The following is a 72,089-nucleotide window of genomic DNA, read 5'->3' as shown; positions in this document are numbered from 1 at the left end:
GGAGAGAAAACCCATTATTTATTATGAGAAGAAAATCCTATACAAGAATACAACTTGAACCCAAACCCAACTCTTGTATACCATTTCTCATCTCTCAAGAATCCTCTCTCACCACCCCATGTATAAGGCTACATGTCGCCTCTTGTATGTCCTTGTGTATCACTTATGTAGTATGCTAACCCATCTATTTATAGAGAACATTATTTGGCCATAATCCAAAAAATAATAGGAAACCAATTCTAATTCTTATACTTGTATAGAATAGAAAATAACTTCTAATGCTAAACTAAATAAAATATTTTTTAGCTACTATTTCAAGTAACTAAAACCAATTGAAAAATTAATTACTTCCACACAAAACAAGAAACCCATCTAAAAGAAATTAAGCTAATTTTCCTAACAAATCTCTACATTGGCGAAAATTTCTTTTAACAACAATTTGCCATCAACTACCAAATCATATGGTACTGAACTACACACCCAAATCAATACAATCCTGACACCAAATTGATTTAATCGGCAAATGAATATGTGTAATTATCCCGAGTCCAACCTTCAGTTGACTCGTGAAAAGGTGTCTCAATTCACCATCTCCCTTTGCAGGATTTCTTCTCACCACCACTTGCAATTAGAGATCCCCTTCTGTGAGGTCTAACCCTAACCATTGAGGCAACCAAGTGATAAAATCACCATACTTCTTCCCATCCTCGAGACTGTCTCGCCACGTGTGATTTTCAAAACTCCACCTAAAACAAAAAACCCGTAACTGTCAGAGTCTTCTGGCACATGAAAATTAGATTTCTTTGTTTCTTTGGAACACGTGTTACACCACCCAAAGAACATAACCAAAATCTAAAATCCACTATGATGAAATATCAACCGTTGGAGGTGTGAGAAAGTCTCCACCGATTCACGTCCAAAATCAATATTGGACTCTATCTTTTTTTAACCCTTGAATCGCTTGTCTAGATTCACCGTCAAGTATTTTCATGCTTTTCGACTTTCCATCCTTCACCATCAATGCTTTTTGCCAAACCATTGAAATAAGAATACCATTCATTAAATTGTTCAATTAGTAACAGCTACCAATCCACTTGATCTCTATAGTTAACTAGAATCCAACCACGAAACTTTGCTTTATTGCCCAGTCTCGCAATCTGAAACTCTGATACCACTCATTAGGATTCAAATGCGGAACAAACAACTATTGAGATATCAAGTACACAACAATTTAATGAGGAACAAGCCACAAGCATTAAAGATAAACGACACACAATATTTAATGTGGTTCGGTTCCACCATTGAGCCTACGTCCACGGAGAGAAAACCCGTTATTTATTATAAGAGGAAAATCTTATACAAGAATACAACTTGAACCCAAATCCAACTCTTGTATACCATCTCTCATCTCCCAAGAACCCTCTCTCACCACCCCATGTATAAGGGTACATGACGCCTCTTGTATGCCCTTGTGTGTCACTTGTGTAGTATGCTAATCCATCTATTTATAAAGAACATTATTTAGTCATAGCTCAAATAATAATAGGAAACCAATTCTAATTCCTATACTTGTACAGAATAGGAAATAACTTCTAATTCTAAACTAAATAGAATATTCATTGGCTACTATTTCAAGTAACTAAAATCAATTAGAAAACTAGTTACTTACACACAAAATAAGAAATCTATCTAAAAGAAATTAACCCAATTTCTTAACAAATGATACCACTTGATAGGATCCAACTCTTGGATCCTACTCGGATACAAGGGTTAGATCATAAGTCAGGAACCCAATTCTGATCCAAAATCTTAAATTATTAGATTTTGGATCCTTACTTACATATTAATTGCTCTTTCTCTATCTTTCGAATCAATGTGAAATACAAGTCTTTACTCATGAACCTAACAGTTGTCATGGAGAAAATGAAATAGAATTGGCTGCTTCAATAAAAATGTGAAAGGAACAATTTTGTGCCGACCTAATTGACCATATTCTAAGTTTTTCTCATAACAAAAAAGTAGCAAATTATGTCCCAGTCAACAAACTCTGCAAAGTATATGCTGGGACAGCTTTAAATGGCAGTCTGGCTGCTGGATTTCCAGGCTCCAAGTGGAACTACTTCTGGCTAGCTGGAAATTTGTCGAATAATGTAGCTGGACCTAATCCCTGATCATATATATATACATATACATATATATACATATACTATATATATATATATATATATATATATATATATATATATATATATAGATTTCCAATTGCCTTTGTTATATGGTTGCCAAACTTGAAACTCAGATTTTGAAGGCACAAATTGCAGTTACACTCGTACATTTTATCCAAATTGTCAAATGAATTAGGTAGATCTACTATTTGCTCGTAGATTATCAAACTTAATCAAACTCTGTTCTTAGTTGTTTCAGCTGATGTATGCAAATGCTAATGGAAGAAAGAAGTGATTAATGTTACAAGTGAAATGGTAGTTTTCAAGTCACTTAATACATGGATAGACTTCTAAATTCTAATTAACTAAAGACAATGATATACAATAGTGACAGCAGTACCCTGTCTACCAAAAAAAATATTATAAAACAAGTTTTTTTTCCCAAACAATAAAGAAATGAACAAAACAAACTTATACTATTACAGATTACAAGAATGTTAAAATTGAGATATTCAGCAGGATATTTTAACCAAAACGCTTTTGTTTTTAAGCAAGCTAAGATGTTTCTCTATATTTCTTTTTTTTTTTCCTTTTTTTTTTTGGATAGTCACGACCGTAATTGATCTGTTACCTCTAGATACAAGGCAAGACTCATGTCCTGATTATTCTAATTTACACCTTGCAGTGATTCAAGAATTTCTATTGGTATAGACGAAATGTTAGAAGTTAAACATCATATACACTTATTTCCCTCTGTATCTGTAATGAACAAAATTCGTCAATTTCACTTGTCATTGTCACCGTGTTTTCTTTTGACCATGTATATATGTGTGTATGTGTGTGTATATATAAGCAATCAATCATTTTCTGTCTTCTAAAAGCCACGTCTAATTGATGAGAATTAATTGGTCAATGAATACTTGATTTTACCCATTTTAGTATTTAACTATCTTCCAATCAGTTTTTTTGATCTCTTGCAATGCATATAAAAGATGGTTTTGTTTATCCATATATTGTAACTCTGTTTAGTGTGTTTTTAGGTCGTTGCATCAGCAAATTTATTAACTTCGCTAGAAACTGAAAATTCGTTCAGGTAAAATGGATTGCTGCATTTTTTTTGTGTTTAATTCAGAAAAAATATGTAGTTGTAAGTATACAATCATTGTTAAAATTTCATAACTATCTGAAAGAAAATATGTATTTTTTTTATGCATTGCAATTTATTTGATGAATATTAGCACTTTGTAATATAAAAAATTTAAATTTATAGGTAGTTGACTATTATGAATATGATATAATTTTTTGAAATAAATATGAAGAAAATATAAAATTTATCATTGATAATTCTTTTTTGAATTATTTTCCCTTCCATAGGTTCGTAACTAATCGAATTGAAAAATATCCGTGCTAATGCAGGGGTTAAAATACCAGTATTTATGATGCGATAGGTGGCTGAATTCTACGCATAATGATTTGTTAAATAAGGCTACAATCTGGTATTTACTGATCTTCTAGCTCTGGGCATTTGAAACCCCACTCGGACCGTCCGGTCGGACTGGTTGAACAGTCGATCGGGCTGTTGAGGGGGTTGGGTTATGCCTCAATTCCAGAGGGGTTAAAAATCACCCTCTTTTGTGAAAATCAGTTAGCCCGGATGGTTCGACCGCTGGACCATTGAACCGAAACAATTTTCATTAAACCGGTCAGTTCCTTATCCAACTTTAATTAACCAAAAAAAATTTAAATTTGGTCAACCAATCTCATTCAATGACACTCCAAAAATAAACCTCAAGAATTACCCATGCATAATTGTCTCCAATTAGTTAGGTGTGAACAATTATTACCTTATTTCTACTCCTCGTTCTCTCTCTCTCTCTCTCATAATGATATCTTAACTTTGTCTAACATTTACTGCGTATAGTATATTAATTATGTTAACTCTTTAGTGCATTTCAATTGTTTGTCATTGCCTTCTATTTATTTTTATTCCTATCTTATAAACTACTTATCATATAATTTAGGAAAATTAAAAATGTAAAAAATTAAAGATGCAGATAATAATGCTACTCTATATTTCTTTTACCTTTTACTTATAAAAATTATTCTTGAATTTCAAACAAGTAATACAGAAAAGATTAGAATAAGGATTGAAGTGATTGTTTTTAACATTATTATTGACGTTTTTACAAATATTTGCACACTTTTAGATGTTTAATATTTGTTAATAATATTTATGATATATTTATGACGTCATGGGTTAATGACGATTCGCTCAGTGGTTGAAACAGTGACCCTTGACCCAATCATTTTTCCAGATTAATAAACGGTTTGGGTTTCAAAACCTTAATTGGAACCACCCAAGCAGGATCAGTTTCCCTGATTAATGTAAAATACACTTGCTAGGGATTCAAGAACTTGCTATTGATAAAAAAGAAATCCTAAACATCATATCAATGAAACAATATTATTTGTGAATCAGTAGTGAGCAAAGTCGAAAAATTCACTTCTTTTTTCCACCTTTTTTTCTTGTCTTTTATTTTCCGTGTGTTTCCCTTTGTGTTTTGTACTTTGCTAGGACCATGATACAATGGTAGGGATACTTTCCACCTTAATTAAATAAAATATATCGAGGCTAAGCAATTTTTATATTTTCAATATTGTGACTTTTACTTCAAGTACAATTTAAGTGCTTTCGATCGATGACTACGTCATTTTCGTGGAAGATAATATAATTTTTTGGTAGTTTAAGTTTTGTACGACTAGATTAGATAGGTTATAAAATATAATTTGAAGAAGTCAAAAACTTGTTTAAATGTCTAATTTACTAAAACAACATGAAATGATTAACTAAGAAATTATGGTTCCCTAATCATACCTCGTAAAGGTCAATTGTTGACTTCTCTCTAATTAAATACGAGTTAGTAAAAATTGCAATGTCACCCTCTTCAGCAGTCACTTGGAATCTCTATTGTGTGAAGAATCGTAATTGCATATGTAAGAGAAGAAGAATTTCTGGCATGGAACACGGCTTTAACTGGTTTTAGATATGATATTTAGTGGAAAATCATAACTCTTTATAGAGAAATGTATACTAGAATACAAGTAATCGTTTGCAAGAGTCATCTAGAAGTAGTTATTGGAGTTAACCCACGATCAGGAAAAGGTTTTTAGAGTTCTTTCCATTGCTAGATTCAAGTTTCGAATTCTGGAGAGGGAATATATATATATATATATATATATCTAAAAATCACTCTAAAAATCTTTCCTTGATTGTTGGGTTATATATATTTATATATATACACATATATATATGTATATATATTAAAAAGAGAGTCATCTAGAAGAAGGGTGTGGTGAATGTGGGCTATCCTTTTCTCCCATTGAGAATTATTTTAAATTACAGTTGTTTTGGACGAAAATAGAGAAACAGGAATCGATTTCGTGGATGACGCCTGTTAGACTATACTATACAACGCGGCCAGACGTCAACAAAACTTTTTACGAAGTATTCAAAACGACTTTTTGTTATTATTATGTGGTTTTAATGTGGTTGTTTAGTCTTTGTTATAAATTTAAATACTTCTTTAATCAAAGTTTTATATGGAATAATATTGCCAGTCAATGATCTAAACTTGATCGATCGGTTGTGAAAATTGATCTATAGCATGTTGAATGATCGTTAATTAATGTTGATGGATTATGTAAACTTTCAATTTGTTTATATGGTATAACATGGATACAACAAAAATATAAATGCATGTAAATTTCTAAAAACAACAGTCTAATGTAATTCAAATGCAAATTTTATTTTGATATTTATTGGCCAGTTATTAATATTGGCATTTAAATCACATTGAGTTGCATGCACTTCATTCCTAATTTTCACTAAAGAAAATGACCTAAACTCCTTCATAACATTTTAGTTTACAACCTTCTCCTTAAAAAGCAACCACATGAGTGCTTTTATCTTCCAAAAACCAAAAATTGCGTTTTGTACCCCAAAAAAATTTTTTTTTGAGCTAGAGACAATTTGACTCCTGATATTTGGATCTTCATAGCTTGATAATAAATTATCAATAATATGACATTAAAATTCAAAAATAATTCTGTCCGAAATTAGGTGTGAAATGTAGCTCCAAATCAGACACTAGATGTCAAAATTCCAGTATGATATAAGAAAAAAGCTTTCTTTTGTCAAATTAATTAAGATTGTTATTGTCAATGATGGAATCAGAACATTAACTTTGAGGGAGCAAATTTAAATTTCATACACATATACAATTTGGAGCTAAATTAAAAGTTCTTAAAATTTTCGAGGGAGAAAATTGGGTTCAAGGAGTCGGTACAGTTTATGTTCTTAACAATTAATGAGAATGTTCAAAAACAATAATTTAGGTTTCTAATTTTCAAGCTCAAACACACTTAATATGGTTCTTGAACTGGAAAATTTAATTATGCTGTATATAGAATATAAAAGATATAACATTAGATTTTTTATTTGAATTATCCTCCATATATGTACCATGCATGCACCTTTACTAAATAAGAATTCAATGAAGCCACACCACTCGGTCTAACTGCATTACTGCAAGTCTAATTTGACTCGAAGCGATAATAATGCACATGTCTAGTCAAGTGTGTCTACTTCTACACCATGATTCATGAATAAGCTTTGAACAAAGGCGGCTGAAACTATGACTCTTTTGAACGACTGAAAAAAGGAAGTTGTATGATTGGAAGTTTTCGAACAAGTATTGGGAATGCAATTAAAAGTGTATTCCATGCAAAATTTATGAAATACAACCAAAATGGACCTCATTTTCAAAGGTTGTAACAATTTTTCTAACCCAATTCTTATAAACTCCTAGGTCTAATCAGCTGAAAATGGAGGACATGGTTAATCATTAATCTCAAAGATAGTACTTCTATCCTTATAAATTCTTCATCTATTCAGCTCAACTAATTCACCTTGGTCAAACAAGAGGACGTTTAAAGGGCTCTGTCTTCATTAAAATATCAATCATCAGATAGGCATAATTTACGCAATTGTGCCTAACAATAGATTGAAAGCCAGCATTGTGTGAAAATTTGGGGACTGTAAAACAAGTTTCTTACAATATTGCCTTTTTAGTTCTTACAAAAATCATAGTATTTAACCAGTTATCCAATCCTTTTTATTTTGGTAAAAAACAAAAAAGCCACATGTGGTTAAGCGAATAAATAGGAAAGTTCACCGTGGTTTTAAAACATACAATCCGACAACTCGTAGTTCGAACTAAACTAAAAAGGCTACGAAAATCGTCAAAACTAACGTGAGTAGATGAAATGACAAAAATACCCTCATATATATAAGGGTAAAATGTGAAAAAACCCTTGTGATTAAGCTAAATTACCGAAAAGTCTCCTGTGTGGTTTCAAAAAATATAATATTCATCCCTTTCACACATAAAATAGTTATTCTGGTTTGGTTAATATCTGTGTGTGGGATAACATCATGCCCACAAAAAAATCTACAATCATCCATTGCACATGTAAAGTACAACATACCTTTTGATAGCTTTTTCGACCTTGATATGTTTTACTTTCGCTTTCTGTAAACACTCACAAATCTTGTACTGGTATTGTAGGGTCTAGTTTTGGTCTACTCAAGAGGTTGAGAAAGATATAAGCAACTATTTTACGAACTTTTCCTTCACATTATATAAAGAAAAAGTATTGAAATTCTTACTTTAAATTCTTAAAAGAGACCCTCTAAGATAATATAATAATAATAATAACCCCAATTTAAAATTTTTACCACACCCCAAAAGTAGTGTGCATAAAATTGGTGGTTGATATCTCTCAATAACCTTTACTTCCTTTTCAATATATTTCTTGAAAGTTTCGAATCAAATCCAACTTGTATGTTTTGAAACTACAGAAGGCTTTTCTATACGTTGAGTTAATCATAGGGGGCTTTTCTGTAAAGGATAAAATAGTTATATTAATTAAAAATTAATTATAAAAAATAGTTTTCAGGTAGCATTAGTTGCAAAGTAAGTGTGTGTACTTCAAACACGTTAATTTTGACGGTTTTCATCACCTTTTCAGTTTACTTTAAACCATAAGATATTAGATTGTATGTTTTGAAACCACGAGAACTTTTCTGTATATTCGTTTAACCTTACGTGGTTTTTTTTTTTTTGTTTTTTACCCTTTTTATTTTTTGGTATTAGTTGCCCTTTCTTCACTCACATTTGGCTTATTAACTATAAGCCGAAAAAGACAAATAGTGTCTTATATCATGTACATATCAAACAAATACGCTTAGCCAGTTTACTTTTCAGCTTTGCCGTAGACTTTATTCAAGATGGCAACATGCTTGTGTCACTCATGACATCTCCAAAATTTACTAAGTTTTCACTTCAATGATAGCTATGTAATGGGAGTGCGGCAGTAGAGTTGTGATTTGGTCCTTTCAGTACAGTTGCTGTATTAATATACACTTGTACTAGAGTTCAATGTATAATATTAATATTTTGGAATAAAAGTTAACATACGTAAATTAAATATTTCACATGTTTGGATATAACGACATGTTTTTTGACAAAAAAAAAAGAAGATATAACGACATGTTACAATTGTATACTATAACAAATACATCAACCGTACTGAACTGCACCGATAGCAAGACAAGTAACACCACCACCTTGCACATGACCTATCGTTTATAAATTTTCTTCCTTCTCTCATGCAAGATAAATGCTCAAACCCCTCTTGTTTAGGCACTATAAATAAAGGCCTCCACAAGTCATAAACAACACTTCAAACAAACTACTACTACGATTTGTAAAGAAAGGAAGTTGAATGGACGCCTTGGAGCTGCAATCTCAAGCAAATATTGGAGGCAGCAAAAGAATAGTTGCAGTAGATGAAAATCCATCCTCCATCGATGAAAGTAAAAAATTTGATCTTGATCATGACCCTCAAGAGGAGGTAAATTAGACCTGTTGTAAGTTTTAACATCAGGGTTTTTGAAAGTCTAAATCTAATACATGAATATCTTTCTTAATTTGTTGTTCAGAAACCTGGATGGAGAAAATTCTTGTCCTTTGTTGGACCTGGTTTTCTTGTTTCAATGGCATATCTCGACCCAGGAAATTGTAAGCCACCATCCCCACTCCCCTTCTCTTATATGCTATTTTTGTGCTTTAGAAAAGTGTTCGGTTCTCGCTTTACTATCCCTGTAAACAAAGTTAGAAATTTCATATAAGCTCTGGGTCTCGTTCTACAGTGGAAACTGACTTACAAGCTGGAGCAAACCATGGATATGAGGCAAGTAAAGATGTTTTCAATCTTAGCTCAAAAATTCAATTTCAGAGATATGTGCAAAAGATATAATATGTCTTGTATAAATGCAGCTATTGTGGATAATCCTCATTGGATTGATCTTTGCTCTAATTATACAATCTTTGGCCGCAAACCTTGGTGTAACCACTGGTAAGACAAAGTATATATTATTCATACAATTATATTTGGAAACACTAACTTTTAACCAAAAAAAGAAAACTTAGATTTTGTCTTTTTACTTCGGATTTCGCAGGAAGACATTTATCAGAGTTGTGCAAGGCCGAGTATCCCAAATATGTGAAATACTCCCTATGGCTGCTGGCAGAGGTTGCTGTCATAGCAGCTGATATTCCTGAAGGTATATATTACTGAAAAAAATTTTATATATTGGACCGCTTGCATGGCAGTTAATGTACACTGATAAGCAGCAGAGGGGTGTTGAGGGAGAGCCCACTGCCCCAAGTGCTACAAATTTTTGGCAAGTTTTTAATAAACTTTGTTTGCAAGTTTTCCAAATTATCTTTGTTTTATCACACACACACACACGTTCTTTTCAATAAATACGACAAAAGCCGAACCTATGTTTTATTAGCACAAAAAGCTTTTGTCAATTTATGAAATTCGCTCATCAAAGTAAATATTCTGTGTCCGTCCAAACTGATAAATATAGAGTTACGTACAAAATCAAATATTTTGTGCATTGATTACATTTTCCACTTCTGCATGCTGCCCACACAAGCGGTTCCAATAGGTGACGAAGGAAAATTACAGACTTTCCATATGGACGTTTGAAATTTTTGATAAAGTTTGTATTTTATTTTGAAAATTTTTAGTACGCTATCCAAATCATCTTTTTACTATGCGTACATTCTTTTCTTTTAATAAAAACAATATACCGAGCGTAAGTTTTGTCCTCATAAAAATTTTATATCATTTTATGTTCATTTCAAACTGTACGTGTTTGAAATTCGCTCCTTGAAATAAATATTCTGAATCCATCCATGCTGATAAATATAAAGTTGCAAAGCAGATATTTGGCACTGATGAACAAACATTACAGATTATATGAGTGTTTAACTATTTTGTCTTGTGCTAGTGATTGGGACAGCATTTGCACTTAATATATTGTTCCACATCCCAGTGTGGGTTGGAGTTCTTTGTACTGGGATGAGCACTCTCTTACTTCTCGGCCTGCAAAAATATGGAGTAAGTCAATTGATCCTATTTATTTATGTTTGCTCTTTCTTTTAGTTGCATCAATCAAATTCTCATGGTCAAAGTTTTGTGCGTGCACAACTCTACAAATTGGTCCTTTGTGTATATACAAGAGGACCTATCATATGTTTTGAACCAGCCTGATTGAGTCTTTTTGGCTAGCTTTTTGATAAGAGAAAATGCAGCTGGTATTTAACTTTTCCAATGAGTTTTATATTCTATACTTTTACGTCTAAGAATCCACAAACATTCTTTGACCTTTTTAACTGATAGAAGGCAATTACATTCAAATTTATCAAAGGGAAAAAAAAAGAAGAAGAAGAAAAAGTTATACGACAGATATATACAAGTTGAATGTGACGTTCTAGCATGCAAAAAGAAGCTCATACGAGAGTCATAAAATTACAACCACTCCACTTATTTTTAAACCTAGAAACATGAAGGTTGAAACATCGATGCTTTATGGAAGCATATTTTTTTGCTTAGTGGTTTAGGTATTCTGGCTTCTTTAAACTGTCCTTTTTAATAATGAGAGAAAACATTCGAGAGGTATCTTGACCAACCTTATATTCGTTTTGTGGGTAATTTACCCACGCTATGTTATACTAAAATATGATAGGTTAAATTGTGGGTTACTAAATAATTCAAGATGCCATTTGGAAAACTTTTTCTTCTAGATATATAAAATTATTAATTCACATTTTAAAGGATTTTTTTTTCTTTTTCCCCATTTTAGTAACATGGGTAAAATAATTGAATCAATTTTTTACCAGATTCGAGATGTTTGTTAAATTGAAGAATTTAATAGCTTCGAGAATAAGGAAATTTAAAAGAAGGTATTATGAACTTCTGGCTTAGTTTACCATTTTTTCTTTGGAAATACCAGAATTACAAAATACTTCCCTATGTTTTGTAACCCTCCAAATGTTCCCTCATCTTAGGAAGAATATTAAACAAAAGTGGGGCATAAATTGTGTTGTTTCTCTTTTGAAGAAGGGATATAGTAGTAAAATTCATTCTAAAAAATGAGATTTTTTTTTTGTTTTGGTTTTTGCCAAAAGTGTTTTTTTCCATCATTTCACTCAGTAGATGCTTATCATAGCATAATCCTATGAACTTGTATCTTTCCTTTAGTTGTTTATACTTTTGTACTTGATATGGATCATACTAGCATGAAAATTGTGCTTCTTGCGTCATTCTTATTATCCCTATTCTGATTTTCTTCTTTACACACACCAAATAATGACTCATCATTTATGGCTATATATTACCCTTTTTGTCACCTTATACATACAAATCTTGCTTTATTATGCCTTTGTCACTTGAAATTTTTGTCGACATATGCTTTAATTACAGTCCAAATATTCTCTTCAACAAGAAGAATTTAATGGTCAACACCTCCCAAAATTCTATTTAATACAACAGAAATGGACAAAATGGAAATGGACAAATTATTAGCTTCACAAGCACTTGAGAATGACTTCTAGGAGGCTCTTTTTTTTTTTTTTTTTTTGGGTTAGGAGGCCCATTTATTTTAGGACTACAACATCAACCTAATTTACAAGAAATTCCAGTTGCATTTTTTAGTAGTTCTTTTGACCATGCAGTCTACAAATTAGATCTTGGAACCAAAATTTGCCATGCATTATCTCGTCAATTTTAATGAAAAACTAGTTATTTGACACATAACATTGGCCAATCAAATAAATCCCTTTCATTTTTTTCTCTTAAAATTCAATAAGATATTTAGAGAATATGTATGATGCTTTTAAAAGAAACGACCCTAGACAATTTTATATAATAAAAGGATTTTTAGAAAATTACCTAACTTTCAAACGCCTTTGAACAACAATTTGCCATTCTTCTTTTCTGTATTCTTTTTTTTTTTAATTTCTTTTCATTCATGTAATCTGGTCATGGAACATCAATCGAAAAGTTTGAATTTCAATCAATTTATTTATGCAATGTGTCAGGATAAAAATTTGTGTAAATCTGCATGGAATTTAATGTGGAAAAAGAAGATATGAAAGGATATACATGATAAATGAAGAAATCAAAATATGTGTATACTTTTCTTTGTAGCATTGGTCCAGAGAAGTCAAAGATGAACCCAAGATTTTATCTCATTAAATGAAAGACACTGAATCTTATAGCAAATTGCACTGATGCAACTTGATAAGTTGGTATTTCATAAATGCATCAAATTAAAAAATGTCTAAGTTTTTTATTTCCAAAAACAGCAGCCAACGTTATGATTCATTAATTGGGGGATAGAAAAGGGTCCTACGAACATCTTCATGCCAGTCCCAATTTTCTTTGAACTTTCATTTTCTTCCCGTCTTTTTGTTTCATCACTATTTTATAGCCCTCGACTTGTTTGTATCCAATTATTTTACTGCAATATTAAGGCCAGGCTGCTATGTAATTAGCTTCCTAAATTGTGGCACATTTTGTAAGCTTTACTTGTTACCATCTAATTAGTTCTTAATCTCCCACTTACACAAAAAAATTTAAAAAAAGAATCTAATTAATCCTTAAAATGATTTGTGACTCGGTGATAATTTGTTTTGACAACAATTGTGCTGCTATGCAAAACTAAGGGTGAAAAAGCTTCACTAACAAAGAAGATGGTGATTAACAATTAGTGTTTAAATCAACCCTTAAATGCTGTCAAGAAGATATATGTTAACAAAAAAATTATCTTGATAGATTTATTTCGATCCTTTTAATAAGAAATAATAAAAGAAATAACTGATATTATGAACTGTTGTGGTTTTGTTTTGAAGTTGACTATCGGCGCGCGACTAATTTCGACCAATGAACAAAAATTTTAAGGGTTTAAGCAGTCTCAATAGAAGTTAAGAGTCCAAATTGATACGTTCTTGATGGATTATCTGTGTGCAAATTCGAATTATCCCGGTTCATAACTGTGGAGACAAAAGAGTTTCTTAATTTTTTGCCTTTGTATAGTCTGATTAATTAATCAATTTCATTATTCTTGGTGGAAAAATAGGTGAGGAAGCTTGAATTGTTGGTTTCAGTTCTAGTATTCGTCATGGCTGCATGTTTTTTTGCCGAACTAAGCTACGTAAAACCTCCAGCAAAAGATGTGCTTAAGGGCTTGTTTGTTCCTAAACTCAAGGGTAATAGTGCCACAGCCGACGCCATTGCTCTATTGGGTGCACTGGTAATGCCGTAAGTCCAAACACGTCCCTAACATTGATCAAATATTCAAGAATATCAAGCCCCAGTTGTTTTCAAAATTATTTTCTTTATCATTATTAATCCCTACATTTCCTTTCTTCTTCTTCTTCTTCTTCTTTTTTTTTTGCCTTGGTTGCTTCAAATGTTGACAGGCATAACCTCTTCCTTCATTCAGCTCTTGTGCTTTCTCGAAAAGTACCAAACTCAGTGCGGGGCATCAACGTAAGGAAATTTAAGATCATTATTCACATCAAAAAGATTAAAGTAAAAAAAAATGAAAAAATTAAGAATGGAAAAGAATACAATTAATTAAATGAAAATAACAATTATTTAGCATATATAGTGATTAATTTCAACTTGTTTTGTGCTTCAATGTGCAGGATGCATGTCGATTCTTTCTCATAGAAAGTGGATTTGCATTGTTTGTGGCCTTTTTAATCAACGTTGCAATTGTATCTGTGTCCGGAGCTGTTTGCTCGGGAGGAAACCTTTCACAAGGAACAATTGAAAGTTGCAATGATCTTAGTCTTGACTCTGCCTCTTTCCTTCTCAAGGTAAATTAAAATAATTCTTTCTTAGGCAATTGTTTTACGCAAATTATGCTGACTAATTCCTTGTCTTTGTCATAATTGCTGAAAACTTGCCTGATCGATGGCTTGTAATGCATTGGAATCCTGTTCATATTTTATTACAACTGCTTTCCATCTTAACTTCTTTTGCGAGAGAAAAAAAGACCGGATTTAAATTCGACTCCAAGAATTGAAAAAAAAAATTCAAAGAATTATGATGCAGAGCCCCTTGTCCAATTTGAGACGTGGACCTTAGGAGGAAATGGTTAATTTTATACATTACATGCGCAATATAAACTTGTTTAAAGGTACTGTGAGGGCAAAAGATTTACTTTAAAAAGGACATTTATTAAAAATTTCATTTTTTTAAATGGATAATTTCATATTTCATTTTAGGTTATTCCCACAATTTTGACAAGATAGAAAAGTTTCTAAAGTTAAAATATTTCTAACCCTCTATTTTTAAGCAGCTTATTTGATATTCTGTCAGAATTGCTAAGCTCAAATTGTGTTCCAAGAATCATAATAAAACTCGAAAAAAGTCAAGAATAGTTAACTTACCCATTTTACTCTTGAAATCCTAGCTGCATAGGCTCTCCCTGGTTAAACAAAATTATTTTCCTTAACAGAATGTTCTCGGAAGATCGAGCTCTACAATTTATGCAATAGCATTATTAGCATCTGGACAGAGCTCTACAATAACTGGCACATATGCTGGGCAGTTTATTATGCAGGTATTGGAAATTTGTATCTTCTTACTGGTTTAACAATTTTGACATTTTTATCAAAAGATTTCTAAAATGAGCTTTTGGGTTTTTTTTTTTTTTTTTTTCAAAACAATAGGGATTCTTGGACCTAAAGATGAAGAAGTGGTTGAGGAATCTGATGACCAGGTGCATTGCAATCACACCAAGTCTTATTGTTTCAATAATTGGTGGATCTTCCGGGGCTGGACGGCTCATTATAATAGCTTCAGTTTGTACTCTCTATAATTTTTTTTTATTTTATTAACAAAAAAGCCAACTTCACAGAACTTTCTTTTGAACTACCATTTGCTCTCTAATTGACCTGATCATTTATCCTCTTTGGCCTCTGCAGATGATACTTTCGTTTGAACTACCTTTTGCCCTCATCCCCCTTCTTAAGTTTAGCAGCAGTACCACAAAGATGGGCCCTTACAAGAACTCCATATATGTGAGCAGTTGCACTTTTTGGCTTTTTATATTGAAACCACTAATTATTGACAAAATAATTGGATCTAGAAAATTGATGGTATAGATGTATGTCTTATTTTTATATTTCTAATGTGCTGCCTTACGATATAAGCACATATAAATTGGAAGTTAGTAGGACACTTTGAATTGCATGCACTTTGATGAAAAATATTTATCTTATTGTGAAGAGATAATAGGCCTATTTTTTTTTTTTTTTTTTATCGTTGTACCTCTTGATGCACCAAATAGAAGAATTTTAGGTGTAATCCTAATTAAATCACCTTCATATTCCCTAATAGGCAACGACATTTATATTATTCATTGACATTCCCCTCTAAATTACACTCTACATTATAACTTCTAATATAAATTCATCTTGACCAAGAATTGGTTTGGCTAAAATTTCAATATTTGCTGCAGATAATCGTGATTTCCTGGATTTTGGGGTTAGGAATCATTGGCATCAATATTTACTACCTCAGCACAGGTTTTGTTGGATGGCTAATCCATAACAGCTTACCAAAAGTAGGCAATGTACTCATTGGAATCCTAGTATTTCCCTTGATGGCAGTCTACATTCTTGCTGTGATCTATCTTATGTTTCGCAAAGACACGGTTGACACATTCGAACAGTCAGCAAAGCATGATCCAAATACCCAAATTCATATGGAGGATGGGAATCTTAATCGAGATCATGGAGATCATATTCCACATAGGGAGGATTTAGCGGACATTCCACTTCCTGAGTAAAATGTGCCCACTTAAATTTCAACTGAACTTCGATTAGGACAATAGATATCTTTATGGAGCAAATGAACAATGGCACGATGTTAAAATCATGGCAAGAGAACTCTTGGCATTCTCAAGAAGTGGTGTTATCAAGAATCTTAATATTAGCGTTAGGCATTAGGACTACATCCTCAAGGGTATTATGTCCATCGAAGCAAAGATGTAAATTTCTTGTCCGAAAGTTCAATAGAAATCTATTGTTTACCTATTCACTTTCCATTAATGCTTAGGAATCTAAATTCTTTGAGAATGATTGATAATTGATACAAGGACGAAAGGTCCTTGTTGCTAGTTTACACCAAATGCATATTTTTTTTCACAAATAAAATAATTACATTTAGTCTCACTAGTGGCGATAAATACATTAAAAACACGTTAATAAATACAACAAAGAGAAGGAAATCTTGTTTTGGTTGCAAATGGATGCTTTCTCAAATCTAAGATGCTATTTTGCACCGACTCAGTCAATCCTACCAAAGAATCCCAAATTGTATAAAAACCTAATAGGAGAAAAGTTTTGCATCAAAATTCACGATGTTTTTTCTTTTCTTTTGTTTATTTTTATAGGGTACAATTTATTTATAATTTTTTCAAGTGTACAAGCTAATCGTAATTATAAAATCATCTAGAGTATTCTAGAGGTCGAATCCACAGAAATGAGTTAATTTTTTACTTTAATTTTTCTAGAAAACAATGGAACTTGAATTTAGAAGATTGGTTTATCATTATCTAAGAAATAAATTAAACAATCAAGTCAAAGAAAAGAGACTGGAGAAACAATTGGCAAGAAACTAGGGCTTGTAGGATTTTTTTGCAGAGTTAGAATTAATTAGCCAGATATTTTCCAACAACATATCATATAGAAGCACTTTATATTATCTATCAATACATCTAAATTGTATCTAATTAGATTTTTTGCCTCATGAGATCACAACTATTCAATTGAACCCTTTAGAATTTTAAGTGATTTTAATTACATCATACAAATACTAATTTACTCTTGTATTTAGGTTTAGTATATTTATGTATCTAGTGTCCGGTTATATAATCCTCTCAATTCATACAAACCCTAGAAGCTTGTCTATAAAGAATTTAATTGAAATAATTAACCAATCTCCTTCATAAAACCCTAACCCTAGAATTAAATTAGTTCAAAATAATCATGAATAAAACTAAGAATTCAAGAAATAAATACAAGAGTGAGGATAAAAATAAAACTTCTCAATTTTAGCTGTTGATTGCTCATTATCTTCCTCATCTTGATCTTGATCCAGAAGAAAATATAAAAAATATGAACTAAAGTTTTCCTAATATTTTTTTCTCTCCTAAAAACGTTCTAAACAACCCCCTATTTATAGTGCTCTAAACTATGCAATAGGATTAAGTCTTGAAAAATTGTCAAAAGTCGAATTCGAATAGGTTTTCGCCAATGTCCAGCGCAATGTCCGGCCCGAAATCTAGCCCCAAGTTTGGGCCCGAACATGTTTTGAAACAATTTTAATTATTGACCCAACAATGTGTTGAGGATTGAAGTCGAGAAACTGAATTATATCAGTAGAGAAGATAGAAGAAGAGAAATTAGGAGGGAGAAAGGAGAAGAATTTCAGAGGGAGGAGGGAAAAGATAATGAGAGAGAATGAGATATTATTGAGAAGAGAATTGTGCAACAATGAATCTGATACTTCTTACAATCGCAGATGTAATACTTATACAAATCCTAGTGTTCACTCAAATACCAGATTGCTAGCAATTAACTAACTTTCCCGCCAAAACTCTTCATTCTGTTAGGACCAGGCTTGGTCACGTGATTCCTCTCCTGTGCTCCCATTTCTCATGCTACCTCCTCTGCTGACTCTTTCTGGTAGTTAGTTTAACAGCTTCCCTTGAATTCAGGTCATAACAATGCCTCCCCCTAAAAATAATCCTAGTCTCTAGGATTGATTAAATTGGAAAGTAGGGAATTGAGCATGAATGAATGTCCAATCTTCCCAGGTGGCTTCCTCAGGTTCCATGTTTTCCCACTGCACCAACACCTGTTCGACCTCTTGTCCTTTTCTAAGGATTGTCCTCTGGTCTATAACTGCTGAGGGAGCAACACCAAACTCTCCATCATCATTCAGGGTAGGCAAGGCAGTGCTGAGAGGAGCCCCCTTAGGTGACTTCTTGAGTAAGGAGACATGGAAAACAGGATGTATGGTTGATCCTGCTGGTAACTTCAACCTGTAAGCTACAGTCCCCAACTTTTGCTCTACTTGATATGGCCCGTAGTACTTAGCCGCCAGTTTGATGTTCCTTCTTACAGCTACAGAAGTTTGTCTATAAGGCTGAAGCTTCAAATAAGCCCATTCTCCTACTTCAAATTCCCTGTCACTCCTCCCTTTATCTGCCATTTGTTTCATCCTGTTCTGAGCCTTCAACAGATTCTCCTTGAGCAAGGAGTTCCAGCCCACTCGTTCTTGTGCCCAATCCTCCACAGCAGCTACTAGTGTGCCATCAGGCCTCAGGTTCATCTGAGTAGGCTTGTAACCATACAAGGCCTGAAAGGGAGACATTTGTAAGCTATTATGGTGGTTAGTGTTGTACCACCACTCTGCAGCAGGTAGCCATTTCCTCCATTTCCCTGGTTGATACATACACATACTTCTTAGGTAATTTTCCACACACCTATTCACCCTCTCAGTCTGCCCATCAGACTGAGGGTGATACGCCGATGACAGATTTAATTCTGTGCCTAGCATTTTGAAGAGTTCTTGCCAAAACAACCTAGTAAAAGCCTTGTCCCTATCAGAGACAATGTGTGTTGGTAGGCCATGCAACCTAAAAATCTGATCAAAGAATGCCTCTGCGACACTTTTAGCAGTATAGTGAGAGGTCATTGGAATAAAATGGGCGTATTTAGTGAATCTGTCCACCACCACGTAGATCACATTACAACCAAAGGACTTGGGTAATCCCTCTATGAAATCCATAGAAATTTGTTGCCAAGCTTGGTCAGGTATGGCCAGTGGCTGCAGCAAACCTGGATAGGGGCAATTTTCATTTTTGCTCCTCTTGCAGATCTCACAGCTCTGTACATATTGCTCTACTTCCTTCTTCATTCCAGGCCAGTATAGATAACTCTTAATCCTCTGATAAGTACCATGATTCCCAGAGTGTCCCCCAAGACTAGAATCATGAAAACAGGAAACCAGCCTTTGTCTTAATTCAGAATCTGCTCCTATCCACACCCTTCCTTTGAATCTTAGAATTCCCTGGTTATAAGAGTAATCTGGTAATGTATCAGCTCCCATAGCTAACTTCAGCAGAACCTCCTTGGCCATCTCATCACCGTTGTAGCTATCAGCTACCATGGTTAACCACTGAGGCTTGATGGCAGTGATAGTATGCACAGACGTTTCTGCTGTATTCTCCAAAACACCCCTCCTTGACAAGGCATCAGCAACTATATTTTCCTTCCCTTTTTTGTATTGAATCTCATAATCCATTCCCATAAGTTTAACCAGCCATTTTTGTTGGAGAGAGGTGTTAATTTTCTGATCCAACAAGTATTTGAGACTCTCATGATCAGTTTTGATAATGAAATGGTGTCCCATCAAGTAATGCTTCCACTTGTGAACTGCAGTGATGAGTGATAAGAGTTCCTTCTCATAGGTAGACCTGGCTTGATTATTCTGTCCCAGTACTTGGCTGTAGTAAGCTATTGGCCTCCCCTGTTGCATTAGAACAGCACCAATGGCTATCTGACTGGCATCAGTTTCCAGCAAGAATGGTTTTGAGAAGTCAGGTAATGCCAACACTGGTGCTGCACTCATTGCCAGCTTCAATTGTTGGAATGCAGTTTTTGCAGCAGTACTCCATGCAAATTGATCCCTTTTCAGCAGTTCAGTAAGAGGCTTAGCAATCTCCCCATACCCCTTAACAAACCTCCTATAGTAACCTGTCAAGCCCAAGAATCCTCTGAGAGCCTTTACACAGGAGGGCGTTGGCCAGCACAGCATAGCCTCCACCTTGGATGGATCAGTTTTCACCCCTGCACTAGTAATTATATGTCCCAGATACTCTACTTGGTCTTGACCAAAAGAGCACTTAGATATCTTTGCAAACAGAGAGTGTTGTCTCAGGGTTTCCAAAACTATGGATAAGTGGTGTAGGTGACTCTTGTAGTCTGGACTATAGATTAAAATGTCATCAAAGAACACAAGAACAAATTTCCTGATATAAGGTTCAAAGACAGAGTTCATTAGTGCTTGAAAGGTGGCTGGGGCGTTTGTTAGACCAAATGGCATGACAAGGAATTCATATAGACCAGAATGAGTCCTAAAAGCAGTTTTATGGATGTCATCAGGATTCATCCTGATTTGGTGATAGCCCGATCTCAGATCAATTTTAGAAAAAATCTTGGCTCCATGTAGTTCATCCAGTAAATCATCTATAATAGGTATAGGAAATTTATCTTTAATAGTGAGGTTGTTCAGTTGCCTATAGTCAATACAAAGCCTCCAGCTCCCATCTTTCTTTTTTACTAAAAGAGCAGGTGATGCAAAGGGGCTATGGCTAACTTGTATAAGGCCAGAGTTCAACATATCTTTCACCTGTCTGTCAATCTCATTTTTTTGTACATGAGGGTATCTGTAGGGAGGAATTTTGAAAGGTTGGGCATCTGGTTTGAGGGAAATTTGGTGATCATGGCATCTATTTGGGGGAAGGGTGTTTGGTTCTGCAAAGACATCATCATACTTAGCCAACAACTTAGTAAGAGAATCTGGTTCAGAAATTACCTGTGAGTTGTGAATCTTCACCATACATGCTTGCTGCAATGCCTTCCTGATCTTGTGTCTGACATACTTGTGAGCTGAGGGTCCTTGCTGCATCCTTACGTTTGCATTGTTGGAGTCTCCTTTTAGCACCACTTGCTCCCCCCCCTTTTTCAAAAGACAGTTTCAGCTTCTTGAAATCAAAAGTAATAGGACTATAGGACTTCATCCAGTCAACTCCAAGGATCAAGTCATAAGGCTCCAGGTCCAATACAAACACATCGTGTGCAAATCTGTGGCCCTGCATGCTCCACTGCATCCCTGGAATCCACTGGTCACATGTCAACTCCTTGCCATCAGCTATCTTGACCTTGAAGGGCCTGTGGTTCTGTACCATTTCTGGAAATTGCTGAGCCACACTCCTCCTGATAAAGCAATTAGTACTTCCCCCATCTAGCAGGATTGTCAAGTGCTGGTTCATATATTCCCCTTGCATTTTGATAATGCTTGAGGATAATTCCCCTGACAGTGCATGCAAGGTTAGCATCACCTCATGCTCTTGCTGAGTTCCCATGTATTCAATAACCTCCTCCTCTTCTGCTGTGTAATTTTCCTCACCCTTCTCCTCCTCCCCTACTATCATCATGTGGATCCCCTTGCTTTTGCAATTGTGACCCGGACTAAATCTTTCTCCACACCTGAAACATAGGTTGTGATCCTTCCTGTACTGGAATTCAGTAGGGGAGATTTTCTTGAAAACTTGCTGTGAATTAGACTTCCTGCTGAATTCTGTTGGTGATGTTCCAGCTTGTCTTGCTCCCGGATCCTGAGCTCCATTTCCTCCCTTGTTACTTCCAAATGAGGTTGAGTGCAAGGTATTTCTGAGTATAGGCCTACTGGACTTTTGAACCAGATCCAAGTGATGTTCCTGCCATCTGGCCATCTCAAAGGCAGACTGTAGACTGTCTGGCCTGTGCATCTTCACGGCAGATTTGATTTCCCCCTTCAGTCCACTTAAGAAACTAGCAATGTAGTAGGATTCAGTCAGTTCTGGCATCTGGATCATTACAATAGACCTCAACTCCTCAAACCTCTCCTGATAAGCCAAAACAGTGGAGGTTTGATTGAGTTTGCTAAACTCTTCCACTGCATTAGCCTCTCCCACTGTGCTGAACCTCCTACATACTTCTGATCCAAAATCCTTCCATTGGACTATTCCCCTATCTTTTTTGAAATTCTGATACCACAGATCCGCCTTTCCTTCTAAGTGCAGTTCCACAAGGTCCATCTACTGCTCCTCAGTAGTGCGAAATAGTTGGAAAAATTTCTCACACTTCCTGACCCACTCCTTAGGACTGTGGCCATCAAATCTGGGGAAATCCAACCTGGGGACCCCCATAGGCCAGTGTTGCCCCTCTCCTCTAGAGGAATTGCCAAATTCACCCTGCCTGAAATTCGAATTTCCAGCATTTCGATTGTTAGGAGTCCTTTCTGCAGAACCATTAGGATTTCCCAAAATGCCTTTGTCCCCCTGCAAACTTCTCAAAATCGAGCTGATCTGGCTACTCACAAAGTTCTTCAGCTCTGCGCTATTTGCTTCCAGTAAGGACCGCATCTCCCTTTGATTAACTTCCAGCTTTTCCTTCATGACCTGCTTGTCTGCTATCATGGAATCGAGAACCGCTTGAATCCTGGCATCCTGTTTCCTGAGCTGCTCTTCGAAGCTTTTCATGCGTGTACCTTCTGCCATTACGGATTGTGGAATGAACTTGCAATCCGAGGACCGCAAGCTCTGATACCACTGTTGAGGATTGAAGTCGAGAAACTGAATTATATCAGTAGAGAAGATAGAAGAAGAGAAATTAGGAGGGAGAAAGGAGAAGAATTTCAGAGGGAGGAGGGAAAAGATAATGAGAGAGAATGAGATATTATTGAGAAGAGAATTGTGCAACAATGAATCTGATACTTCTTACAATCGCAGATGTAATACTTATACAAATCCTAGTGTTCACTCAAATACCAGATTGCTAGCAATTAACTAACTTTCCCGCCAAAACTCTTCATTCTGTTAGGACCAGGCTTGGTCACGTGATTCCTCTCCTGTGCTCCCATTTCTCATGCTACCTCCTCTGCTGACTCTTTCTGGTAGTTAGTTTAACAGCTTCCCTTGAATTCAGGTCATAACACAATGTTCAGCGCTAAGACTGGTGGCATGTCCGGCACCAGACTTCCTCTGGTCTTTCCCCATTTTGCCGCGTTTTCAGTCCATTTCCTACTTGATCAGGTATTTTACCTACAAAAATTGAAGGGAAAACCGCCAATTTAGTCCTCAAACTACTTCACTGAAGCCGAATTGGTCCCTTAATGTTTTATCCCACGAATTAAGTCCTTTAACTAAAATTCTTGTGCCAATTGAGGACCTATACGGTGTCACCACCCAAAACATATGTTTTTATACCCAGACCAACGGCAAAACAGGGGCATTTTTGGAAACACAAAATACAATTTTCTACGGGGGAACAAGACATCGATCATTTTGGGATTAAATTAGGAGCAAAAGAGCAGCGAGAGAATGGATGAAGAAATTAGGGACCATTTCTCTAGTTAGCAAAAGTGTTTGTTTTGAAGTTTTTAAGCATTTCTTGTATTCTTCATGATTCTCTGTTGATTTGCCTAATATTACAGAGCTCGCAAGGTAGAGAAGAAAGATCCTAGAGAATGGCTTCTGATTCTTCGTCGACAATTCTTCTTGGCTTGGCTGATTTGATCATAGAACCCATTTCATTGCCTGATGTGAGATTGACTGGAATTCAAGTAGCTAGGGAGGGAGGAGGGCAGTAAAGACTAGCACCGGATTCATCGGCTTTCGAGTTAGACTTCCAAAATGAGTTCCCAGAGCGCCGGATTCTCTGCGTCCACCTAAGCCGTGCTTGCTAATCCTAGAAATTTCTCTGACCCATCTGTTCTATCCCTACTTCTTCTCCTTCACTGCCAGGTCGGATTACTTTGTGTTGTCTTCCCCTTCCTTGCCCGGATCCAGCCGGGTTCTATTGATCATGTCCTCTTCCCAACAGTTGTACCTTGTCTTCGGGTGTCTTTAGCTTTATGAGAGAAAGCCCGCCCGAGAAAAAATCTTTCTCTTCCCGTCCCGGGTCATACTTCGGTGCATCCACAGAAGAGGTGGCTTCCTAGCCCATTCATTACCTTCCTTTCCTTAACTATTGAGTCGATTTCATCTCATCTCCTTCAACTGAGCTGCATCTGTCCTTTGCGCACTTAATTTCTTGACGAAATGCCTTTCACTTTCGATCGAATTCCTCTGTCTTCCTCTCCGCCGAAGCTTGACTAGAAAGACGAAATAGCCTTGACTTCGTTTAGTGCTACTGAGTTTTAATTGCCATTGGGATTTCAACAGTTGCTTACTCATACCTGCCTCAGGCAAGCAAACATCAAGAAGGGTCAGTTGTAGTGACACCTCCACTGGTTCTTGCATCAACAGCTTTGATATTGCTTAGGCATGGATTTGGATGAATGTTAGCTTTGTCTGAGACTCTGCGGGTTTTTTGCGATTTTGCTGCCTAATAATAGTAGTTGGTATAGCCTATGCAGAGATTTAGGCACATTCCATGCTTGCAGTGTTAGGAAAATTTTCTTTAACATGACTATTCGGCAGATAATGTGCAATCCAAAACTAATTGAACTAGAGTTGCAGAAGTAAACTTTAAAGGATAAGCATTCTTGACTTTTGTCGAGGAAACGTTTCCCCCCTCCTCTTAATCTGTGAATACGATGCTTTACATTTTAAGGAGTGTGAATATTTAAAAAGATCATTGTTGAAATTCAAGATGAATGACTGGCTTTTGACAAATTAGCTGACCAGAGAAATGGTCCCTAATTTCTTTCTCCATTCTCTCGCTGCTCTTTTGCTCCTGATTTGGTCCCAAAATGATCGACGTCTTGCTTCCCGTAGAAAATTGTATTTTGTGTTTCCAAAAATGCCCCTGCCTTGCTGTTGTCTAGGTATAACATATGTTTTGGGTGGCGACACCGTATAGGTCCTCAATTGGCACAAGAATTTTAGTTAAAGGACTTAATTCATGCGATAAAACATTAAGGGACCAAATCGACTTTAGTGAAACAGTTTGAGGACTAAATTGGTGATTTTTCCAAAATTGAAAAGAATTCGAATTAGCAGTTTCTAATCAAGATGAACTTCAAATATAACAATTAAAGCACAAACTAGTGTAGGACGAGCACAAATACCAACCTAACAATAATATTCATAAGGGTTTCTTTCTTTTTTTTTTGGCCTTTGTGTTCGTTTTTATGCCTTGGGCTGGAGAACACTTTGCAAGTTGTAACTAATTGCTTCGTGTCGATCTTGAAGCTCTAAGGTCGGAGCTTATAGGTGTGATGGTGATGAGGCCCAGAAGTTACAAGATGATGAGATCATGGGCCTTTCCTAGTCTTTTAAGGCATCTACCTATCCAATGGGATTTAGTCATTTGATTTGATTTTATATTATTTTTTGTTAGCAATATTAATATTTTGATAATCCTTGATAATAAAAATTTTCTCTTATACAAGGTTTGCTTCTGATCTTAATAAAAGATTATACATTTTGCCTTAGAAAAAGTTCAAGGTTAATTACCGGACCACTGCGCTATTATCTTTCTGTGCATATTCCCTAAGTACCACTTGTCAGTTGATTCCCATTTAACATTGATAACAAGTTTGATAGCAATTTGTGCTAGCCTATGAGAACAAAACTGAAAAGTATTTATTTTTCATGTTTTCAAAGTTGTAATAGAGAAATTAATGATAAGTCATGTACAAATAAAATTACACATTAAACCCAAGATCAATTCAGCTCCATAATTCGGGACACTTCAAGTATGAAATAAAGTTTTAACATTTAATTAAGGTGTACAACTTTCTCCTCTTCGAGTTGGGGAAAGGAAATTTTGCAGTGCCATCGCCATTAACAAGCTTCGAGGCACATGCAATTGTCATGGTTTTCACAGAAGCCAGAAAGAGCAGCAGGCCATTGATCCACGAAGCAGAGAATGTTACAAGTAAATCGTTCACAAGGACCTGACTGTGGCACTGGAAATGGGACTTGGCGGATATCGGCCTTCGCCACCGTTGTGTTTTGTTCTAATACATGCACAAAAAAAAAAACTACTTTAAGATTATAATCAGCATCTGATATCATGTTAAATGCTATGAGAGAATTGATGTTTTATAAGAAGCTGTTGATTTCTAATTATTGTTGATGAGAATGTAAACCATCAAGGTTGATAATTAGAAATTGTAGTTTTTTTTTTCATCAATTTTCTTCAAATTTGCACTAGCTAAGCTGGCTTGTTTAGTTAATTGACATGCATTCCTTAGTTAAATCTTGTCCTGACCAAATCCAAAGGTGAAGGCGGTAATGTCAAATCAAATTCTTAAATTTCTGATTAGTTTGAGCAATTTAATTTGCATTTTTAACAAAATATGTACCTTGTTGATAGTTGGAGGGAATAATCAGCATGCATAAATTGAAGGAAAACAACTACAATAACAACTATCAAAGAAGCATGTTTACCAAATGCGAAAAAAAAATCAACACTAAAGAAAAATAACATGACGTGATGATTACCAAAAATCTCATCAAGCTCCCATTATGCTTTTGGATTGTAGTTTTCAGACCTTCTATATTTGTACAAATATCCGGTGATAGGGGAAATAACGAGTTCTTGTAGATACTCCTAAATAACACAATCACTAAAAACCTAATTCCAATAAACTAGTAAATAAATGAACTACTTGTTGTTGATTATTGCCATTATTCCTATTCTCTTCTGCCATCTAGGATTCGTTTGGACTACCCGATTCAACTATTTCCAAAGCAATATGGAATCCTGGTGAATATAGTTGCAAAGCTTGTTTTTGTAAGTAAGTTTGTTCCTCAAATACTTTGCAATTTTTTTTTATTTCTAGGTCAAAATCCAAGTCATCTTTTTGAGTTCAGGTTATACACTAAGCACCTAAGTAAGAAAAAATAAAAACTAAAAGTAAAGGACTAGAAAACAGCAAAATAAATGAAAGAAAACAAAAATAACTAAAGTAGAAAAATTAAGTGTTGTCCCCGGCAACAGTGCCAAAAACTTGATCAATGATTTCTTACAAGCGCACAGGGTCGATCGTAGTAATAAATTACTTGGAGTATTCCAGGATCGAACTCACAGGGACAAGTTAATTTTCACTACTTTAATTATTATGGAAAAGTAATAAAATTCAAAGGATTCATTTTTAACTAGTTAAAAAAGATAGTAGATTATCAAGTCTAATAAATAAATGTGAGAAAAGAGACAAAAACTAGGGTTTTAGATTTTGATCTAGAGTTTGACTTAATCATTTAGTTAATTCCTTAACAAATAATGAACGCATGATACAATTGTATTTTAGATTATCTCTTGATATATCTAAAATGTGCTTAATTAAATCCTATGTCTCTTTCAAGATTGCAAGTATTCAATTAAATCCTTTAAGAATTTTAATGATATAAGTGCATCATACAAATCCTAACCTACTCTCGTGATTAGTCTAAGTATGTTTATCTATTTAGTACAGGGTTTTATATCTTTTCTCAATTCAATACAAACCCTAAGAGCATGTCTATAGTGGCCAATCACAGACATGTAATTAAATCAAGATAGATAAATCAAGGCAAAAATTAATGACTTAACTAAGATAAAAAAATCAAAACTCCTTCACAAAACTCTAACCTTAGAAATAATTTAGTTCAACATATTCGTAATTAAAACCAAGAATTTAGAGAAAATATACAAATAAGAAGATAATAGTAAAGAAAACTTCTCTATTTTTCTTGCTTCAATCTCTGTCTTGCTCTTTCTCTTTGATTCTTCCACCCCATCTTCTTAATCTCTTAAGAAAGGAAGATGTAAAAAGGATGAACTAACACTAACCTAATGTTTTTCTCCTAAAAACGATCTAAGGAACCCCAATTTATAGTTTCTTGAATATATATTCTAAACAAGGTAGGAAGAGGCTTTATTAGAGTCACGTTTTCGCACATTTTTTCAATGATGATCGGCCCAATGTCCGGCACCGGTCATTAGGCCATGCTTAAAGCACAAAGAATCTGAAGAAGTCCGGCATGAGGTCCCTTGTAATGTCCAGCGCTGGACATGAGATCCGTCTACAGATAGGTAAGTATCCGTGCGTGGATCACTTTTGATGCTCAAAAATACTATAAACAAAGCTGAATTAGCTCCTACTCAAAACATATAAGTTGTAGATCGTTGAATTAGCTTTCCAATGCTACAAGAATCATGTCATTTGGAAGTCTGGATACTCAGATATGCGTAAAATACTGAGACCTTAATGTAAGAGTATCGCAGTGCAACTACATTTCAGTAATTTGGACTTTTGACTATGAAAACATGAGAACTGTCTCATAAGATTTTAGAGCATTATCTTAGTTCCAAACTAAATTAAAAATTATTTCAATCCAATTTGTGTAACTCAAGTTATCACTAAAATACTAAAACATGTCAATGCTACTGAACCTCTTTGTCTTGACTTTTTCCCCTTCCATTGCTTTTTCGAGCCATGTTTTTAGTTTGTTTTCTCTTCAATTGAGCTTTTCACTTATTAGAATAATATAAAAATAAAATTAAGTAGGTTCTAATAAAAATAAAGCTCAAATAGCATAGTTAACTAGTAACTTATACATATAAATGCATTACATTTTACACCCTATCAATAAATAAATAGAAACCTTTAGTCTTGATTTATTTTGCTAACCATTCTTATATAAATAAATCCAAAGCTATTACAGATTCATTATCTCCAGAATTTCTTATTTTTTACTTTTAGGAAATCTATGTTACTTTCTCAATGCTGTAATATTCAACTTCTTCTTTTCTTTCGGGCTTGGTTCAATGGATGAGTGCCTTATGGTCCAAAGGTTACTAGCTAAGAGGTGCATGTTAATTTATTTGGTAAAGTGAAATCAACCTAGGAATGTGTTTAGATGCTACAAGGCAACAATAATCAGTGTGTACTTGTAAACATTAAGTAAAGTGTAGGTTGGATATGCTAACAAGTGCCCCATTAGACATTTCTTAGACAAAGGTAGCTTCGATAAAAATAGAAAAAATAAGATATGAGATTTAATTAGATACACAAAATTTATAATACATATATAGACTTGGGCTCAAGAAGCTAGCACAGTTTATGTGCTTAACGATTAATTAGAATCTTCAAAAACAATAAGAAAAGTTTATGGGCTCAAGAAAGATTTTGAAAGAATAAGAAAAGTTTTTCCATTGTTTGGGAGAAAAAATGAGAAGGAAAAGAAAAGAATTGGAAAGATTTCACCTCTCTCCATATTTTGGAAAACTTTCCGCCCAAAATTGGGTGGAAAGGGAAGGAACGTGCGAAAGTTTAAGTAAATTTTCAAATATGACAAAACTGCCCTTAAAATCCTAATACAAAACATTTTAATACCCAATGAATCCTTCCACTACAAAACCCTCGACAAAACATCTCCTCTCACTTTATCTAGCCATCGTCTTCTTCCTCTGAGAAATAAGTGGCCATTTGCATCCTTCTGCATCTTCGATGGGCTTCTAATCAGGAACATCTCTATTTCATTTTTATTTTCTTTAGCTATTTTTTGTTGAGATGTTGCATATTGATAGGGAAGATAGATTAATTATATATCTAGAAAGTGACTTTTTTATATAATAATTTGTTATATCTTTTGGGTTTCTATTGCTGCATTGAAATTCCATGAGTTCTTGTACTACTCTTTTGATTTTAGGGTCACACAAATTTGTGACTTTGATATACCTTTGATAAAATATAGGTAAGTATTCTTGCGTCCTAAAATCAATAAAAAAAAGTAATGTATCAAAGAATAGAAACTTTGATTAATATATTATTTAAGAAAGACCATGTACATCATCTGATAGAAAGTTAACAATAACTAATCAAAAAATCAAATAGGATATTGATTTTTTTTTTTTTTATCAAAATAGGCTATTGATTACATAAATTGAGTGAAAGCATAATCACAAAATGAGAAATGTTACATTTTAATGTGAAAGTGAGGATCTAATATATTCGAAAATAGTACAAACAAATAGTGGGGGAGTGTTATAATCAATTTTTATAATTGACCATGAATCCTTATTATGGGATATAAATTTTTGACATTGCTTTCATACTTTTGAGTAAAGATTTTGCACAAGTCATATGCAAATGATAAGGTATGACTCAGTTTGGAATTATGGATGACAGTGACTTTTTTAATATTATAGAATAAATCAACTAACATTAGTACTTTTAGATGGATAAGGAAGCAAATGATGCTCTAAACGAGTTTCATATTCAACAAAGAAGTCGACAATTAGCTGCTGCTGAAGTTATTTGTCAAGTAAAAAAATTGATTATGTCTCGAAGGGTTCGTAATAGAAATTATGTAGATCGACCTATTGGGTACCGGGCTGTAGAAAGCCAGAATGTACTACAGGAAATATTGATGCAACTTAGGACAAATGGTAATGTGAATAAAGTTATTTAAATGGGGCCTGAGACTTTTATACATTTGTTTGAGTTGTTACAAATAAATGGGAGTTTACGACCTACCCAAAGAGCAACAATAGAAGAGCAAGTTGCTAAGTTTCTTCACATTTTATCATTTTCAACAACGAATAGGACAGTTTCATTTTTTTATTGTCTCTTGGCTGAAACTATTAGCCACCATTTTCATAGAGTACTTAAAGCAGTTATATTCTTAGAAGAACAATTTCTGCGACAACCTATGGGAGAAAAAGTACCACTAGAAATCCTTAATAGTGAGAGGTTTTATCCATATTTCAAGGTGATTTGATTTTTTATATAGATTGAATTTTTAACTTCACATATGAACTCTTATTAAAAATTAATATACGAAAATATATGTAAGATTGTGTGAGTGCAATTGATGGAACTCACGTTCGTGTCAAAGTGTCCAATGCTGAGGTAGCAAGGTATCGTGGCAGGAAAGAGCATCCAGCACAAATGTGTTGGTTGCGTGCTCTTTTGGTTTAAAATTCACATATGTTCTACCTGGATGGGAAAGGGCTGCATTAGACTCGAGAATCATAAAAAATGCACTTAACAGAGAAGACACATTAATTATTCCTAATGGTAATTTTAAATTTTTGAATTTTGTATATGTATAATTACATATATTAGTAATTTGTTGAAGTCTTTATAGGTAAATTTTACCTTGTTGATAGTGGATTCATGTTAAAAGTGGACTATTTACGCCGTATAGAGGGGTTGCGTACCATTTAAAAGAGTACTCAAATCGAGGGCCTCGAGATTATCGAGAACTTTTCAATCTTCGGCATGCATCATTGCGTAATGCAATTCAGAGAGCATTTGAAGTCTTGAAAAAATGCTTCCCAATCATAGGTGATAACCAGCCAACATATGATGTCAATACGCAGTCAAAAATTATTCTTGCTTGTTGTATTTTGCACAAGTTTTTGATGGAAGTAAATTTAGATTTGGAATATATTGATGAAGTAGATGCAGAATTGGCACACCAATCTCCTATCAAAGATGAAAATATTGCATCTACTTGTACTGAAGAAGATTCATCACAAGACGAATCTTTGAGAAACCAAATAGCCATGCAAATATGGAATGGTTATGTAGTTTAAAATTCTTGAATTTGGTGCTGTAAACTATCTGAATATTTTTTAGCTGTAAACTTCCTAACATGTACTAAATGGTATGTTCTAGTCTTGTTTTGGTGCATGCACAATGTCTTCAAAATGTTGCAATTGTTTAAAATATTTATTTATTGATAATTGTGCTTACTATCTTATCATCACCATTTAGCATTTGAAATGGATGAAAATTTGAAGAAAGATCAGGAAGTTAAGAAAGAGCACTTGAAATGGACACAAACTATGGATGATGCTTATATCTGGGCATTATTGAATCAGCACTATGAATGGTATCGAGTTGATGGAACTTTCACAAGACTGGCATACAACAACATTGTCAAGGAATTGAAGGATAAACTTGGCAAGGATTTCACCAAAGGTCATTTGATGAATCAAATGAAGACACTTAAATTGCATTTCAATGAGTGTTATTACTTGGTTAGAAATGGAAAATTTAGTGGCTTTTCTTGGAGACCTGTGACAAAAACTTGGAATGTTGAACCTGAAGTTTGGGAGCAACTTTTAAAGGTATGCACTCATTAAATTTAGTTACTTTTTTTTGGCTCATTTTCAATTCCTATTGTAACGATACTCCTATTTATTTAGGGAAAAACGGATGCTGAAAAATAGAGGACAAAACAAATCCATAACTATGACAAATTGGAAGAGTTATTTGCTAAGGATCGAGCTACTGGACATGGTGCTGAAACAGCAAAAGAAACACGCAATAGATGGGCCAATGAACCAAATGGTACTGAATTGAAAGTTTTATTGATGTCGACCGTCTTCTCTCTCAAAATGAGATTACTATAGAGAGTTTTGACAACACAACTAAAAATACTGGTATGAAAGTTTCCAAAGCTTGCAACAAAAAATCAGTACAAGGTACATCATCTGCTCAAGGGGAAAACAGAAAGTTGTCTGTTGTTGATGAAGAACTTGAAATTATAAAAGGTGCACTTGATAATGTTGCTGATGCAATAAGGGAGGGAAATTTTATTTTTCAAAATTCTAGAGAATGCTTGTACACTGAAAATGAGATTTACAAGGAGCTAACCAGTATTGGAGTTGAAGCAGACTCTATTGATGATTGCTATCTCTTTTTGACTCAAAACCAAGTTAAATCAAGAGCATTTTTTGGTTGTCCAGCAGAAAGGCGCAAGAGCATATTGGGAAAATGATGGATGATCTTCGTCATTCAGTCCATTTGGATGAAAATAGGAACACATTTGAACAAATGAAATGAGCTATGTTGACACCTGTACATCCTCTCTGTTTTGGTCTTTTGGAAATAGAACATGCTTTAAATATATTTTTTGCGTCAAGATGTAAAGGCATGCAGAAAAGCCTTTTTAGTTTTTGATATAAAGATGTAAAAGTATGCAAAATATTTTTGTAATTATGTAGATCCCTTTATTTTTGCCTTTGGGATATGGAACTTGGATTCTACTTTTTTGTACTAGGATGTACTGATATGGAAGTTGTAAACATAACTCTATTGACCTTACCAGTTGTAATGATGAAATGGAACCTGTCGCGCCCCATTTTTGAAAAAATTAATTTTAATCTTGAAAAAATGAATTTTTATTAAAAGATGGGCGAAAAAGTGGCATTTAGAAAATGGGAGTTGAAATTGGCTTTAAATATAAAGAAAAATGGCCTAAAATGGGATTTAAAAAATATGATGGTTTGAACCCAAAATAATAGTCTAAAAAGGGTTTTTAAAAAAAATAGGAGTCGCCACTTGATATTGAGTTTAGGTGTACCAAGTCACCAAAAATATATATTTTTAAATAAATGATGAATAAAACCCTTTTTATGACTCCAAATCTTTAAAAACAAGGGAAAAGAGTTCTGGAGTCACATTTAAAAAAAGGAAAGACAAAGATTTGATCTAAGACACCCTTTCAATCTAACCAAAATTAATTGTGAGATTTAGTCAAAAAAATTTTCAGTCTAACCTATAAAACTTATCATATTTTAGATGTTTCTATATTGATACAAATTTTGACCTAGGGGTACGGGCGGGTCGAAAATTTTTTTCAAAGTTTAATTGGTGCAAATCACATTAATTGTGATGCCCAAAATGATGCTTAGAATAGGTCACGAATATGCAAAAGATGGGATTCGAAAAAGAAATTATAATATTATATAGATAAATATAAATGACCTAGAAAAAAGGAATACAACATAATGGGTACGAGATGCTAAGATTCATGATTCAATTTTTCTTTTTATAGAGAGGATACGAGCGTGTTAAGGTTAAGAAGCCATACTCATTCATTTTCCATATTTAAAGGGTGACTTTCCTAATCTGATTAAGCAAATGGACTATCCTACTTCTAATTTCTTAAATGAAATACAAGTCTAAATGTCATGTTTCACGCACATAGAGATAAGGGAGAGAATATATAGAGGAAAGATCATGCAAGATAGAAAAAAGACCCTAAAAATAAAAATATGCATGAAATACAATAAATGCCATGTAAACATGTGATTCTAGCGCCTGAGCGGCCCTAAGGGTCGAGAATTGGATTAACCCATATCTATAAGTTCTCACTAGTATTGAACTAATGAGAAAACAGAGAGAAAGGCCACAGCTAGCATTGGATTAGTGTGGTGGCTTCGTGCATTTATTATAAATAAATAGATCATATAAAACATAATTAAAATAAATAAACACATAAAACACATAGAACACATAACACATAGGCATGATATTTAGATGCAAAACCCTAAAGAAAACAAATAAACACATAAACAGACAAGCATGCAAGCATACAAGCAAAGAAACACATGTAAAGACCTAACTATTACATTTAGGGGTCCTAATTACAATCTAAGGGGGCAATTTGAAAAATAATAACATAACTATTACATTCATCTAACTAATTACATTTTTGACAAAACTAAAATCTATCTATTACATAATCTAGCTAAATACATGTCTTAAGTATCTATCTATTACAATTTGGTATTTAAATGCCTTCCAAATAACTCTCAAAAATTAAATAAAATAAATGAAACTTGAAATGAATAAAATGAGTAAATAAAAGAAAAGGCACTTAAAACATGCAATCACATATAAAAAACACATAGAAACACATAAAAGAATTTAAAATAATAATAAAAGGTACCTCCCTTGAAGTTGTGGTTAAATGAGGTGGAATTTGCCCTTTTTTTAATTCAATATCAATAAAATAGTCAAGACACCAATTTAATTGATAATTAAAAAGAAAAATATAAACATATAGTAAATTCACTTCTACTATAATAAGGAAATATAAACAAACATAAAATTCCTAAAATTTACAAATTAAATGCACTTAAATGTAGCATGATTAACAATTAAAGAAGATAGACAAACTATACTTAAGAAACAAAGCTGTTAGGGATCTAATTGCATAAATTGAGAAAGTTTTTGAGGTTAAATTATAATTATTATAAAGATTAGGGTAAAAATTGAATAAAAATAAAGTTTAGGAAACAAATTACAATTAAATTAGGGATCTAATTAAAAAATTTAAAGTTTTTAGGGTTACAATAAAATTATTCAAAACAATAGGGACCAGAGTGCAAATTTGGATCTATTTTTTTTTTAACATGCAAAATGCCAACGGGCCATTCTTATTATTTCCTTGGGCCAAATCCCCCAAGGCCCAGAGAAAAGTCCAATGAACAAGGATGGGCTAACCCGTCATTTTGACCAAGGGAACCCAACAAAAATACATGGGTTTTATCCCCCGAAGCCCATGTCATAACCCAAATAATTAAAACCAAAGCCAAATTTTAACCTTACCCAAATTTTAACTTCTTTTACTAAAATCCAACAAGACATTAAATCTACAAAAAATTATTAATCCTTAATTATGTCCTAAAATCCAGAAAAAATTTGCTCAAAAACATGTATAAAATATATAAAAGAAGATCAAAACTTGAAAAGTGCAGATTTGCTTCTTTTCTCAAGTTTTGGGCTACAGTACAATTATGTAAAAGTTGAGGACCAAAATTCAATTTTCCAGCTTTCCATAGAAGCATTTTCTGCATTTCTAGGTTCATAAAATGCATGGAACATGACCATCGCTTGTCAAGATTTCAGGCCCAGATACACACAAATCTAAACATCCAAGCACATAAATTCAACACCAAATCAGGTAAAGGGGCATCCAAGCTGATGGCTTGCAAAGCAAGGGTAGGAAATAGTAGAAAGAAGAAGACAAAGGAAACGGATACAACAGATTTTTGACATCTTTGTGGGCAAATCTAAGCATATACAACGAGAGGGGGGAGGGTTTTAGTTACCTTTAACGCCTTACAGAGCCAAATAAACGTGGAGGATTTGACGAAAATGCGTCCAAATGATGAACTCGAAGCAGCAAGCTACTGTCAAAGAATGGCCAAGAACTGATGATGGGCGGATTTCGAGCTGTAATTTGGAGGGCCTGGAGGAGTTATTTCAGGGAATTTCCTAAACAAAAGTTCCTCTAAAATATCCCAGGAAAGTACAGAAGGAAAGATACCATTCTAATAGCTCGTAATATGATCGGAATTTGACGAGAAAGCAAGTTGATGACTCAGCCTGGTTCAAGAAAAATTTTTTTCAGAAATTTTTTGGTTTTCTGTTTCTTCTTTTTCTTTTTTTTTCCTTTTGTTTCCCTCTTTCTCGCGTTTGCTTTTCCGCCGCTCTTCCTCCTTTTTTCTTGTCCTAATGGCTGCCTTTTGTTCTATTTATACGAGACAAAACTCCCCCCCCCCCCCCCCCCACACACACACACACAAGGAACAAAGGTGGAGATGGGTTGGTTTTTTATGGCTTCTTTGGAGCTATCAGATGGCTTGTTTTTTCTAGATTTTTCTTGATGAGGGCTGAGGGTGATCTAGCCCTTGTACTGAGGAGCTTGGAGGGACAGAAAAGGAAGCAAAATTGCATCCAAATTCCCCTAAAATGCCAGCTGCAATGTACCGTTGCATTGCTTCTGGCTTGGTGTTTGTACGAAGCTTGAGAAAGACGCACGCGTGCAATGAGAAATATTTTTTTTAATCTGATTTTGATGTCCTTTTCTTTTTCCTTTTCTGTTTTTTTCTTTTCTTTTCTTTCTAATTTTTCTAATAATGAATTGAAATGATTTTCTTTAGAAAAAGTAAGAAATAAAATAAAATAAAATAGATAAATAGATAAAGAATAAAAAAAATAAGAATAAATAACGTAAAATTTTTGGTGTCTACGGAACCATATGAATGTTAATATTTTGTTGTGTGGTTGTAGTAATTGTTAACTTGTATCAATTGGACCTACGTGATCTAAAGTTCTTGGCCTTACCAGTTGTAATGATGAAATGGAACCATATAAATGTTAATATTTTGTTGTGTGGTTGTAGTAATTGTTAACTTGTATCAATTGGACCTACGTGATCTAAAGTTCTTGACATAAGTAATTTACATCTTTTACTCTATAGTTTTCATTAGATTGTAGCAAATGACCAAATCTACATTAATTTGCTTAATTCACATTTGTTTATAGATAGTGCATATTTGTAAAGTAATTTGTTTGAGTATCTTTTCCTTTCATTTGTTTTCAACTCTCAAACAAAAGAAAACTACTTACTTTCTTTTCTTTCTTAAAACTCCCAAACAACTTAGATAGAAACTTTGATCCTTTGTTTTCTTTTCTAACTTATCCTTTCTCTTCTTTTCTTTTCTATTCTAAACTCCCAAACTAACTATTAATGTGGTTCTTGAAATTTCAAGAATGTTCCTCGTACAAAGTTTGGAGTATTTATTTTTTTTCATTTTCACTTTGGGTGAGTTAAACTAGGAAATTTAATTATGTTGTATAGATGGTAAAGGATAGAGTAAATGATCAAAATGGTCACAAAACTATTCAAAATAGCATTATAGATAGCAGCGAGTCCGATACTCTAAAAATTTCATTTTTTCAAACCCTAACCTGCATATGTAAATCTTTTGTCAAACCCTATTGGATAACCATATGGGTTTTAACTTCATTACTAAACCTTCTCGCTTCGGGTTCAGATTACCCATCAAGTAACCTTTCATTGCTAATCTGAATAATTCAAAAGAAAAGGAAATTAATTTTTTCAACCTAAAATCAATACACATAATATTAAATCAACACATTGTGTTGAATATTAAACTTGGGTAAAGCCATAGAGAAATTTAACATTTTATGAAGGCTAAATTTAACAATCTTTCAAAAGAAAATTCAAACAATCATCCCACATTTGCTAATAAGGAATTGTATATTAACATGACAGATAGCAATCTACAAGACAAACATGTGTGCCAATTGAATATGAATTAAAAAGAATAAGTAAGTTCTGTATAGATATCAATTTTTCGTCATACATACATATACATACACACACACACACACAAAAAGTATTGGGCATCAGGTATCAGATATTGAGTTTTTAGAATTCTCTTACCAAATCCTATAAGATTCTGCATCGGTAATCCTTTATCAATACAAACCTTAAAGGATTACTTATCGGTCGTCTAATTGAATTAATTGTCGGATCCAATACCTATACTTATCAAGTTTTATCTGACCCCCGCCATCTCTAAATGGCATGGGTTAGTCATTGAACTTTTTTTTTTGGGCAAAAAGGTTCACTCAAATTGAAAAAGCGAGCCTTTCGAATTATTTTGTTAACTTCAATCGTTAAACGTAGAGCGACCTTCTAACTCAGACAAAAAGTTCTACCGGGACAAAAAAAATCCACTTGTGAAGACAATAAAAAATACAAAAAAAATTATAAGAAAACTGGATTCTTTCATTTATGCCATTTGTGAAGGATGACACTGTACTGAATTGAAGCAGCAACATGGGTTTAACATCTGAATTCTTCCCAATCCCAACATCAATTCGGACCCGCCCATTAACATCTGAATTCTTCCCAATCCCAACATCAATTCGGGCCCGCCAGCATTTTCTTTCTCATCACGGGGGCTAGGCTAAGTGATGTATCTTTGTTGAACGTCATTCCTTTTACGTGATACAAAATCATAGAAAAAAGAATTAAGAATTATCTCAATTCAATTTATGTAGCTCAAGTTATCACTAAAATACTAAAACATGTCAATGTTACCGAATCTCTTTGTCTTGACTTTTTTTCCCTTCCATTGGTTTTTCGAGCCATGTTTTTAGTTCATTTTCTTTCCAATTGAACTTTTCACCTATTAGAATAAGAATAAATCTTATATACACTGACGGTGTATACACTCTCACGGTTAGATATACAACTCATATACAAAATTTGAGTTTTAAATTTAAATTTGAATTATGTGTCATGTATCTAATAGTGGAAGTACATACACTGTCAGTGTATAAAAGATTAATCCTTAAAATAATATAAAATAAAATTAAGTAGTTTCTATTCAAAATAAAGTTCAAATAACATAGTTAACTAGTAACTTAGACATATAAATGCATTATATTTTACACCCTATCAATAAATAAATAGAAACCTTTAGTCTTGATTTATTTGGCCAACCATTCTTATATAAATAAACCCAAAGCCATTACAAATTCATTATCTTCAGAGTTTCTTATTTTTTACTTTTAGGAAATCTATGTTACTTTATCAATGCTGTAATATTCAACTTCTTCTTTTCTTTCAGGCATGGTTCAATGGATCAGTGCCTTATGGTCCAAAGGTTAGTAGCTAAGAGGCGCGTGTTAATTTTTTTGGTAAAGTGAAATCAACCTGGGAATGTGTCTAGATGCTACAAGGCAACAATAGTCAGTGCGTACATGTAAATATTAAGTAAAGTGTAGATTGGATTTGCTAATAAGTGCCACATTAGACACTCCTTAGACAAAGGTAGCTTCGATAAAAATAGAAAAACAAGATATGAGATTTAATTAGATACACAAAATTTATATATAGACTTGGGCTCAAGGAGTCAGTACAGTTTGTGTGCTTAACGATTAATTAGAATCTCAAAAACTATAATTTAGGTTTCTAATTTTCAAACTCAAACACTTAACTTAATGTGGTTCTTGAAATTTCAAGAAAGTTCCTCGTACAAAGTTTGGAGTATTTATTTTTTTTCATTTTCACTTTGGGTGAGTTAAACTAGGAAATTTAATTATGTTGTATAGATGGTAGAGTATAGAGTAAATGGTCAAAATGGTCACAAAACTATTTAAAATAGCATTATAGATAGTAGTTAGTCCGGTACCCTCAAAAATTCATTTTATCAAACCCTAACCTGCATATGTAAATCTTTTAGCAAACCCTATTGGATAACCATATGGGTTTTAACTTCATTACTAAACCCTCTTGTTTTGGGTTTGGATTACCCATCAAGTAACCTTTACTTGCTAATCTGAATAATTCAAAAAAAAAAAAGAAATTGATTTTTTCAATCTAAAATCAATAAACATTATGTTAAATCAACACATTGTGTTGAATATTAAATTTGGGTAAAGCCATAGAGAAATTTAACATTTTATGAAGGCTAAATTTAACAATCTTTCAAAAGAAAATTCAAACAATTATCCCACATTTTCTAATAAGGAATTGTGTATTAAACATGATAGATAGTAGTCTACAAGACAAACATGTGTGCCAATTGAATATACATTAAAGAGAATAAGTAAGTTCTGTAAAGATATCAATTTTTCAACATACATACATATACATACATATATACACACACAGAAGGTACCAGGTTTTAGGTATCGGATATCGAGTTTTTAGAATTCTCTTACCAAATACTATGAGATTATGCATCGGTAATCCTTTATCAATACAAACCTTAAGGGATTACTTTTTGATAGTCTAATTGAATTAACTATCAGATCCAATACTTACAGGTATCGGTATCGAGTTTTATCCGACCCTTGCCATCTCTAAATGGCATGGGTTAGTCATTGAACACCTTTTTTTTTGGGCAAAAAAGTTCACTCAAATTGAAAAAGCGAACCATTCGAATCATTTTGTTAATTTCAATCGCCAAACCAACCGGCAGAACGATCTTTCTAACTCAGACAAAAAATTCTACCGGGACAAAAAAATCCACTTGTACAATAAAAAATCCAAAAAAAAAGAAAAAGAAAACTGGATTCTTTCTGTTTATGCCACTTGTGAAGGATGGCCCTGTGCTGAATTGAAGCAGCAATTTGGGTTTAACATCTGAGTTCTTCCCAATCCCAACATCAATTCGGACCCACCAGCATTTTCTTTCTCATCACGGGGGCTAAGTGCTGTATTTTTGTTGAACGTCATTCCTTTTACGTGATCCAAAATCATAGAAAAAAGAATTAACCCAAAAATGAAGTATCGAGCAGATGAGCAGTTGATCACTTATCAACGAAGAAAAGTTGTTAGAGTTAGCATCAGAGGATAAAAAATGTCCAAAAATGACAATGGGGGCACAAGGGGGAAGGGAGAGTACTAGTTCAACTAATGGAGTGCAAGAGAATTTGCTGATACCAGAGTACGAAACAGACAACGTCCATCACTAGTTACTTTCTAAACTGAGTAACGCTCAACTCTCTTCAGTGTTGGAGACACTCGGGTTGTGATGCTCTCTATTGGTCTCTTCATTTATTTATATTTATATTTATATAATGCTATAAAATTATAAAATTGTGTACTTACTTTTTCTTTTGATCTCTAGACCAGCATACTAAAACATGGCCTTGTTTGGCAGGCAAGTTTTTTGCCAAGTTTGTCTGCTACAAGTTTTTTAAAAACTTTATAGTTACAGTAATTTCAAAAAACTTCTCAAAATTTTTAAACTATACACTTCAAAATATTCAAAAATTTGCACACTTCAAATTTTTTTTTAAAAACTTCTACAGTAAGTTACAGTAAAATTTTAGACAAACATTTAAAAAACTCACTTGCCAAACAGGGCCATAATTTTTTTGAGAATCGTTTGACATTTAATTTACACGAAATATTTGAACATTGAAAAATAGATCAAAATTGCGACAAAATTTGCATTGACTAATTAGATGGCAAATTTTGGTCAATTTCGTAAAAAAATTTATGTATAACTAACACAAGTAACGAAATATATTATAAACGGTATTAATTTTCAAAAATAAATTTTAAATTATTTTTATTGGAATGTAATAAAAAATTTTCTCGCCAATGTAGTAGAGAGGAGTCTAGTCCAAGATCCTCCACCCCTACTTTAATGGTGGGTGGAGATGTACACAATATTCCATAGATAGTTGTTAAAAAAAAACTTCTCAATGAACCAGTGTTTTAAGAACCAGCCATGATATCGGTTTGGTTCTCTCCTAAATTTTGTGTATATATCCATGGGAAAAAAATTTGCCAATTCTTAAAACACTGGTTCTACTTATTTAGGATTTTTGTGTTGATTTTACATATTTTCTGCTTATCTATTATTTTTATTTTTAAAAATAAAAATAAATTAAAAAAATCAATGAATTGGGTTGAACTGGTTAAACCGATTAAACGTTGATCCGACCATTTTATCGGTTCAATTACTTGTTCGAATTTCAAACATTGCAGTGAACCCGTTTATATGCTCTAAGATAAGAATACGAGAAAATAACGTTTCTTTTATTGCCTTTTGTTTAAATAAGTCAAATACAAGAAACTTTTGTGGTTAAAAATGTCCGGTTAGGAACAAATAATTAGAAAATAATTGGGAAAAAATGAATAAGAAAGGGAAGGAATAGTCAAAGACAACTGTAAAAAATAAAAGGGACAGTTAGTTAGCAGTACAATGAAGGCCGACTCTTCCGAAGAATCGATGGGCGATGGAATGGACAGAAATAGAGGCAAGTGATGCCGGTAATTGGAAACGGAAGGACCCGGAGATGACGTGATCTATGAAGTTCCAGAATTGCCGCTGACAAAGACCCGAAGTACAGTGTCAAACCCATTTGAGCTGGCTTGACTTCCCCCGTTGACATTTTGTCCCAGTAGAACTTTTCGTGCACGTGCGTACTGGCTAAAATTGACAGGATGGTACGAATGATTGGTTTTCTCAATTTGAGTGACCTACGTGGTTCATTCAGTCCCATCGGTATTTCATATACCCAATTAGGGGTGCAGAGAATTCGAGTAGCTTGAATCGAGCTCGCGAGTAACTTGGTTAGCTACTCGAATCGAGCTCGAGCAAATTCGAGCTCGAGGCGATTTCGAGCTACTTGCTACAGTAAAACGAGTCGAGTTCGAGTAATTAATGGCAAGAAATTTTAAACTCGTCGAGTAGCTCGAGCTTGGTGGCCTATTTGTATATTTTATATATCAATTTACTCTTTTAGGTTTGTTAGTTGGAATATTTACGGGCTTAACCAGTTATGTTGTAATAATAATGAAGGGTGAATAAGTAATTTTGGCTCGTAAACTAAAAACGATGAAATGCATTGCAAACTCTGTCCTTCATTCGCCTTTTCGTTCCTCTTCAGTCTTCAGAGTTCAGCTTACCTCTCAAATCCCAATCTCAGTCTTTGGCTCATCTTTTTCAAATCTCAATTGTCACAACTCAAAAAAAATTGGGGGCTGCTGCTGCTGCAATACTTGTAATGGTTTCTGAGCTCTTGAGTCTTGACTTAGAGGAAGCTCTTGAGTCTTGCGCGCTGCTGGCGCACGCCGTGGAGGAGAGGGCGTCGCGCGCTGGTGGATGACTGCGCCACCGTGCGCAGCTGTTTGCTGGACTGCTGCGGCTGAGTTGCTGCTCGATCTGCCTGGAGGTGAACTGGAGCGCAAGGGGTAGGCTGCTCGCAAGGGGGCGACTGCGGTTGAGTCGCGCAGGGGTTGCGTGAGAAGGAGCTGCTGGTGGCGAGGCGCGGCTGGGCAACAGGCGCGATGGGCGCAGTGCGGCGTGCGGCGATCTGGCGGGGTGCAAAGTGGCGGCGGCGGACAAGGAGAAAAGAAGGAAGAAGAAGGAGAAAAAGAAAGAAAAGGAAGAAGAAAGAAAAGAAAGAAGAAGAAAAAGAGAGAAAGAGGGGAAGTAGGGCTGATGTTGTTGTTGTTGCTGTTGTTGCTTCGATCGGATGCATGTCAAGTTCGAGTACTCGACTTGAGCTCGAGCTCGATATGCATTCAAGCTCGATCGAGTCGAGTACGATCTTACTCGTGCTTGTCTCGAGTCAATCTCGATCTTCATTGCTCGAGCTCGATTCCTGGTGGATGTTGTCGAGTTCGAGCTCGAGTAGGCTACTACTCGAGCTCGACTCGGCTCGATTTCACCCCTAGACCCAATTATGCCTCTCTTTTGGATTTGAATAGAGTAAAATAAGATAAATAACATGGTGATGATAAAAAAAAACGTGACTTTTTTTGATAAAATAAAAAAAATTTAATGACAAACTTCTGTGTCGTGCCATTTTAAACAGTTTAATGATGATTTCGGTAACACGTACTCTAAAGGATATAATCATTAGATTCTTTTCTTTAATTATTGCATGCCACGGTGTCTATCTCCATTATTGCAAATTTAATTTGACTCTAAGCCATAATAATGCACATGTCTAATCAAGTATGTCTATTATTCTACGTCATGAACAAGATTTGAACAGGGCAGCTAAAACAAGGTTGTATGATTGAAGATTTCCAACAAATATTATTGCTAATGGTTAGAACGTGCGTTCCATGCAACATTTATGAAATGCAGAAAAAAAATGCAGTTCATTTTCAGAGGTTGTAACAACTACTCGATCCTCCCTAGTTGTTAGGGATCTAGCTAGTCTCACCAGAACTAACCTAACCAGCTGAAAACGGCAAACATGGTTAATCATTACACTCGAGGATTGTACTTTTATCTTTCTAACTTCCCAATTTGTTCAGCTCTTGCATTTTCAGTTCTGTCTTCGATGATTTGTGCTTGATGTTTTTGTTAAGGGCTCTGTCTTCCACAAAATATCAAGTTTTCAGATGGAGAGCCAGCATCATGTGAAAACTTGGTGATTGAAAAACAAGTTTTTCCACAATATTACCTGTTTAGTTCTTACACAAGTTATCCATTCCTTTTTAATCTTCGGTGTTACTCATCCCTTCTTTTCTCACATTTGGCTTGTCAACTATTAGACGAAAAAGACATAAAGACTTGGATTATTTTCCTACCAAACAACTGGACTTAGCTAATTTTCTTTTCAGCTTTCACTTGAAAAGCAACCAAGTGACGGACTTAGATTAGTTGGGTTGTTTTCATCCGATTCAATAAATCATGTTACTTGGTACACACTCGTATATATTTTGTCCAAATGTGTGAAATTTTCATCCATATGCATTGACTTTTTCATCATATCTCTAAATATTCTGTAGCGGACAATTGCTTGTCTTTATATTTAACTGTTTTAAACAACTAGAAAAGCTGTATGATTGAAATTTTCGACGTAGCATTCCCAATAGTTAGTGTTCGATCTGGAATGTGCAATTAAAAGTGCATTCCTTGCAACATCTATATGAAATATACTAAAGTGCATTTCATTTCCAAATGCTGTAACAACTATTCTAACCCCAGTGTACGTTGAGATCTCAGAAATTAGTAATCCTAAATTCTAATTCCTCTTGGCCCTTCCTACTTCAATTCTACTCCTTTTTTAACAAAGAAAACTGTTCTAACCCTAATTATCATGAACTCTACGCTATCCAGCTGAAACTGGTGAACATAGTTAATTATTACACTCGACAATAGTATATATTGTGCCTTTTAAATTCCTCATTCTCATTCTGAGATACTAACGGCACTACAACAAAAATGGCCTTTAGCGGCATTTAAAAGTGTCAGTATAGACAATCTAACCTGACATTTTATCTATCCTCACACCTAGGGTGAGTGTTGTCCCTTCCAATGTGGGGATAGCCTCAAATCTTTAGCAACATTCAAACGTGTCAGGAAAACCATGCTGCTATAGCATTCCCTCTGCCAACAAAAACTTTTTTTTGTGATAATTGAAAGTGTCCGTATAGCACTCGAACATCAGTAGCGGATCAGTAGTATATCCAATTTATGAAGGCATCTTTAGTTGTCTTAATATATGACTTTAAGGACACGTAGCCATGTGAATTTACACTACTTTGGATGACATGCCCATTTGTCATTAGTGTTTTTCGAAGTTAAGCTATGCTGACACTTTTAATTGCCAGGAGTTTTTTCCCTGTTTTTTTTTATATGGAAGCAACCTGCAATTAGTCCTCCCTGCTGTACATTCCATCAACCAGAATCCCAAGGGACTTGTAAAATTATCTCAAAGAGCAGAATGCATATAGCAATTTAAAAGAAGAAGTCGATACTCAAATATAATTCATTGAATTAAAAGTCGATAACAAGTACAAACATAGCAAGTACTAAAATCGCAAACAAGTGCTCAAAGCAAGTACTAAAATCCCAATAAAGTACCGAAAGATTCTCATTTACAATAACTTGAAAGACTTTCTTGTGCACAAACAAAAAGACTCTCATCCCTAACAAGTTGAAAGAAATGCTAAAAGTCAGGTAACGTAATTGTACAATATTAGCAACGATCCGCGAGAGGTATAGTATATATATAGTACATTGTTTGGGCTCATCAAGATGAAACAAACAACTACCACTGCCCATGTTGATGTATGCTCAAGAGTTGTCTCCTCATTTCCACTTCCTTCAGCCATCTCTAGGTGGAGCAGTCCGGCTATGCTTTAGTAGAGGTTAGTGCCAATCCTTCAGAAGAAGAGAAAACAGCCGAGAAATTGAAGGGATGAAGAAAAGTGTATACAGTGATCTGGGGAAACAGAAATTTTTTTTCCAATTCTTGAGCATTTGAGATTGGAAAATGATAGGAAAAAAATTGCAACAATAATAATATAATAACACCCCAGGAAATAGTTTGCGTTCAAGCAATTCAACCTACTAGAAATCATGTCATGCTAGAAATATAGCCTTTGGTCTATCAAATGCGATGGAAAAAATTATAGATATTGGACATAACTATGTACTGCAATTTCCTACTTGACAAGGTGTGTGGGACATGTGTCCAAGTCTCTGCCTCAGCTGGTCCTCACTTAAGTCAGTGCTAAACAAGTCATCATTATTTTTGAAGCCAAATCAATCATTGAAGCAGTTTTGGGGAGCGTAGCATTGTACTCCCAATCACTAACTGGTGCCTGAACAGCCAACATTGTCAACAAGCTGAAACTAAAGCTCGTCGTCCAGGCAACATTACATACAGTAGTGATCACAGTACCAACACTGTCAAGTAATGCACTGAACAAAAGACAGTATGACTAAGCAGATTAATCATTCTCCTTTAAACATCAGATAATATATATTATGTTTGACTAACTACAAGGGGCATTTGTCACGACAAAAGGGACGAGTGTGGATGCAGACACAAAAGTGCACAGATTCAAGAGCTCAGAGGCATGAGAGATTCTTAAATTTCTCTCTTTTATAAAAATGATGGTAGAAGCACCAGTATGATCAGCCAGAACAGTGTTCGATACCAAGCATCCCTTAAGCTAAAGAATCATATGCTAGCAAAATTTAATCTTATTTCACACAAACATAACCATAGATGTTGTCCAAGTTCAAAGTTTTAAACTCGTACATCAGATCAAAGCACTTCTTCGAAATCAGATTAAGGGATCATGCAAAATCAGGTCAGAACCTCACCAAAGGCAACCACGACAAGGAGACAAATTAAAGTTTCGATAATTCGAACAAGAGAAGGTTGAGACATATAAAAAGTGGACGAGTTCAAATAACTCACCCTGGCCATGTTAAAAGATGGAAATCTTGAAAATGCTTTGGATAGAACATCATCATTCACCTCATTACCAAGATCACCACAGAACAAACGAGAATCATCTGCACAACACAAACAGTAATACTGAAGGCATTAATACTAGCAAAAACAAGATCAGTGAAGGAATTAAGACAGGCTAAAATTGTCATAAAAAATGATGAATGCAACCACACAAGGAGTAGAGTACATGAAACTCACTCTCTGGCCAATCTGCAAGTGTAGGATCCTCCCATGCCTGCCCTGCTGCCTTACGAGGTACTGCTTTCTTCTTAGTCTCGGCCTTGTGCTCAATCTCACTACTTGCAAGCGCAGCTTTCACACTCTCTAGCGCTTCAGGTGTTATTGTTTGTGCATCCTCTGAAATAATTGCTGGGCCTGTCCACCAAAACTTCAGATATTAAGAACTGACTGGTTTAACTTTAAATATTGCCATTATTCCTCTTCCTCAAACTATACTTATACCTAAATTAAGATGCAAATATAAACCCCCCCCCCCCCAAAAAAAAGAACTCTTGCCCACACATACAAAACCCCTGGGTCACCAAACTTCCACAATAATATCAGGTACCACGCGACAAGTTTCCCCAATATTTTATTTGGCCCACCTTTGCACCCTAAAATTTGTGAAATCCCCTTCACCTTCTACATTGCCCCCCCCTCCCTCTTTTCTAAAAACTAAAATCTCCACCACTATCATATCAACTTAAGTAAATAATCACACCTCAACAATAAAGAAGGTCAATAATTTTAGAAGAAAAACATTAACCTAAAGTTCTTCTAATGCCTAAATTCAACTTCCTAAATCAATTTAGGAAGTTCTTCCTAAATGAATTAAGCCATATATATAAATGAACAGACCGGGTATTTTACAGAAAAATTGGACTTCCCGGTTCCTCCACTCACATAGACAACAATGGTATACATATCTCGACTCCTACCAATAATTAAAAAGATCAATTGTTTCTCATCATAGCTGTTGACAAGGGAATTCAAATGTCAGGGGAAGAGGAAAAAGAGCCGAAATCACTGCCCTAAATCTCTCCAAAAGTATTCCATCCAAAATTCATATAAAAAAACAACGTGGCTTAATGATTGGATATAGAAAAGTTCGTACCTATTGATACTGAGGGAGGGAGTACACGGTAGGAACTGTAGCGGGAGCAGGATAAACGTGGGGAACCGCAGGAGGAAGAGCAGGAAATTGCAGAATTGAAGCGGCAGGGGCAGCAGCCACATGGTTTGCGGCTGTTGTAGGTGAAACGGAGTCGGAAAGTACGTGCCGGTAGTGTAGGTGAATTGAGACGACGCCGTTGAGGATGAAGAAGAAGCTGCAGCAGCCGATGTCGACGACATAGCGAAACCGCGAGATTTGAGAAGCGGGACCAAAAATTAGGGCTTCGTTGTTTTTGGAGAATTCGAACTCGTCCTTTTCAATGTCATGTTGTTCCATTTTCTGGTTTTGACGAACCTAAACCTGATGATGAGAGGGAAAGAGTAGGGGCGACGGGACGGCAGAGGTAGGGAGCAGAGGAGAGGAAAGTGTCCGACAGAGGCAGAGGGCAAAAATTTAGGCAACCGAGAGAAATCAATTTAGGGCAAAAATTTATCATGGAATTACATCCCTTCAATGGGAAAGCAAGGGTAGTTTGATTGCGGAGAGATTCAATAGGAAAAACTTTGTGGGAAAGCAAAATTTTGGCCAAGAGTTTTGAGAGACAGTTTGCCGAGAGAGAGACTTTGTGCGAGAGATAAAGAAGAAGCAAAATTTCACTGGGAGGCAAAATGAAGTTTTGAGATTTCACTAAGTGTTTTGGCAAAGGAATCTTCCGCCAAAATCCAACGACGTCGTTTTGTGTTTTAATTTTTTTTGGTGTATCTCACATTTTCGTAAGTGTCATAATAGGGAGTCTAAAGGTACATTATTATTTTTATATCAAATAAAATAAAAAAAATTAGAGTATATATTATTGAGTTGATAATTAGTGTCATGATAGAAGTTTTATAATGACACAAACCAGCAAGTGTCCTTATAGATATGTCAGGAAAGACCATTTTTGTTGTAGTGCGGTCCTACTCTATATATAGACAGCCAGCTTAATATATGAAAAGTTGGGGATTCGATAGGGGAAACTTCTTCAAATTTACCTCTTTAGTTCTTATCCAAAGATATTTAACCGGTTGTCCATTCTTTCTTTCTTTTTCATTTTTTTTTTGGTGTTAATTTCCGTTATTTTGCCACCTATGGTTTATTAGCTATGAGCTAAAACAGACAAATTGTGTCTTATATTATTTACATACCAATTAAATAGGCTAAGCCAATTTTCTTTCCGGCTTTCCAATGGATTTTAATGAATGGCAACAAGCATTTCTCACTCATGACATCCCCACAATATATCGAATTGAAACGTAGCCAAGTAACAAGGAGTGCGGCCAGTATAACTGTGGACTGATCCGATACAATACACTTGTTGTATTTAGAGTACAATGCACAATTTTAATTGGAAAAATCATTCAAAACGTCCCTCACATTTTATGAAATGACTTTTTTTATCTCTTACTTTTAAAAATATATTTTTACGTTCCTTACAAATTCATATTGGTCAAATATGGTCTCTATCTAGGTTTCTGATTAGTTTTTTGCCGGAATTCAGTACGTGCCTTGCATATGATCATTTTTTAGGGGCAAAATTATCAAATTAAAATTTACATAATTCGATCTATAGTCCTTTATATTTCACAAAATGAATTGTTTCGTCCCTCACATTTCACAAAATGAAATTTTTAGTCTCTCACATTTCACAAAATAAAATTTTTCATTCCTTGTTGATCATGTGTACAAATAGTTTTTTTTTTTTTTTTAAATTCATGTATATATCTATTTGATTTCACCTAAACAGTACGAATAACATGTAATACATCTCTATTTGATTTCACTTAAATAGACTATTGTAATTGTATATATGCTATTCAATAGATATATACGTGAGTTTAAATCTAACAATTTTACCATGTGAATCTATTCAATATTTGTAGCCTTTCTCTTTTGGTAATAATTATTTATTGAGTTGCGTAATAAGGTCATCTAAGTAATCGGTCCTAATTTGAATTTTATAGTCATGCTAACAAATTGTAGTTTAAATCTGAAATTTTTACTCGCTACCTTTAAGACCAACAGTTGATTTCTTGCCTTGTAATTGTCTTAAAATTTGAAAGTGTTAATCACTTACTTCTTTTTGTCATACTTTTCTTTTGTTTATTTTTTCTGTCCAAATCTAATTCAATGTAAACACTTGATAATGTTTAGAATTAAATATCTTTTTTATTTTCAATTTTTGAGCAAAAGGATATGAACATGATTGAAAAACTAATAATTTTTTAAACCCCCGTATATATCTATTTAATTTTACCTGAACAGTACGTTCAGACGAAATCAAATAGAGATATATTATATGCTATTCATTTTATTCAGGTGAAATCAAATAGATATATACATGAGTTTGAAAAAAAAAGTTATTTGTGCACATGATCAATGAAGGATGAAAAAATTTATTTTGTAAAATATAAAGGATGAAAAATTCATTTTGTGAAATGTGAGGGACTATGAATCGAATTATGTAAATTTTGATTTGATAATTTTGCCCTTAAAAAATGATCAGGTGCAAGGCACGTGGTGGATTTCAATCAAAAACTAGTTGGAAATCTAGATAAGAACCAAATTTGACCAATGTGAATTTGTAAGGAATGTAAAAGTACACTTTTAAAAGTGAGGGACGAAAAAAATCATTTTGCAAAATGTGAGGGACGTTTGAACGATTTTTCCATTTTAATTTATTGGAGTAAACATTAGCGTACATAAGTTGAATATCTTATATGTTCATATATAACAATTTATTGTAATTCTGTATCCTGCAGTACTATAACAAATACTCCCTCCTTTTCATTATTAATACTATTATGTTTTCACTTTTTAAATGTTTCAAAATAAGGAGTCATTCTCTAAAACTTAACATAATATTTTATTAATTTTTCAACTTTGCCATTTAAAAAAAATAGCTTGTCCTACCTACCAATGCATTCCTCATACTTTTAAATGTTGAATATCAGGAAAACATTGTAAAATCACTCAAATGCAATTCATTTAAATATAATGATTACATGTTCCCTTAAAAAGTTAGTTTTACAAAGACGATTCGAATTATGGCACAGAGGAAGTATATCAACTCTAGCAAATTACACGAATATCCATTTTACCGGCCTTCCGTGCGACTAGTGTCAACGCAACACGATGCAAGAATGATACCTTGCACGTACCCTTTTCTTTAATGAAATTTTCTTACTTCTCTCATGCAAGAAGAATGCTCAAACCCCTCTTGTTTAGACACTATAAATAAAGGCCTCCACAAGTCATAAACAACACTTCAAACAAACTACTACTCCGATTTGTAAAGAAAGGAAGTTAAATGGACACCTTGGAGCTGCAAACTCAAGAAAATATTGGAGGCAGCAAAAGAGTAGTTGCAATACATGAAAGTTCACCCTCCATTAATGAAAGCAAACATTTTGATCTTGATCATGACCCTCAAGAGGAGGTAAATTAGACCTGTTTTAAGTTTTAAATCAGGGTTTTTGAAAGTCTAAATCTAATACATGAATTTCTTTCTTGATCTGTCGTATAGAAACCTGGATGGAGAAAATTCTTGTTCTTCATTGGACCTGGTTTTCTTGTTTCAATGGCATATGTCGACCCCGGAAATTGTAAGCGACCCTCCCCACTCCCCTTCTCTTATATGCAATTTTGTGCTTTAGAAAAGGGTTCGGTTCTCACGTCACTGTGCCTGTAGACAAAGTTAGAAATTTCATCTAAACTCTGTGGTCTCTTTGTACAGTGGAAACTGACTTGCAAGCTGGAGCAAACCATGGATATGAGGCAAGCAAAGATGTTTCCAATCTTAGCTCGGAAATTTAATTTCAGAAATATGTGCAAAAAGTAACACTTGTGTAAATGACATAAAAAAAAATATGTCGTGTAAATGCAGCTATTGTGGATCATCTTCATTGGATTAATCTTTGCTCTAATTACACAATCTTTGGCCGCAAACCTTGGTGTAACCACTGGTAAGACAAAGTATATATTCATACCAGTATATTTGGAAATACTATTTTTTAACCAAAAAAAAAAACTTAGAATTTTCTTTTTGGGTTGTGCAGGAAAACATTTATCAGAGTTGTGCAAGGCTGAATATCCTAAATATGTGACATACTCCCTGTGGTTGCTAGCAGAGGTTGCTGTCATAGCTGCTGATATTCCTGAAGGTAGTTGATACTTTAGATATTATATATTACTGAAAAAATTTATATATATTTGACTGCTTGCATGGCAGTTAATCTACACTGATCAGTGTGGATCCCGGTACTATAAATTTTTGGCTCTATTTGGATGGCAAGTTTTTTAACAAACATTTTTTTTTCAGTTTTGAAATTTTTTTTACACGTTTTTAATCATTTTTGTGTGACATGTACATTCTCTTCCATAAAAATAATAAAAGCCAAGCCACAGAAAAACTTTATATTATGAAATTCACTTCTCAAACTAAATTTTCTGGGTCCGTCCATGCTGATGAATTTAAAGTTACAAAATCAAATATTTTGTACGTTAATTACAGTTTCCACTTCTCCCTGCTGGCCGAACAACCGGTTCCAATATATAGGTGATGAAGGAAAATTACATACTAAAGAAAATTTTTGGCTTTATTTGGATGGGAAGTTTTTGGTAAAGTCTGTATTTTATTTTGAAAATTTTTAGTACCTTATACAAATCATCTGTCTATCACACGTATATTCTTTTCAATAGAAACGAAATAAGTCGAGCCTAGGTTTTGGCCTAATGAAAATTTTATATCATTTTACATTAATTTCAAACTGTATGTGAATGAAGTTGACTCTTAAATATTTATTCTGTGTCCGTCCATGCTGACAAATATAAGTGATGAACAAGCATTACAGATTATAAGAGTGTTTAACTATTTTATCTTTGAATAGTCATTGGGACAGCATTTGCACTTAACATATTGTTCCACATCCCAGTGTGGGTTGGAGTTCTTTGTACTGGGATGAGCACTCTCTTACTTCTCGGCCTGCAAAAATATGGAGTAAGTCAATTGATCCTATCTATTCATGTTGTCTCTTTCTTTTAGTTGCATCTATCAAACTCTCATGGTCAAAATTTTGTCCTTGCATGTTCCCGCAAATTGGTCCTTTCTTGGGTATACAAGAGGACCTACCAAATATTTTGAACCACCCTGATTGACTCTTCTTGGCTAGCTTTTGGATAAGAGAAAATCCAGTTGGTATATAACATCTCCAATAATTGGTAGTAATAAACGTCCAGAAAATCCTACTCTAAGCCGCATATAACTTATACAGCAGATACAAACTAAATAATGGTCCATCTCTTTAATTTTTGGGATTCTCATATTTGTAGTTTAGCTGTATTGTGATTTTCAGTCTTTTTTTTTTTATATGAATTCTAAATATCTGTAGTTGAGATATTAATTTACCAGTCTTACCATATGCAAGGGGTGTAACAAGCATATAAAATGAATGAGCCGGCTTTCATGCATCCATGATACCCTGCAAGATTTAATCATATTGGATTGCTTGTTTAGTAAGTCAAAAAATAATCTTGTTCCCTGAACAGACATTTAAAGATAAGATGATTGATATAAAATTACTAACATTTCACTTCTTGAGATTGCCATTTGAAGAACACGAATGTTGAATAAGACCTTTTTTTTTCTTCATTAATTAAGATGATTTGCTTTTTCTTCTTGTTTTGTATTCTATACTTGGACTCCTATGAATCCACATTCTTTTACCTTTTTATTTAATAGAAGGCAATTATAATCAAGTTTATATATACATATACATATACATATACATATATATATATATATATATATATATATATATAAAGAAGGCATACGAGATACATATATAAGTTAAATGTGACGTTTTAGCATGCAAAAAGAAGCTCATAGGAGAGTCAAAAACTTTCAATCATATGCAAATCATATGAAATGAAACATAGATGCTTGAAACATTCCACTAATTTTTTACCTTAGAAGCTTTGAAACATAGATGTTTTTCTTTGTTTAGTGGTTTATGTTTTTGACCAATGAACAAAAATTTAAGCAGTCTAAGTAGAAGTTAAGAATCCAAATTGATACGTTCCTGATGGATTATTTGTGTGCAAATTCGAATTGCCCCAGTTAATGACTATGGACATAAAAGAGTTTCTTAATTTTTTGTCTTTGTGTACCCTGATTAATTAACCAAGTTCATTATGCTTGGTGGAAAAATAGGTGAGGAAGCTTGAATTGGTGGTTTCAGTTCTAGTATTCGTCATGGCTGCATGTTTTCTTGGAGAATTAAGTTATGTAAAGCCTCCAGCAAGAGATGTGCTTAAGGGCATGTTTGTTCCGAAGCTCAATGGTAATAGTGCCACAGGCGATGCCATTGCTTTATTAGGGGCACTCGTAATGCCGTGAGTCCAAACACGTCCTTAACATCCATCAAATATTCAACAGGAGATCAAGCTCCAATTGTTTGCAAAATTATTTTCTTTATCATTATTAATCCTAAAATTTCAAATGTTGACAGGCATAACCTCTTCCTGCATTCAGCTCTCGTGCTTTCTCGAAAAATACCAAAATCAGAGCGGGGCATCAATGTACGGAAATTTAAGATCATTATGCACATCAACAAAATTAAAGTGAGAAAAAAAAGGGTAAAAAAAAATTAAAAAATGCAAAAATTAAGAATGGGAAAGAATAACAATCAATCAAATGAGAATAACAAATATTTAGCATATATAGTGATTGATTTTACTTGTTTTGTGCTTCAATTTGCAGGATGCATGTCGATTCTTTCTCATAGAAAGTGGATTTGCATTGTTTGTGGCCTTTTTAATCAATGTTGCAGTTATATCTGTATCCGGAGCCGTTTGCTCAGGAGAGAACCTTTCACGAGAAAGAATTGAGAGTTGCAATGATCTTACTCTTAACTCTGCCTCTTTCCTTCTGAAGGTAAATTAGAATTGTATTTTTTTTTTTTTGGGGGAAATTGTGTTAAGCAAATTATGCTGACTAATCCTTTGTCTTTGTCATAATTGCTGAAAAGTTGTCTGATTGATGGCTTGTAAAGCAATGGAATCCTTGTCACTGTTTTATTTTAACTGCTTTCCATCTTAACTTTTCCACAAGGCAAACTTTTAAACAATAAAAATTATGATACAGAGCCCCATGTCCAATTTGGGATGTGGAGCTTAGGAGGAAAAGGTTAATTTTATGCATGCAAAAGATTTACTTTAAAAAGGACATTTATTAAAAATATCATTTTTTAAGGGATAATTTCATATTTCATTTTAGGTTATTCCCACAATTTTGACAAGATAGAAAAGTTTCTAAAGTTAAAATATTTCTAACCCTCTATTTTAAAGCAGCTTATTTGATATTCTGTCAGAATTGCTAAGCTCAAATTGTATATCAAGAATCAAGAATCATAATCGAAAAAAGTCAAGAATAGTTAACTTACCCATTTTACTCTTGAAATCCTAGCTGCATAGGCTCTCCCTGGTTAAACAAAATTACCAATTGTTTCAATAATTGGTGGATCTTCCGGGGCTGGATGGCTCATTATAATAGCTTCAGTTTGTACTCTCTAATGTACTATAAATTTATTTTATTTTAATAAAAAAAAAAAACCAACTTAACAGAACTTTCTTTTGAACTACCATTTGCTCTCTAATTGACCTGATCATTTATCCTCTTTCGCCTGTGCAGATGATCCTTTCTTTTGAACTACCATTTGCCCTCATCCCTCTTCTTAAGTTTAGCAGCAGTACCACAAAGATGGGCCCTTACAAGAACTCCATTTATGTGAGCATTTGCACTTTTTGACTCTTTATAGTGAAACAACTAATTGTTGACAAAATAATTGTATCTAGAAAATTGATGGTATAGATGTATGTTTTGTTTTTATATTTTTAATGCAGTACTTGAAAGGTATAAATTAAGTACATACAAATTAGAAGTAAATAGGACACTTTGAATTGCATAAACTTTCATGAACTTCTCGTGGAAAAAAGTGATACTAGACCTATTTCTGGTCGTGTACCAAATAGAATAATCTTACACGTAGTCCCAAGTCACATTCATATTCCTAATGGGAAAAGACGTTTATATAATCCATTGATATATGCATATTTTGACCAACAATTGATTTGACTAAAATTTCAATGTTTGATGCAGATAATCGTGATTTCCTGGATTTTGGGGCTAGGAATCATTGCCATCAATATATACTACCTCAGCACAGACTTTGTTGGATGGCTAATTCATAACAGTTTATCAAAAGTAGGCAATGTGTTCATCGGAATCCTGGTATTTCCCTTGATGGCAGTCTACATTGTTGCTGTATTCTATCTTATGTTTCGAAAAGACACGATTGACACGTTCAAAGAACCGGAAAAGTATGATCCAAATGCTCAAATTCATATGGAGGATGGAAGTCTTAATCGAGATCATGGAGATCATATTCCATATAAGAAGGAGTTAGTAGACATTCCACTTCCTGAATAAATTTTACCCACTTAATTTTAACTGAACTTTGGTCAGGGCGGTAGTTATCTTTATGTAGCAAATTAGCAATGGCATCATACAAAAATCTTGGGCAAGAGAAAGAAGTTTTTCTCTTAGTAATCTCAAAGAGTAATGTTATCAAGAATGTTATTATAAGCATTAGCCGTTAGGACTATGTGCTGACGCACATTATCTTGTAAATATGTAAATTTTCTTGTCCAAAAGTTCAAAAAAAATCTATTATTGATTCAATCACGTTCTCCTAGGACATTTAAGTGTTATATTTGTGTAGAGTGCTTCACAAATGATACGTGTATGATGCTATGTTTTCAGAACCGGACCGGATATCGACTCGGCCGAGGTCAGGGGTCAGGGGTCAATGGGTTCGACCGGGGGTCGATAGGGGTCGAACCGGATGACGTCATAAATAAAAATTATTTAAAAATTAAATTATTGTATATAAAATATCTAATAATATATTGATATTAATAAAGATATATTCATATATATTTGATGTTTCAAATATATTTAACAAGAAAATACAAAGAAATTAGAACAATCAAGTAACAATTTATATTATTTAATAAACATTAGCAAGTTTAGAATTAAAATTATGGATTTAATTGAAAAATAACATCAAATTTTAGGATAATATTTATAAAGTATGAAATATTTGAGGTATATTAATAAGTTTTCACAATTTAGGGGGCCAAAATATAATATTAAAAAAGTTTGAACTTTTTTTACAAAAGCTCCTGTTGGACCGGTTTTTCCGGTTCTGTACCGGTCAAACCCGGTCAAACCCGGGTTTTGACCAGAGTTGACCGGGTTTTGAATCTTCCGGTTTTGATGATCAACTCGGACCGGACACTTGACCGGTTCCCGGTTCAACCGGTCGGACCGGCCGGTCCGGTCCGAGTTTGAAAACACAGGTATGATGTGTGTAGAGTACTTCTGCTTGGACACTTAAAGTGCATGGTTAGCTATCTCGGCAGAATCCAATACTAAGCCATAATCAGAACGGAGGGGATTGGTACGATTCCGATCCCTGAATCGTGAATAATTTTATATTCGCGGCGACTCACTTTGATTTGGCTGATACTGGTCGATTTAAATCCGTAATGCATGGAATCAGTCAAAATATCCGAGTCAATTTAGAGTCAACTCAGATTTTTTTTTTCAGATTATGCCTTTTATGGTATTTTTTATTTTTAGTAATTTTTTCAGATTTTTTGAAAACTTTATATGCTATAATGTGTGTATCATCCGATATCCAATCGATATGTTGAGACGGATGTGAAACAATCGCGGCTGCGACTATGACCCGTGACGGCAAACCATGCTTAAGTGTTATATTGGTGTAGAGTACTTCACAAATGATATGCATGCAAAGTAAGAAAAACTTTTTTTTTACCAGTTCACATTAGGAATAAGTAATTTTTTTGTTGATAAACTAAATAATCTCATCCATTTCACTGAAAGGTGCATTAGTGGCAGCAAAAGCATCAAGAACATGCCAGCACATACAACAGATAGACAGAACCTTGTTTTTAGAGATGGCAAAATGGGCGGGATGGGCGGGATTTGCTTGGGCTTAATATGGAACCGAGTCATATGGGTTTGGGCCCAACCTTGCCCATATGTTTTGGGATTAACTTGGGCGGGATCACTTTGGGATGGGTTTAGATTGATCCCGCCCAAACCCAAATCTATTTTCTACATATTTTTTTCCTTTAATTCATTTTTTATTTTTTTAAATAACTTTAATATCTTCTACACGTTTTAAATAACAACAATTACTTCACAAAGACATACATTTTGATAAGAACAAAATGAACTTCAAAACCTTCTATCATAGCACATAAATACATACAACAAGCATTACTACACCGTGCAACTAGTCTGCGTGTAGAAGTCATCAGTCCAAAATCAAGCCTCTGTCATCAAGACGCTATCCATCAAGAAGTGATCTTTCCATTCACCAAGGCTTGCAAAAGATAAAAATCCACATAACAGTGGGAGAAACAGAGCAATGGTACTATAGAATAGACATCTTCTCAACCAATATGGAAAAGACGGATTGTTGCCATTCACTTTGGTATCCACCAAAGATTTGGATTCCTAGAGCAAAAAGAGTAAAGAGGTTGACAAAGAAAACTTTTGAGAACATGCAATATAAACTTCTGAGATTACAAACTGTCATGTTGTACCTTATACTCCACTACCAAGTTTAGCCACCAATCTTTGGACATCAACACTCATTTCTGCGTCCTCTTCTACCTCAGAAGCATCATAACCTGCCATTATTTAAAAAGAACCAAAATTAATAGAAAAGAAAATAAACATATTTGACATTTAAAATTTCAAATTAATATTACCTTCGCCACCATAAATCCAGTCTCGAGAACATAGCAATGCTTCAACATTGCTTGGCAAAAGTGCATTTCGAAACTTTCCAAGGATTCGACCTCCATGACTGAATGCAGATTCAGATGCAACCGTTGTAATGGGAATGCTCAAAATGTCTCTTGCTAATAAGGAAAGTTCAGGACATCTCAGCATATTTCCTTTCCAAAAATCAAGAATATTAAATTTCTTATCTCTTGGAAGTAATTTCTCCTCCAAGTAAATACCTAATTGGGACTTGGAAATAGATGCCTCATGTTGGCTATTATAGGAATCAAACTCCAAATCTAACTCATCCCTTATTTCACCATCATTTTCAGCATTAGCAATCCTATCTTGGGATTCTAAACAAGCAAGAGACTGGCCTTGTAAATATACCTCAAACAATGCTTCTAACTTGTCTTTAAAATTTTTAACCTTTTCCTCAGCAGTCAAAGGATCAAGCTTTTCAAAACAAAATTGCAAGTAGCGTAATTTATACCTCGGATCCAAAATGAAAGCCAAAGATAGAATGACACTGTAGCAGTCCCAATACTTTTTAAACTTCGCATTCATAAACTCAGCCATACCATGTATAAAATCATCAGAACTATGAAGATTTTTTCGAATCAACAATTCTATTCTCCACACCTTGAGAAAATACAAATTTGCAGTAGGATAATATGACCCAGAAAACAGTAATGTCATTTCATAAAAAGGTTGTAAAAATTCAGTCAAAATTGTTGTATTTGTAAGTTTACTAGCACCTCTTTGGTCAAATAATATAATATGTAGTGCATTGCCAAAAACGAACGTATTGAGTAAATAAAACCAACCTAGGAGTAGTGGTTGGAGATCAAACTTTAAAATTTAACCAACCCAAGTGCACTTGGAAGTTAAACTTAAAAAAGTTGATCAACATTAGGCAGGCAGCAGCACTGGTTTGGATATTCACCTGCCACTGTCCTTTTCCTCTGCTTTTCCCTTGCAGCAGAACAAGGTTGGCTTGTAAACCTGCAGTATTACAACATGTATCAAGTCATACCTCCCTTTATGCAATTCCAAAGATATTTTAATGTAACAAAGGGGATTCAGAGCCATTGAAAAATGTTATTCTGGGGAAACCAAAGGAAACCAAGTCATACCCGAATATTTTTTGGTAAACATCCATTATATCAAAGAAATCATGCATTCCCCTCACATTTTTACGTAGGAAGGATAATGGCAGCACTTACTCATTCCTAAAATTTGACACCTATAGCTGAAGTTAATTAATTAAACAGTAATGAATGTTGGAGAATTGACAACATCCATGTGCAATTATGAGAGCAAAATTACAGATAGAAGATGCGGCAATTTGCCATATTAGTGACTGCCAAGTGCCCTTTGCAAATTGACAAGTTGTTTTGATCGCAAATTTGCAAATGGATGCTCTTTCAAATCTCACATGTACTTTGGCATCGACTGTTAATTGTCTTGATATCTTCTCAATCAAGAGATACACAAAATACTAATGTTGATATAAATTTTGACATTTAAATAGTTAAGAAAATAATTATATATTTTTTTCTTGATTAATTGAAGAAAATATGTTTAATTATTTTCTTAAATAATTAAATATTAAAATGTTAATGTCGGACTTGAGGATGAGCTAGTTTGCTAACTCTTGAAAATGAGTTTCGAAGTTCTTGAATTTCTTTAATCGAAGAATGAGCAGCCCACTTCGTTATTTGAAAAGAAGGTGTAGCCCAATAAGAACTCATTTTGAGTTCCAAAACCTGAGCCCACGAATTAAGCCCAAACACTTTGTGGTCTTTATATGGTTGATCGGTAGGAGTCTAGAACTAATGCCAATTCACTCGTGCACCTGACAAACTTTTGGTTTCAATTCATCGAGGAACCAAATCCAGGAGCTTAGCAGGATATAGAACCGGGGACGACTTTTTATTTTTCCACTTGGAGACTAGAGATGCATTCAAATCCAAATGAAATCAAGTAGCACTATACTTGAGTTCAAAACTCGATCATTGCACTACACTTGAGCTCAAAACTCGATAATTGTCATGGATATGGACTCAATACAATTGTATTTTGCGTGATTTCATCTTGTCGTTATACATTTTTCAATTTTATGTGTATAAATACATCATGATATTGTATATGTCAAATATTTTATTTATTTATACCACTTTTATCTCGCAATAATGTAATGTAATTGTATATTAAGTAATGTAAAAAATAGGGGAAGGGAGTGTAAGTAAGAGATTTCGGGTTCAAATCCTTCCGCTTACACTAAAAAAAAAAGTAATGTAAAAAGTATAATAACTGAACCAAATCGTTCCCAAGCTCAACTTTGCAGGCCTCTCTCCTCATTGCCAGTTCTACTCGAGGTCGAACGAATAGAAAACCTAAAAGATGAACTTGACTCGTGGTAGTGATAAAGGAACTTGAACTTGACTTGAATAAGTTCGACATTTTTGTCCAGCCTTGTTGAGTTCACTTAAATCAACTTAAAAACACTCACACAGACGAAAAAAAAAAATCAACTTAATGCACAAATAAAAAATATTTGCTTAATTAACAAAAAAGTACCATAATTTAATTATCAAGAAAGGGTCCGGTTTGGGCGGCTCACTTATAATTTTGCGAATCTCATCTCTCCCAATATCTTTTTTTTTTTTTTTTGTCAAACTTGACACACTAAACTCTTAGAATTTTTAAAACGAACCATTTTGTCTACTTGTTGAGTTTGAATAGGCAGAAAATTTACCATACGAGTCACTGCACATCAACAGCCATATAGGCGAAATCAGATTTTGTAAAAACCTATTGACCCGTGGTGCAATTTTTCAAAACCTATTTAGAAACTAATGAAGACTAAAAAGAATTTCTTGGAGAAAAGCTATAGCACAGAAAAAAAAAAAAAAAAAAGAGAGAAAATTCTAGCGTTCCTAAAACATTTTGGAGAAAACAATGTAAAGTTGTTATCAAGAAAAGAATTTTCAACCCTACAATTCCAACAAGATTCCTTGTTGGATCCCTAAGGAAAGGTCAAAGTTAGCCGAGTGGATTCTCTGGCGACCTTATCAAGTTGCGACTTGGATGTACAGTTTGGGTCAATATGTCTCTATTGTTTTGAAGCCAAGAGGTTCAAGTTTCAACACGTGGTGATGAGCATTAATTCTTTTTATGAGTGGGGTGTAAATTTTTTTTAAAAAAAAATTTATAAAAACTATATGGATTACTATTCGTGAATTAAATTAACTAATAATTAATTGTTGAATGAATAAATTACCCTCATAACAACTTTTACTCTGTTGAATAGAAAAGTGCAACTTAACAAATAGTAATATGTACCCAAGTGAGTATAAGTGTACAACCAAATGTGCATATTTATATAAATATATGTGTGCATATATATGCTTGAACGTGCACATAAGGATAAAAAAAAAATTACCTACGACAAAAAAAAAATATTTTTATAGTTTTTGAACAGTAATTCATACCCCATTTACATTGTTTCATCCAAAAAGACGATTGAAATAATTTTATATACATCTATAATTTTTAAAATTATAGTTTCTGTGATATTACTAAAATCCAAAAATTATGAACAGGTCAATCGAAATCTCAACCTAATAGTCCAACAAGACATGCTGCATGGTTGCAGTAGAATCCAAATTGAATTGATATGAAAAAGAGAGAAAAAAAAAAAGGCAATAAATATTCCAATCCATCAAGTTTCAACCAGTTACGATCAAAGCACTACTGAGATGGGCAGCATGAATATGACGAATCGTGATGACTTGTGAAGATGCAAAGTCATGCCTTCCAATCCTTTCCCACTACACGGCCTAGTATTAAGGATCGGATCCGCGCCATGGAATTATAGCAAGGCAAATTCTATGTGCAAGTTGTTAAAGAAATAATGTACTCTCTCTGTCTTGTTTTATTAGTTTTTGAAAAAAATGTTTAAATGTTTGGATCCCCTATTTTTTGGAGTGTTTTTCAAAACCTAGTTTTTCAAATACCACTAAAATTTTTAAAAAGTACTCTAAAAGATAATCTAAAAATTAGTTTAAATTTTTTTAAAATTTAAAAAATTTAAAAATTAGAGTGACCAATTAAACTATTTATAATAGTACAAACCTAACAAACTATTTATAAGAATACCCTTACTAATTTTTTATCTATAAGAGTACTTATATTTTCTTAATATTTCCCCTCAACTTGGAGCGTATATATCTTTATAAAAAAAACTATCTTTTTTATTTTATTTTATTTTATTTTTTTTTTATAAAAAAAATTACATAGAACTAATTTTCCGAATTGAAGGCATTCCTAGCCTATCAAGGCGAATTGCTCCACGAGCCATTGTTGGAAACATATTAAATGTCTCGTATATCTTGATTTGCTGGTCTGGATGAGATACACCCACATTGGATAACACATCAGCCACCTTGTTCGCTTCCCTGTAACAATGTGAAAAACGATCCGGATCTTCCATAAACTGCCAAATCTGCCTGATAATTCGTCGGATGTGCCAGGGACATTGAATGCGATGCTGAAGAATTCCAATTAATACCAAAGAATCCGATTGCACATAGATATTCCGAAAGCACCTCTGTGCACATGTTTGGAGACCAATAAGGAGGGCACGAGCCTCTGCTCGAAGACATGTAGTTTCCCCAAAATATGCCGAAAAACCAAGCAAAGGTAGGCCATTTGAATCCCGGAGAACTCCACCGCCTCCACCCACTCCTGGATTACCCTTAGAACATCCGTCTGTATTAAGTGTGAACCTACTAGATTCCTTGGTTTCCCATCGAATAAGTTTGTATGCGATCCCAACATCTGATGGGTTCGGCCAATCATACAAATGATTAAATGACTGTACTCGTCCCACTTTTTTGAAATGTATTTCGACAATGGATTGGATTTCCGAGAAAACGGCTTGACAAATGACATTCGAACGCATACGGACATCTTCAAACATTGCTTTATTTCTTGCCTTCCAAATTTGCCAACATACTACCGTAGGAAGAAGTCGTCCAATAAACCGTCTTATTTCAGAATCATATGATTTCAACCACCAACCCACTATTCGAGATCTCAAATGTGACCCTGATACTTGGAGTCCACATGAAGCCCCAAAATAATTCCAAACTGTTAATGCTATATTTCCATTGGAGAATAAATGCTCGGTTGACTCTTCAGATGCCGATTGGCAGCAATAACACTTTGAGGGTAAATGAAAACCAAAATTTCGTAACCTATCTGGTATCGGCAACCTACCCAGCAACAATCGCAACATGAAGAATGAGGTCTTCAAAGGAAGACGAGGATGCCAGATGCTATCAAAAACCATTGATGTGTTTCGGGCTTGCCTAATTTCCCGAAAAGCTGAAGATACAGTGAAATTTCCAGAATTTGTGGGCGTCCATATTATTTCAGCCTCGCCGCTCTCTTCCGGAAGTGGGTGGTTCAAAATGGAGTGAACCATTTCATGTGGCAGATACTGATATAACCGATTCGCATCCCATTGCCCATTAGTTATGAAATTGCCAAACGACAAGTTTGGGACTACTGTAGCTCGTAAGAACAGCGCACCACATCCCAACCAATTGTCATACCAAAAATGACATGCTCCATCTTTAGCAACCCATAACATAGAAAGTTCCACTTGTCGACTCACATTGACCATCCTTCTCCAGAGTGCGGAAGCCAATGTTTTGATTTCTACCTGACAGGGGTGTAGTCGTCGACAATATTTTGCTTTGATAAACTTAGCCCATAAGGACGATCCCTTTCTGAAGTTCCACCATAACTTGAATGAAAAAGCTGAATAGATATCCTTTAACCTTCGAAATCCGACTCCTCCTTCATCTAATGGATAGCACATTTGAGACCAACGTATCCAGTGAAACTTGGTATCGTCGGTTGATGATCTCCATAGGAAATTCGAGAAGGCATTTTCTATAGTTTTAAATACCTGTGCCGGGATAATTGCAGCTGATAGCAGATGCACTGGCATCGATGCTAATACATGTTTGATTAGAACTATCTTGCCTCCAAATGATAGCATCCTTGACTTCCATGACATAATCCTCCCTAGAATAGACTGGCACACTTCCCCAAAATATGATGATTTACATCTTCCGAAATAAAGTGGGAATCCTAGATAACGTATTGGAAAAGAATGCCAGGTAAAACCAGTGATACGTTCAATAACCCTTCGTCTCGCCGGTGACATTGATGGATGAACCAAATAACAGCTTTTTTGCACATTTATCATCTGCCCCGAACACTTTTGATACAGCTGTATCACCTGCATGATTGTCTTTAAAGATTGTGCAGATCCATTTGCAAATATAAGGACATCGTCCGCAAAAGCCAAATGTGTTATAGAGGGGCATGCGTCTGGAATTTTAAAACCCACAAAACCCGATTGCATGACGAGGTTATTTAAACATCTAGATAAAACCTCAGCCCCTATAATGAATAAAGCAGGCGATAAAGGGTCACCCTGACGAAGTCCATTCGAAGACTTAAAGAAACCATATGATGACCCATTTATAATTACCGAAAACCAGACATTAGATATCAATCTCCAAACAAGATCAATGAATCTTTCCCCGAAGCCAAATCTCCTCAGAACACCAATAATATGATCCCATGCCACTCGATCATATGCCTTAGACATGTCTAGCTTCATTACCACATTACCACCTCTCTTCTTTTTTCCAATACCCGATATTAACTCCTGAGCTAGCAGAAAGTTTTCTGAAATATTACGACCCTTTACAAAGCCTGTCTGCTGGGGGGAAATAATTTTTGGCAAAACATAAGCAACTCTGTCTGCTAAGATCCGTGATATCAACTTGTTAAAGAAATTGCACAGACTGACTGGCCTGAATTGTGAAAAATCCTGAGGATTTGATATTTTGGGTATTAGCACAATAGAGGTAGAGGTGATGAATCGAGGTAACTCAGCCCCACAGAAAAAGCTGAGTATTGCATTATAGACATTCTGTGCAACCACTTCCCATGCAAAAGTAAAAAATTTTCCAGTGAATCCATCAGGGCCCGCAGCACTGTCTCCATCCATTGACCTCACAACTCGATAGACTTCCTCAATTGAGGGAAATTCCTCCAATTTGTCATTGTCGTCTTCGGAGATAATGGGCGGAATTAGATTCAGCATATCAGAAGAAGATTGCAAAGATCCCGTGAAAAGATTTGAGAAGTAAGATATTGCCTCATCTGCTATCTCAGCATTCGTGTCCACCCAAGCACCGTTCGGTTTTTTGATGCAGTGTATCATAGATTGAGCTCGTCTCTGCCTAACCACCGCATGAAAGTACCTTGAGTTACGATCTCCTTGGGTAAGCCATTTTATTCTGGCCTTTTGGCTCCAGAATTGCTCCTCAATTGACAGTGCATGCCGTAGCTCCGCCTGAGCCTTGCTAAGCTGAACATGAAATTCCTCCGAATCATCTTGATCCACAGCTTGCTCTGCTTGTTGAACTGCCATTTCCGCAGATCGTACAGCGTCAAATATATTTCCAAAGTGATGTTTATTCCAAGTTTGAATAGCCCTTCTCGTTGCCAATAATTTAGAACACAAAATACGCAAAGGAGAACCGACCACCTCTTGCTTCCAAGCCTGACTAATAACCTGTAAGAGTTCGGGTTTGGTGGTCCAGAGATTTAAAAAACGGAAAGGCCGTGGCTTATTATTTGAATGAGCCGCAAAAGAAATTTTCAACGGTGAATGATCCGAAGGATGTCTAGCCAGGTGAATCACAGAAATTTTATCTGAAATATCCAAGCACTCCCCATTAATTAGAAACCTGTCCAACCTCTTAGAAATCCTGGCTCTACCTCTCCTATTATTCGACCATGTGAAGCTAGGTCCTGAGAAACCTATATCAAAAACTCCAGATTCCTCCATGAAAGACATGAAATCCAACCCCTCTGCTAACGCAAAAGGACGACCACCACTTTTTTCATGAGGAGCTAAAATAACATTGAAGTCCCCCCCAATACACCAAGGAAGAGAGATAGGCTTATCACTTAATAGGTTGCACCATAGTTCTCTTCGTTCATCCACTGAACACTTAGCATGAACAAAAGACATGATAATAGGACTAGATAGCAACATACTCTGAACATGTATAGAAATATGCTGGTCCGAGTTACCCACAATGGAACAAACAAAAGGACTGCTATAAAAAACCCAAATATCACCCGAGTGATTAACAAAAACATAATCAAATGATAAACGTAGACGGATGGACTCCAATTTAGCTACGTCTAATTTTGGTTCACAAATTACAACAAACTGGACATGGTGAATACGAACTAATTTAATCAATCTTCTTAGATTAGGGGCTTTAGAGACCCCTCTAATATTCCAAAAAATTCCACTAATCATGAGAAAGAACCTGGAATGAGTTTTGGTTTGATGTTGTTGACCTTAATTGTCTATCGGTTGGCGCATTGACCCGCACACCTTTACCCCTAGCTTGTCGGCAATTCCTCTCAACGGCTACAGATTGGTCAATATTTAAATGGTGTACTGATGGATCCAGGGCCTTGTCACGTGGAACAACCATTCGTGGAGATAAATTACCTGCATTAGTTGACAAAACAACTTCATGAGCTGTAAATGATGTGGATTTTTCAGGATCAAGCCCACGCAACTCGACATAAATATTTTTAAGATCAGTGGTGTCGGCAATGTGATGATGTTCGGCTCCAACAATTTGCTTTCCAATTGCCTTTTGCTTTAGCTTGTTGGATGTGTCGGCCATTTGATTGAAGTCAATAATATGCTGCTGGAAATTTCCACAATTGTGTACCACTACCGACTGGGACCCTTCACAAGCATATTCCTGGTTAGCGTTCAGATTAGCTGGAGTTTGCCTGCCATCATCCGAATCTGATTTTCCATGTGCTTCATCATCCAAATTTTCTGTTTGTTGACCCGCATCAGTGTTGTATTCTTCGGCAACAATTGTATGTCCTGGGTTGGATGGCTGATCAGGATGATCAGAATGCTCAAGCGAATCTGATGTGTTACCTGTATCCTCCTCCTCATCAGCTAATAGGACATTCTCAGAATCTTTTCCATGGATGAAAGTGTTGCTCACAGAAGTGCGAGCTGGAGTAATGTAATTATTCTCATTAGCTGCTGGTATTTGTAAAACCACAGTGGCATCCAAAGGTTTCCCTTCGTCTTCAAGCTGAGCAGTTCGAGCACTCTTTGCCCTTGCACCTTTTGAAGTTCCTTCTTCAGCAATCACACCAGATAATGGCATTGCGTCTGGATTTTTGTTATTAGGATGGGTATAACGCACATTGTTGCTATGTAACTGGAAATCATGTTGTAGACGCTTGGGTTGAGGTTTTTCCATCTCAGTCAAGTTCTTTTTGCAATCTATAGTCAAATGGCCCAATCTCCAGCAACAAGAACAATAAGGTGGTAAATTTTCTGGGATAATTTTTTGCCAAAAACCTGATTCCCCTTCAACAGCTACCCAGATCCGTGGTAGAACATGCTTCGATACGTCAATCTCCACACACACCCTAGCCACACTAGGGCGTGTCCCAACCGCCGTTGCCGAATCCAAGAACAATGGTCTTCCCACTGGAGAAAGAATAGAGAACAAAGAATGTTTATCAAAGTAATGAATAGGTAAATTTGGAAGATTCACCCACACTGGTACCAGCGATGACTCTTTATGCACATGAAACTCTGTAGTCCATCGGAATACACGCATCGGATATTTGCCCAATTGCCAGATCCCTCTCGTCCAAATCCTGTTAAAGTCTACTTCAGCAGTGCACTTAATCAAAACATGTCTATAATCCATTAATCCAATAGAAACTTGGTCTTTCAGATTCAATGAAGTAAAAAACTTGCGAGTATCCTCCAACGAAGGTCTCCCATGAGAAAATTTTCCAACCAAGGCCCATCGAAACGGAGCCGCTAGTTTGTTCACATCTTCTCTGGAGAAAATGACTGCAGCTTCACCCTTATAAACAGACGCTTGCCTAATTTGGATAGGCGATGTTGAAGGCTGTAAAAAAAGTTGTGAAAAGGATTTTTTTTCTGTAGAAGACCCTTGCCCCTCAGCCGGCGGCTGAAGGGCAGCCATGCTAAGATATTAAGGAGAAGAGACCAATCTTTTAGACAGAAGGTTTTAGAGAGAAGGAGGAGGGAAACAGTCTTGTCGTATTGGAGCGTATATATCATAAGCGCCCAACTTATTACAAATGTATTTCACCATAGAGCCCCCTAAACTCTTAAAAAACAAATCAACCAATTGATTTACAAACGATACATGAAATGTTTTGATGACTCCATCAAACAATTTCTCACTAATGAAATAACAATCAATTTCAATATATTTTTTTCTTTCATAAAATACTGGGTTAGACGCAATATGAACAGTCGTCTGATTATCACACACTAAATTCATAGGTTGTTTATATTCAAACTCAATTTTAAGTAACGTACTTTTCAACCAAATCAATTTACACACAGTGTGAACCATAACACAATATTCAGATTCTACACTTGATCTGGAGACAACTATTTGCTTCTTACTTTTCCATGATACTAAATTACCACCAACAAACACACAATATCTTGTGGTTGATTTTCGATTTGAGGCAGAATTAACCCAATCTACATCACTGTATCCTTCAATATTAGTGTTTTCATGATTTTGATACAGCAACCTTTTTTCAAAAACAATCTTAAGATACTTGAGAATTCATATAACAGTATCCCAATAACTGGTATGATGGGTCTTAAGAAATTGATTCACGACACTCACTGCAAAAGAAATGTCAGGTCTCGTTATAGTGAGACCATTTAATTTATCCACAAATTTTCGATATTACTCAGAATCATCTAGTAATACACCTTGATCTTCTACTAATTTCACATTAAGATTCATAGGAGTATCCACAAGTTGGCAAACTAATATTCTAATTCTACTCAGTCTATCGAGTATATTTTTTTTGATATAAATAAATTTCATATTTAGATCGAACAATCTCAATACTCAAAAATACTATAAGTGATCTAAATCTTTTGTCTAAAAGTTTGCCTGTAGATTGGACTTAAGTTTTTGGATCCCCACAATATCATCACCTGTAATCATAATATCATCTACATAAATAACTAATAAAATCTCACCAATAGTAGATTGTCGATAAAACACAGAGTGATCTACTCCACATCTTGTCAGACCGAATTTCATGACAACACTACTAAATCGGCCAAACCAAGTCATAGGAGACTATTTCAATCTATATAAGTATTTTTTCAGACGACAAACCAACCATGAATTCTTTTCTTGAGCAACAAACTCAAAAGGTTGTTTCGTATATATCTTTTTTTCCAAATTTCCATATAGAAAAACACATTTTCATATATGTCTCTTTTTCATATATAAAAACGCATTTTTCACATCTAACTGATACAATGGCCAATTATAAGTTGCTGCCAAAGAGATAAAAAGATGAACAGATGTAATCTTTGCAACAGGAGAAAATGTCTCTAAATAATCTATACCATATACCTGAATATATTCTTTAGCTACCAAACAAGTTTTCAATCTATCAATAGAATTATTAGACTACACTTTTATAGTGTACACCCGTTTATAACCAACAACAAATTTACTAGAAGGAAGGGAGACAAGATTTCAATATCATTTTTCTCCAAAGTAAACATCTCTTCTTGCATAACTAATCTCTAACCAGAATGATTGAGAGTATGGGTAAAAGACTTAGGAATGGATACAGAATCAAGTGAAGCAACAAAAGAAGAATATGACGAAAAAATACGAGAACAAGGAGTAAAATTAAAAATAAGATGAGAAGTACAATGCCTCTTACCTTTGTGTAAAGAAATAGGAAAATCTAACTCACAAGAGAGTGTTATACCTGAATTTGAAGATTGAGAGTTAATTAGTGAAGTACATGGTATATCAGAAACTTTCTCAACTTCAGAACGACGAGAATAAATTTGAAAATTAGGACGAGATAACTGAATTGTGAAATCTAGTGGACTGTATAATGCAGGTAACAAACATGGTGTATCAGGAGTTATTTCAACTACGGAACGACGAGAATAAACTTGAAAATTAGGACGGGATAACTGAATTGTGAAATCTAGTGAACTGTATAATTCAGGTAATAAAGATGAAGCGGCTGGTAAAATAGGAGAATGAAAAGAGGAACACTATTCTAACTCATGAGGCATACCTTGTTTCATAAAATAAAGAGTGAATTCAAACAATTAAAAAATTGATTTAAATTTTGGCTGCAA

General features: G+C 34.5%; 2 protein-coding genes, 1 long non-coding RNA gene and 1 pseudogene across 3 annotated transcripts; 2 read left to right on the top strand and 2 right to left on the bottom strand.

The window, feature by feature from the left end:
- The first annotated feature begins 9,011 nt into the window (after window positions 1–9,011).
- Window positions 9,012–16,446, top strand: LOC113750765 (metal transporter Nramp5-like). The gene is made up of 13 exons (XM_027294706.1): window positions 9,012–9,140; window positions 9,229–9,307; window positions 9,439–9,479; window positions 9,566–9,644; window positions 9,748–9,852; window positions 10,591–10,700; window positions 13,723–13,904; window positions 14,066–14,135; window positions 14,294–14,467; window positions 15,112–15,216; window positions 15,326–15,457; window positions 15,581–15,676; window positions 16,117–16,446. The coding sequence occupies exons 1-13, from the start codon at window positions 9,012–9,014 to the stop codon at window positions 16,444–16,446; spliced, it is 1,632 nt and encodes a 543-aa protein (XP_027150507.1).
- A 29,877-nt stretch (window positions 16,447–46,323) lies between these two features.
- Window positions 46,324–49,245, bottom strand: LOC113749981 (annotated as a pseudogene).
- Window positions 49,246–52,177: 2,932 nt separating this feature from the next.
- LOC113750764 (metal transporter Nramp1-like) lies at window positions 52,178–57,355 on the top strand. Its single transcript, XM_027294705.1, has 12 exons — window positions 52,178–52,306; window positions 52,394–52,472; window positions 52,604–52,644; window positions 52,754–52,832; window positions 52,926–53,030; window positions 53,757–53,866; window positions 55,079–55,260; window positions 55,377–55,446; window positions 55,628–55,801; window positions 56,362–56,424; window positions 56,558–56,653; window positions 57,026–57,355. The coding sequence occupies exons 1-12, from the start codon at window positions 52,178–52,180 to the stop codon at window positions 57,353–57,355; spliced, it is 1,458 nt and encodes a 485-aa protein (XP_027150506.1).
- Window positions 57,356–59,430: 2,075 nt separating this feature from the next.
- LOC113750170 lies at window positions 59,431–60,151 on the bottom strand. Its single transcript, XR_003464638.1, has 3 exons — window positions 59,734–60,151; window positions 59,566–59,652; window positions 59,431–59,476 (listed from the first exon to the last, which is right to left on the bottom strand). It is a non-coding gene; the product is annotated as an uncharacterized LOC113750170 (long non-coding RNA).
- Window positions 60,152–72,089: the final 11,938 nt, after the last annotated feature.

This window comes from Coffea eugenioides, chromosome 10 (assembly GCF_003713205.1).
Source record: "Coffea eugenioides isolate CCC68of chromosome 10, Ceug_1.0, whole genome shotgun sequence".
Classification (NCBI taxonomy): domain Eukaryota; kingdom Viridiplantae; phylum Streptophyta; class Magnoliopsida; order Gentianales; family Rubiaceae; genus Coffea; species Coffea eugenioides.
The sequence above is the reverse complement of the archived record's forward strand: the minus strand, read 5'-3'. Positions and strand labels throughout refer to the sequence as shown.

What these genes read in the sequence shown, in the direction of transcription:
- LOC113750765 (XM_027294706.1), top strand. Translation starts at nt 9,012, where the DNA reads ATGGACGCCTTGGAGCTGCAATCTCAAGCAAATATTGGAGGCAGCAAA. An exon ending in ATCATGACCCTCAAGAGGAG is followed by an intron (nt 9,141 to 9,228) that starts GTAAATTAGACC and finishes TTTGTTGTTCAG; the next exon opens with AAACCTGGATGGAGAAAATT. An exon ending in GGCTCATTATAATAGCTTCA is followed by an intron (nt 15,458 to 15,580) that starts GTTTGTACTCTC and finishes TGGCCTCTGCAG; the next exon opens with ATGATACTTTCGTTTGAACT.
- LOC113750764 (XM_027294705.1), top strand. Translation starts at nt 52,178, where the DNA reads ATGGACACCTTGGAGCTGCAAACTCAAGAAAATATTGGAGGCAGCAAA. An exon ending in ATCATGACCCTCAAGAGGAG is followed by an intron (nt 52,307 to 52,393) that starts GTAAATTAGACC and finishes TCTGTCGTATAG; the next exon opens with AAACCTGGATGGAGAAAATT. An exon ending in CTTACAAGAACTCCATTTAT is followed by an intron (nt 56,654 to 57,025) that starts GTGAGCATTTGC and finishes TGTTTGATGCAG; the next exon opens with ATAATCGTGATTTCCTGGAT.